We start from the raw sequence: 72,089 nt of genomic DNA on the forward strand, positions 1-72,089 counted from the left end.
AGACAAAGATGAACAAGGTATACTAGTAGATGCCAAGCTATCTAGTGGAATGATAGGTAGCTTGTTATACCTGGTTGCCAGTAGACCTGATATAATGTTTAGCGTATGTGTGTGCACAAGATTTCAGTCTGCACCGAAAGAGTCTCATTTGCTAGCTGTTAAACGGATACTTAGATATCTAACAGGAACCGTGGAAATTGGATTATGGTATCTTAAGTACACGTCTTTTGAGATTATCAGCTATTCAGATGCTGATTTTTCGGGTAGCAAAGTGGATAGAAAGAGCACGAGTGGTACTTGTCATTTCTTAGGACATTCCTTAGTCTCTTAGTTTTCCAAGAAACAAAATTCAGTTGTTCTTTCCACAGGTAAGGCTGAATACATAGCGGCTGGTAGTTGTTGTACTCAAACGCTATACATGAAACAACAACTAAAGGATTTTGGATTAAGTTATGAAACAATCCCTATAAGATGCTATAATACGAGTGCAATAAATATCTCAAAGAATCCCATATTACATTCACGAACTAAGCATATAGAGATACGACATCACTTTCTTAGTAATCATGTACAAAAAGGGGATGTGACACTTGAGTTTGTATGCATAGATGAACAATGGGCAGATATATTCACGAAACCACTTGCGGAGGATAGGTTTATCCAAATTAGGCGTGAATTAGGTCTGATGCATAGTCGAGAGGTTGCTTAGAATTATATTAGATAACATAATTTAGGGAGAGCAACGTCACTTAAGATGTAATCACTTGATATCAAATCAATCATCTTTTGGCATCACATTAATTAACATTTTATATCAAATCAATCAATCAACTTGTGTGCGCATTCGACATAACATTAGCCCACAGTTGGTATCTCATCAATCAATATTCAGTATTCTCACATAATCACTGAAACTTATGCATTAGCAAGGGAAATGCTTGATGTAAAAAGGGGAGTAGTACAATTTTTCCAAAATCTAATGGTTGAACAAGATTAAAACTCTAAACTTTCAAAGGGGAGAAGAACATAAGGTTATGTCCATTCATGACTTCTTATTTTACACATTTTTGTTTGTAACGATCTGCTATTTAATTGGTTATATATATATATATATATATATATATATATATATATATATATACTATAACATTTAAAATGCTCTGATACCACACTGGATTAAACCCAATCATCAACCTAAGTAGCGAGAAGCAGAAATCAAATAAACATAACCATATGTAATTATATACAATACCAGAGTACTAAATTGTTTCCCAAAATATACATATATAACTGTTCCTCAGAAATATCCTCAACTGGCTAGGGCGATACAAAAATACTCCCAAAAATACTCACTCTAATATCAGGGCAATACTGAGGCCCCTCTATTTGCGAGTCTGATCTGCTCGCCTACTTGGATCACCTGAAAAATATTAAAGTAATTGGGGTGAACCAACGCTCAGTAAGATGAAATATGCTATTGCTAGTGTGTGACAAATGAGTTGCAATACTATGAAAATATTTTTTTATATAATCATGTATAACTAGATCTATGAATAATATACAAATAACAGAAACCACCACCAATTCCATATTGCTTAACATATCTGAAACTTTTAGGTTACTAGTTAAAATACTTCTAATGTACATAAGTATATTCTTTATCTCTGCAAATCGGTATATACATAATAATAATTGAAAACTTTCCTGTGGATAACTGTGTATCATGATTTAGCCCCTCATGACAGGGTTGTGCGACCCGTAGGCAGGATCTACCCTGGCTGGCCAACCAGGGCAAACCCCTATACTCCCTCAATATGATCTGCCCTCCTCAACCCATATCTGATGGGGAGCCTATCCACGTCAGGGCACTATATGATCGACCTACTACCACGTATTATTTGAATAGGTGGTTGCACTCTGAATTGAATATCTATAGCTACGATACCGTGCTCTATTGTATGGTCCAACAGGGTCTGATGCTATATAATATATTTCTATATACAACTAACTGTTTTACCATGATTCTGTAATAACTGTATTAACCATGACACTGTAATGAACTGTAATTGTATCATCTATATTTCTAAACTGAACTGTAAATTGTATAATCATGGTCCTGAAAACTGTATAATCAAGGTATTCTATAATTACTATAAAACATAACCACTGGCTATATATTTTGAAAATACTGTAAAACATGTTTCTTTACTATACCCAAATTCTCAAGCCACACAGAAATTTTAAACATATTATGCATAAATGATAAATTGTATAAATTTCTATCGTGAATACTCATCTGATAAAAACGTATAGTTTATATAGAAACATAGTAAAATTGCGTAGCATAGAATATTTCGCTTACCTGACTCCATCTAAAATCCCCTACTGAGATGGGTCCTACACCCGCAAGGTTTCCTACTTGACACCCTAAAAATAATTTTCGCCAGAACAAAATGCCACTATTTCTACGTCTACAACATTTTCTACAACTGCTAGGGAAATTACACATCCCCTAATCTAAAAACTCACCCTGTGTGTCAGGGTCCCAGCTCCCTATGACCATGGAGCTCTATCACCTGTTCTATCCCCGTTCCCTAAAAATTTAGATAATTTGGGTGAGACACATCTTAGTACGAAGGAATACATTATTTACAGTGTGTGGCCATATGAGTTCAGTTATAACATGCTTTATTTTTTTGAAAACAACATTTCATCTGAGAAAATACACTGATATTCACATTCTCATAATCATATAGATATACAACACAAGCTTTTATAAGCTTTAAAACCATTTCTCAAGTTTATTCATTTTCAACACACATAATTACCTGTCAGGTTCCTGAGAATAGGGAAGATTGCCCACCCATACAGGTAGCTTCCTTCTTCCCTGACACGTTATGCTGCCAGAAATGGCTACATCTGATACCTATCGAGGCACTCACCTTACTCAGTAAACCCTCAGGTGGAGAGTTTCACTTCTCCTCAATTATTTATTTTATAAAACACACACTCTTTCATTTCTCATAATCATTTCCCATTCTAACTTATTACATATCTATGTATACATAAATTCACATTTATGTACTTTACATAATACAATAGATCACATAATTCCAATTCTTAACACATTTACGATTTCCATACTGAGCATACCTCCCCAACGGTATCAGTAGGAATCTCACAACACAATTTCCATACTGAGCATACCTCCCCAACGACGTCAGTAGGAATTTCACCACACAATTTCCATACTGAGCATATCTCCCTAACGACATTAGTAGGAACTTCATACACACAATCTCCCTACTGAGCATACCTCCCCAATGACATCAGTAGGAACTTTACACACACAATCTCCATACTGAGCATACCTCCCCAACGACATCAGTAGGAACTTCACACACACATAATCTCCATACTGAGCATACCTCCCCAACGGCATCAGTAGGAACTTCACCCACACAGTCTCCATACTGAGCATACCTCCCCAACGACATCAGTAGGAAAGGAATATCACCTACCCGCAATCATTATACGGTATTGACATTTCATCAATCATGTTTCAGTAAATCACAATTCAGTTCAATGTAAACATTCTCATCATTTTTTGTGCGCATTTCATCATCTCATAATAATATATATCATATTTCATGTATTTCTACATTTCCCAAAATACTCATATCAGTAATTTGTACAAACTCATTTTTCATACAAATAATATCTACCCATGCATAAATATCACATTTCATTATTTTTCACTGATCACATCAATCATTCTCATTTCAATATTTTCTCAGAAAATACACATCGTTATATTTCATATTTTTCAATATAAGTCACATACCACACAGTTTTCATTTAATATTCACAATTTAATATTACTCACATGCCACACTATTTATCTAATATTTATATCATAATCTTTTTCAGGGAAAATATCATATGCTCATTTTCACATATTAATCTAAACAGTAATTTTAAAAATACTGTTATAATTTATTCCCCTTACCTGAGTTACTGATAGTCTCATTAGAATCCCAAATCCCACGCCCTTGACGCCCGAAATTCAAATCCTAAAATTTGCATTTTTCCCATATTAATTAAATTATTTCCCCAAAATAATATCCATCTAGCCTTCTCTAGGCCCCATGTACTCTAAATTAACATTTGAACCAATATTTGACACCCTCACTTAATTTTCTAAATTTTGCCTACGAGTCCCAAAATTACACCTGCGGCGCTCACCCGGACCCTAAATTCTGAAAAATCTACTTCAACTCCATATGCTCAATATTTTAACATTTTTAAATTAATCTTAATTAATTAAAATAAGTCCTTTAATAATCCCCGTACCCCAAATTTGGGGTTTTACCTACGAAGACCCCACAAGAATTTCATCCCGCTAGACTTGTAGAGAATCATCCCTAGATTCTCATGGTGGTGTCCATTCGTCAATTAGGCTTATAATTTGTAAGAAATTAAAGAAAAAAAAATTGACTTACCCTAGGAGATGCGTCTACGTCGCTTCTACCACCGATCCGCTTTGGTAGAAATGATAGCAGTGGAGAATGGAGCCCAGCGATATCTTCTGCTTCTCGATTGGGTGAGAATCCTCTATGTAACTGAGGAGAGAGTGAGAGAGAGTGAGAGGAAAAAGAGAAAATTGTGGGGAGGGGCTCTGCGCAAGCTTCAGGTGATTCAACATATATAATAATAATAATAATAATAATAATAATAATAATAATAATAATAATAATAAATTAATATTAATAATAATATATTTTATTAATAAAAATAAAAATAAATTTAATTATTAATTAATTAATTAATTACTTTTTTTTGGAATCACTACACTAATCTTGTATAGCCATTTTTTGGGTTATTACATAACTAGCCCCACAAACCAGCACGTATCATTTTCTGTGTGTTTTGTTCTCACTCACACACTTCTTGAGAAAACTTTCTAAAAAGTCACCCATCGCAAGATTATTACTCCAAGTCAAGCACGCTTAACTGTGAAGTTTTTATGGGAAGACTTTAGAAAAAAAAAAGGCACACCTTATTGAAATGAGTAGTAACATCAAATCATTTTTAAGCTTTTCTTTCACGAAGTATCACACCTTTGGACTCCTCCGGTGCTAACAAGTGGTATCAGAGCTGACGGTTCATAACGTTGGGTGTGGGAGTGTGTGACCGAGGCTAAAAATGATCATTTAAGCTGCCAAGATGGATCCAAATTGGGTCAAGACGTAGGAGGTAGGATTGGTTTGGATGCGCCATTTGGAATACAATCTGAGACACGTAAGACGGTCCACTTGAGCCAACTGTTGGAGAATTTGTCCCGTAAGGGAGATGACTTCCATTCAAGGGGGAGCAGTTGGAGCTCACATGTGGTGGAACTTTCGTTCAAGGAAGAGCAGTTGGAACTTACAAGTGAGTGAGAGATTGATGAGAATTCCACTTGTGAAGTTTGTCCCACATTGGAAAAAAATGAGTATTTGATGGGTACTTATAGACATGGTGTAGCCCAAGACCCAATGGGTTTAAGCTTTTGGATCAAGTTGGTGCTCACCCATGTGTATCAAGCACACCTTTGGACTCCTCCGGTGCTAACAAGAATGACATACCTTTTTGTAGAATACATCAACCCATATATAATGTTAATGTATTCTAGGGAGATTCTTATGCCAAATATAATATTTTTCAACTTAATTCCGTGAGATATAATCTGCTTTAATTCATAGAGTCTCACGCTTTTGCTCCTTTAAAGAAGTTTGAAACCTAAATCATTTTTATATGGACAAAATCTCTTATATATGCCTGATGTAAATCATGACAAAATATAATTCATGAACATTTATAGTCTTATGCGCAATGCTATATATAGGGAGATTTTGGTGGGGTCATTCACAAAATTCTAGTCGATCCTTAGCTTTGAAAAGTCAGGGATGCTTTTATCATCATTGTGTTATAAGAGATTCAAAGTTGGTCAAATTAAGTTGGGTTCTTGCTTCAAAAGCAAATACTAGAATAAATACTTGTAGAAAATACAAGAACCATATAATTGAGATTCACGCGAAAAACATATCTTTGGCTTGTATGACTGCAATGCTTTAATATATAGAATTTATGTCTACTTGAGTTGCAAAGGAGAATTTCTCTTATGCTCAAATTAGAGACAATTGCCTAAAAAAAAAAAAAGTTCAAGACAATAGTATGAACTTAACAAGATGATGTACTTATATAGAAAGGTCTCTTAAGATTATCATGAAAAATATATATATATTTTTAGATTAAAGAAGAGTTAGGCTGCTAAATAAAGGCCCAACTCATATTTTTCCTAAAAAAAATTCATATTTTAATTATTTATTTTTAATAAATTAAAATTTCAATACGAATGAATCCTTCTAATCTCTTCAAGAGGTATCAAATCGGAGGAAAGATATGATCAACCATTCCCTCTTGATGAATCAAGAATTAATCTTCATGTAAAATCAAATTCAAGACCTCTTATTTCCGAAAGTCTTGCAGCCCATGTCCACTTAAGAAGCAAATGACATTTGTTATTTTATATAATTTAATTTGACTCGAGTAAAAGCTAAATTTGAATTTGATTTGGTTGGGAAATAAGTCGAATTAGGGATGAAACTTAACACAATTAAATTTGATTTTCATTTAACTACATAAGACATTATTTTCAAAAGAAATATTCTTCCATCCACTTGTCACTAACCCATTAATAAGGTGTGTCATGTGTGTGTGCTTAAAACACAATATATTTTATGTAATCCGAAAAATTTAAATGTACAAAAAAATAAATAATGTGTCTTGCCTAAGAAAGTAAGACAAAAAACATATGATCTAAATGCCTAAAATATAGGATAAAATTAATATTTTTATAAAAATGGTTGATTTTAACTAACTAAAAACACAAAGCAGAAAATTGTCAAGTTGATCTAGAAATTAATATAAATATTTTTCTTCATACTGCCCTAGACAAGGAATTAAAAAACTTCATACATTCCTGTTTAACACTAGTAATAATTGTTTTAAGTGATGGTATTTACCATTAAATTCTGATTTTATGTTTGTTGTTTTTAAGAATGAAGGGCAAATGAGGATTTTTAGCAAAGACAACTCACTAATTTTTTCAAAATTTCAATGAGGGCACTTGTCCCCACTAGGATTATGGGTGTTCATGGTTTAGTTATCATAACCGAACCTGTTGATGAAACTAAACTAAATCAAAGATTTCGATTCGGTATTTTTGTGAACCGAAATCGATCTGAACCCCTAACTAATTGACGGTTCAGCTCAATTATCTTATTCGAACCGATTTTCAAACCACTATAATTTTTTTTAAAGAAAAATGAAATATTTTACTTGATTTTTGATTTAGTGTGTGCATTTATACTTTATTTGTATAAATTAATTACCCCAAAATTATTTGTGCATGCTCTATTGGTTTGGTATATTATATATATAAATATAAATATATATATATTATATAATAATATATATAATTTATAAATAAATGTATATTTCGATTCGGTTTGGTAACCATAAAAACAAACAAATAGCCAAAAATCATAAAAAATAAACTGAAATCGAACTGAACAGATAGCCAAAAACCATACAAAATAAAATGAAACCGAACCGAACCCGATTAACCAAAATTTTAGTTTGATTCGCATCGGATTTTCAGATTGAATGTTTTCAAATATTTTTGAACAATTGTAACGGTGTAATATGTGGATATGCAGCTACCTTGATCTAAGAAGGGCCGTGGGCTTGGTCGGGCTCATGTGCGGTTGGACGCACCTAGAGTCTAACCTGGCCCGTCTAGTCCAAGTGTAGCCCAATCCAAACCCACTCTTCTAGCGTGGGCTACTGGAACGCCTCCCTTCAACCAATAGCATTTGCTTGGAACGCAAAATCGGACACGTGTCAAATTCCAATTGGTAATGCCGGGGAGCTCTTGCATCCTATATAAACGCGCACTGTCTCGTCATCGAGCACGGAGCAGAAAGAGCGATGGCGAGAACGGGGTTCATTTCCGTTGCACTGCTATGGACTTTGGTTCTGTTTGGAACCCTAGCTGTCATTCAGGTGCGATCGATGATCTCTGAGATTATCAACGTATTGCTCTCGTTATTCTTGTCTTTACGTTTATCGGATCATATCTCCTAGGTTTGATTGAGCTGTAGTGTTAATCCAAATGTACGGAATGATGTAACTTTGGATCTCTTTAGTCTAGGTTTCAAGTTTCAAGTTTCAAGTTTCAACTCATGGATCGATGAACAAATTGTGTGATTAATCTATGTATAATGTTGTACTTTTATGAGATCCATTAGACATGTTCATCGCAACTTGCTGAAGAAGAGTAAGAAAGAGTATGGGAGTTGAAAATCGGAAGATCATGAGTGTTGGAATTTGAATGCCCCTGAAGCTTTTAAGATGAAAATTGCAAAATCATTTGCAGGAACATGAATCATCCCATTTTCTCCTTAACTGTGTTTGGTTTGTGTTCACCTTTTTTGTAATTAATTGATGAAATAATTCACGTTTTCAGGCAAAGAAATCGAAAGAGGATTTGAAAGAAGTGACTCACAAAGTATTCTTTGATGTTGAGATTGATGGAAAACCTGCTGGTATGATGCTTTACTCGTCTGAATGCAATGAAATCCATGACAGATTGATGCAGAAGATTTTAGAGTCACTGTTTTTTAAATGGCTTCTACTTTGGGGAATAGATCTTCAAGCCATAGCAGGGTAAAATTCTTTGGCATGCATAGCGGAGATAGTGAATTTGTAGGGAAGGTAGTCTGTGGACACTCGTGCGGTAGTGGATGCATGCTTATCTCACATGAAACTAGATACAGAAAACATTCTGTAGGCATTGTAATTAATCATGCTCATCATTGAGATGATTGTGATGCTAAATATTTAGGATAGAGAAGCAGATGGGTATTTATAGTCTCAAATTTGGAGTATTTATGCATGCAAAAGTTTATTCCCGACATGATTTTATTATTGATATTTATAACTGTATTCATTTTCAGGTCGAATAGTTTTTGGTCTCTTTGGGAAGGCTGTTCCTAAGACTGCAGGTATGGTTTTAAGCCTTTAAGGCTCAGTGTATTGCTTGATTGCTTCCATGCCCTCTGAATGGCACTAATGTAATCTCTTTTATTTGCAGAAAATTTCCGAGCACTCTGCACAGGTATGTCAATGATGTGAAGCTAGTTGCGTTTTTTTCCTTCTTGTTTTGTCCTCATTTTAATTTCCTGAATTTGATGCTCAAATTAAGCATCAACTTTAGATGAGTACCTATTATTAAGTTTTATCTTGTTTTATTCATCATAAAAATAATGTAAAGTAATGGAAAATTGTGGATGGTTAGACAGCCGAGTCCTTGACCTACTAACAAACAACTGAGCTTGTAAAAATGAATGGATATAAAATAGATTGGGTGAATTGCTACAGTGATTCGTAACTGTGCAACTATTGGCAAAGTTACACTTGGATCCCAAAACTTTAATTTGTTGCCCTGCTGGTCCTAAAATATTGACTGTGCGTAATGTCTTCTTGCATTCCACATGAAGGGGATTTAGGCTTTTTGTTATTAGTGTGTTCCAATCAGCAATTGTAGACATCTGAAACAGGAGGAATGCTCTCTTCTTCCCATCTACAATCTTTATCAAAGGCTTCCACACTACAAAGTAGGGGTGAGCATAATTCGGGGAAAACCGAATTAACCGACCGAAATTGGTCGGTTCGGTTCGGTTAAAAAATTCTGTTCGGTTGGTTCGGTTATGTTTTCCAACATTTTGGTGAATCGGGTTTCGGTTCGGTGAATGGAGAATATTAATTTGGTTAAACCGAATTAATAATTAATTAAATTTTAAATATAAATTAGTAAATTAAAATCTGGTTATTCATTATTCCGGTATTCCCTCTCAGACTCAGTCTCACACTCTCACTGCTCTCGCCTCTTAGAAGCCAGATTGTAGAAGGCCCTCACTGGCAGTGAGTCACTGCCTCTCTCTCGCTCACCTGAGTTTGGTCCTCCGCAGTCCACACCACCAGACTCCATCTTCACGCGATGCCATTGTCTGTGTCCATCGCCGTCGCCATTGCCGGCCATTGTTACCAACACAGACTACACAGTCACTACTCTTTGAAGTCGAAAGGCCATCACTGAGTCACTGCCTCTCTCTCGCTCATTTGAGCTCATTGCTCCGCACCGCCACCGCCATCGCCATCGCCATCGCCGTCCATCGTCACCAGCACACAAGCTCCCTCTCATTCTCATTTCTCTTCTCTCGCGCACATACCAGTTCATTGAGAAGTGAGAACCACCCCCGACGACTCCTCATCGGCGTCAAGCTCGCCCGTGCCCAATCGTCTCCCTAACCACCTCTCCTCCGCATCAGTCTAGAATCTGGATAGTGGATACACCTTCCCGGCTTCCCCCCTTCCCTCACTTCTCGGTTAAATTCGGTTAACCGAATTACTCGAAAAAGAAATTCGGTCGGGTTCGGTTCGGTGAGGCCAAACGGTTCAGTCAGTTCGGTTAACAGTATTCTTTAATCGAAATTTTCGATTAATTCGGTTAATTAACCGAATATGACCGAACCGACCGTTTGCTCACCCCTACTACAAAGGGTGTTCTCCTCTCTCTCTCTCTCTCTCTCTCTCTCTCCTGGGCAATATTCAACTAAGAATAGAAGTAGATGCTATACCTTATGTTTCTTGAAATAGAAGTACAAGGAAGAGTATGGCAGTCATTCAACAAGAAATTGTGATTAAAATATGACAATGCATGATGGATGATATTATTGAGGATATCATAGACCGAGGCTAATCCTAGATAAAGATAGTTAGTGAAATGGTGACAACAATCCTAGGAGGCAAATACCTCAAGGACAATATTGTACCTCATACAATCCAACATAATGCCGACACATTTTGGCCATTGTCACACTTGTCATTTGTGTAAGATAGTGAAAACAAATAGAAACAAACTTGTTGCAAAATATAACAACTATTTTTAAATAATTGTGTGATATAAAGACCGGGAAAATGTTAGAGAAATGGAGGAAAAGCACATTAATACCTATAAAAACGAAGGTTATGCTCATAATTGTAATAAATATAGCAGAATTAAACTAATGAATTATACGTTGAAACTATGGGAAAGGTAATTGAACAAAGTATAAGAATAAAAATGAGGGTCTCAGAGAATCAATTTGGTTTTATATTTGATAGATCAACAACAAAAACTATCTATCTTCTAAGAAGGTTAATAGGAAAGTTTAGGGGAAAGAAGAGAGACTTACATATGTTTTTTATCAATGTAGAAAAAGCTTATGACAGAGTACTTAGAGAAGTGCTTTGGTGGGTCCTAGAAAAGAAGAGAGTATCAGTAGGCATATCGATATCATTAAGGATATGTATGATAGAATAACAATTAGCATTAGGACTTCAAGTGGAGAGTGTAGGGAATTTCCAATCATAATAGGGGTACACCAATGTTCTACACTTCGAATTTGAGTTCTTATCTTTTTGGTTAGTGATTAATGAACTCACTAGCAATATTCAAAATAAGATCCCATGGTGTATGTTGTTTATGGATGATATTGTTTTGATTGATGAAAATATGAGTGGGTAGAAATCTAATCTAGAATTTTGGAGAACAACCTTGGAGTTTAGAGGTTTTAGGATAAGTGGAAACAAGATTGAATGCGAGAAATGTAATTTCAACCAAAGGAATATTGAAGATAAGATTAGATTTGATAATTTAGAAATCAATAGCACCATTAAACTTTGATATCTAGAAACCATTATGCAAGTGGAAGGAGAAATTGATGAGTATGTAGCACATAGAGTTAACGTAGGTTGGGTAAAATGAAGGAGTGCTTCAAGCATGCGGTGTGATGGAGGATATCATTAAAATTGAAAGAAAAATTTTATAGGAATACTATGAGACAACCATGTTACATGGGTTAGAATGTTGGACAACAAAAGAAACAACATATTCAAAAATAGAAGTTCAAATGCGAATACTAAAATGGATGATTGGTAAAATAATAAGTGACAAATTAAAAATTAAAATATTCACAAGAAGTTAGGAATAACACCAATAGAAGATAAAACAGGGGTGACTTAGATGGTTTGATCATTTAAAACTGAGGCGAAGTAGTGCGTCAGTGAGGAGTGAGCTAGTTATTGTTAATGGTACTAGAAGTGGTAGGGATAGATCTAAAATCACTTAGAATGAGGTTGTGAGGAAGGATTTAACAGCTCTTAAGTTGAGGAAAATGTCCTTAACCGTATGAATTGATGGAAAATGATTCATATAGCTGACCCTACTTAGTCAGACTCAAGGCTTGTTATTGTTTTGTTTTTGTTTTTTGTTTTTTTTATCTGAAAATTATAATTATAAAAGATCAAAATGGATATGTACAGCTACACTGGGCATACCCAGGAGAGAGGAGCATTTAGCTCCAACCAATCAAAGTACTATCTACAACAAACAGAACTACATCAAACCTGGGCATACCCAGGGGCCTTGAGGCCAAAATAACTACAACTCAAAAATTCAGTAAGTGACTACAATTAGTCATTCCAGCAAAATCAGAACCTATCAACCAATCAAGTGCAATAGGTAGGGAATTCGTCATACACAACATGACAAATGTGGGTCTGGATCACAATGGCACTCAGTTGAGAAACAGCCGCCTTAAATTTCCTTTTGTTTCTAAAATGCCACAAGCAGTACACTGTAGTGGCCAAGCAAGCTTCCTTAGTTACCGCTTGAATTCCAGTACCTATGGCCTCTTATGTAGCCATTTAAGGCTAGCCTTGATGGTTGACATACTTCTAGAAATTCCCAACCAGCCCCTAAGATGGTTCCAAACCATTGTTGTGATATAAAGGAGCACAAACTAATTCTTCAAAAAAATTGAATTTCAAGAATCACAATTTGCTAGAATGAAAATGAAATTACCTTTGGAATTGTGTAATCTATCATCATTTGCTATGAATTTGTTGAATTTCATCACATTTAGAGAAATCCTAACTGAAATTCTCTAGTAACCAAATAGGGAGGAATAGAGATTGCGAAGGTGATTCCTCGGGGTCGTTCTCCTCTAGATCTTCTTCTCACATCTCCTAAAAGCACCTTCCCCAAATCTTTGTAGCCAAATTATTTGGAAGATTAAGGTTCCCTTAAATATTCAGACCTTCATCTGGACTGTATCATTAGATAGAATCAATGCATTGTTTGTTACAAATCAGAGGGCTCTAGAATCATTGCATGACATATTACAAATAAGAAGGGTCTGCATGTCACCAAGTCTCAACACGTGCCTAGCGTGTGGTGAGTTGAATGAAATGAACGCCCACCTGTTTCTTCATTGTCAAGTGGCATCGTGCCTTTGAAATGCTCTTTTTTTGATATCTCCAAGAAGCATGGTAGTGCCAGCTCCAACTCCCCAAAAATGCTCATGTATTGTTAGCAAAAATTCCAAATCCTCTTAAACGTGACACGGAAGATGATATTGAAATGAGACACTGAAATGAGATGGTTTAAGACGACATGTGGGGACATTGATTGTTTTGAATGTTTTCAAATTAAGCTAGTTTATTATTTAAATTTGGTTTTACGTACATTCATTGTCATTTCAGATGAGGTGGTGTTGGAAAAGTGTATTAATTAAAGCTAGTTTTTTCCCCCCATCCCTTTAAACATTTTAAAGTTGGTTTTCATGGCATTCTTGATCACCTCAGGGGAGAAGGGTGTAGGAAAGAGTGGGAAACCTCTGCATTACAAGGGGAGCACATTCCACAGGATCATTCCTAGCTTTATGATCCAAGGTGGTGATTTCACACTTGGTGATGGAAGAGGTGGAGAATCTATTTACGGTGAAAAGTTTGCTGATGAGAATTTCAAGTTGAAGCATACCGGACCAGGTAGGCTTATTATTATTATTATTATTTGTTGCTGTCGTTGTTGTGGCGGCGGTGATGGTTGTAGTTATTATTATTGTTGTTATTATCATATCCAAGAAACTAGGTTGGCCTCATGAATGTCCATTTCCCCTGGTTGCATCACTGGCAGGGCTGCTGTCAATGGCCAATGCTGGTCCAGACACAAATGGCTCGCAATTCTTCATCACAACAGTGACAACTAGCTGGTAAGTAGATATGCAACCCATACATTATGACAATAAAGTAGGCGATAATCCGAAAACCACTGTTCTAACCCAAAACTTTTATTCTCTGTTGGGGAGTTTACATTCTATCTAAAATTTAAATTCGTTTGTATTTGGAAAAATACAATACAAATTTGTTCCAAAATTTTGACCAAATACATAAATCTAAATATGACCTAAAATCATATATCTAAAGATAATCTTAATTTTTTGTGGCGACTTTTTTCAAATTTATGCATGCCTTGGCTAGTTTTGCTGCCTCTTGAAGAGCTTATTTTTCCTTTTCACTGAATTTTGAATGGATCTACAGGTTGGACGGCCGACATGTTGTATTCGGGAAGGTGCTCTCTGGAATGGATGTGGTTTACAAGATGGAAGCTGAAGGGAAGCAGAGTGGCACACCAAAATCCAAAGTTGTGGTTGCAGACAGCGGGGAACTTCCTTTATGATTTCCCTCTTTTTTGTTCTTTCTTTCCAGCATGTTTCGTGAGGGTAGCAGCTTGTTTTTATTTCCTCACCTATAATTGAGAACCTCTTTCGAAGATGCAATCTCAGATAATCTAATTTGCGCATCTGCTGTCTAACTTTAGCTCTATTGCGCTGAAAACATATTTTGGAAGCCATCAGATTCGGAAAAGGTGATTCCCACCTTGTTACAAATCACAGGCCTTACGGTAATTGGAAATAGTGCCGTCACATCTGTAAAGAAATTTTAAATGACGATTTTGGTACAACCCATCCTGAAAGATTGCAAGCCAACAAATTGGCCCCTGGGCAGTGAATTGAAACTTAATAGTCCAAGAGTGTCCAGGATAATGTTCAGAAATGCTCCAATGCACCAATTTGGTAGTCAATAACAATTGTGCGAGAATAAAATGGAATGGAATTGATCTCTATAACTTTAAAATTTTCATTATGCAAATTCCATTTCAATCCATTACCCATTTATTTCATTCTTGTGTGCTAAACAGTAGACGAGAGAACTGCTTATTGAGTGGCAAAATCTCTCACAATTTGCCAAATTTACTTCAAATGATGATGTCCAGCCCCCATTATTACCCCTTTCTTGATTTCTAGCCATACAAGCAACAAAATCTGCTTTTTTCTGCAAAATATTTGTTTCAAATGAGATGCAGTCCCCAATAATCGCCCCAGATGATTTCAAGCAATACAAACCATTTTGGCTAGGTGTGTTGTGAATAAACTCAGATTTTGCAGTGGAAATTAAACGCAACAACAATGAAGAACAAATATGGAACACACACACAGTATATATAAAAGCAAGAACAACAATGCAAAGAATTACGTGGTTCAGCAATGTTTACGTGACACTATGCAAGTGTCAAAGAACACAATACAATACTTTCACAATGATCATCTTTTTTTCTCTTTGAAAATATACCCAGAACGGTATATTTATAAACACTTCGGAGGTTTCCCTCCAAACAACCAACCACACTAACATTCACATTCAAAATTTGAAATCAGCCTCGCTATCCCGTGCCAAACTAAACCAGTGATGGTTTGAGATACAGAGAGCAAACCGTCTCAGCAACATTCAGACAGCCGTTGACGGTTACTTCGACGTAAAGATACCGAGAGCAGACATTTTGAGATTTCTACCAAACCGTCGACGGTTTCCCCCAGTGCTGATTCAACTATGCATTTCTTTCTTTGTGCATGTCCACTACTCAAGAATATGAGCAACCAAACACAACAAGGTGACATCTGAAAAACAGGTGGTTTGAAATGTTATGGATCAATTCCTTCTATGCTGTTGCTAAGAGGCCTACCTGTATCCTCCAAAGAACGATCGTGAAACATTCATGCAACTTGGATTCCAAATATTCCTCTAGGAGGTACTAACACCCAAAACATTTCTTGACCCAATCTTGACCAAGAATCCAAGAGATATTGATGTTGGCATTTGCAGCAAGCTTGGATTAATCTGATCCCATCATCAAGACTGGAGGAGGAGGCTGAAGGCCTGTTATTGATCTAACTGCATTAACAATGGCGGTCTATAATAAGAGTAAGTCCTCGCGGGACTCCTTAATTATTGGGTGCAGTTGGTGCTTTAAGTTATTATGAGTGCTAGTACTACATATGCAGTGTGATAAAAAATTGGAATTTTCTTAAAAGATGGTTGGCTGCACCTCAAGCCTCTATAACCTACTGATATGGAAATGTCATTTTTAGTAACACACCAATAGCATTTCTACTGTCTCTCAATATAGCAAAAAGTATTTAAGGTGGTAACAGGAAAGGCAATAAATTTGCCTCCAATACCCCATCCTGTGTGTGTTTGTGTGTGTTCTTTATTTTATTTTTTGCAGTTTTTCTGAAGGTGGAAACTTAAACCGCTCTCCCATACTAGTTGTAAGTTCGCAATTCAAATAACAGCTCGGGAACATGGAATTTCAGAAATAGTTCACAAAAGGAAACAAGGGCATTATTTTAAGGCAAATAGCATGCAAAAGTTATTTCCATAGTCTTGGAAGCAACGGCTTTCCAATTTAGGAAAGACCTTAGCAATTAAAGCGGAAAGGGGTGCCCAGAAAGTCCCATACACGGTCATACACAGACACACAGACACGCACACACACACATACATATAAGAGGTTATTTTTATACCAATATAGGTATAGACTTTGCCATGATAAAAATTTGAAATTGGTAGTTTCTCATCTATTCCATGTCAGTTAGAATAATGCCAAGTTTTTTGCATGATAAATTGCCTTAAAATGCATCCCCCATCCCCCCCCCCCCCCCCCCAAAAAAAAAATATTTCCCCTGCTTTTACAATTGCCATTATATTCCTTCTCTATCAAGAACAATATCAAAATAATGGAGGGAAATGACCTAATTGTTAATACCCTCACAGAATTTCATTAATTAATGGCCAAATTGGAGAGCATTCCACAATATTAATTAAATTTAATTACAGAGAATAAAATCTGGATACACAATGCACCAATTGCATTCAGTGTGGAACTTCAAGAAAAAATTTAGCAACTCCTAGTATTATCTTTTCTTACTAGTCCATCATGTTGCAAGTATTGCATTTCTAGGAAGCATTATAAATACACTACCTCATCAATCTGCCATAAACAATTAACAAGACAAAAATGGAAAAATCAAGTATGACTAGCTACAAAACATAAATACCTCATTAATTCTGCAGATGGTATATGAAGGTAGATACACAGTCCCAGAGCCATCATCCTTACAACACAAAACATAGCAAACATCACATAAACATCACAACTATTCACTAACCATCCCCCAATCCAAACTGCTAATAATCCAATAGTCCACAATGCACAAAGAGTTAATGATACAAATCAAACATCCAAACCTAATCCAAATCCAACAAAACAAAAACTGATCCTACACAACCAAAACAATGAATAGCACACTTAATTCATTTATTTGGCAAACTTTTGTTAAATCTCTGAATTGAGGTAATGAAATTTACAGGGAAAGGCTGCTCCATTTATTGGCTCAAGATTCTGCAACCTTTGCTGTTCTTTTGTTCTTGGACACTATAATTGCACATTGCTGGTGAACGAGAAGACCTTAAAGAGATATTGCCATAGACATATCAAATTAGGGCAACATTTTTAGCAAGGTTATTTAACATCTTGGACAGGTGATTCTTGATAACCTGTTGAATCAAGGCCCAGCTCCGACCAAAATGGGCTGAACCTCCCAGACCTTTGTTGGAAGTCGATCCATAAGAATTGACTTAAGGAATTACTGGTCTTGAGACCAATAGATTTAGGAGTAATTAATTAGAATTAAGTTTATGTGGATGATGTAAGACAGGACAAACAGAGGATAAAATAGATAAAGAAGAGACTGAAGAGGATAAAAGGAAGGGAGGAGGAAAAAAGGAAGGAATAAGGAGAAGTCGTGAGAGGAGAGAGAAAATCTGTGGAAAGAGAGAGAGAGAGAGAGAGAGAGTCGTGGGAGTAAGATACAACATAGAATCAATTAATCATCCAAAGTTAATTACCCTTACATCACGAGCCTATATTAATAAGCAACAAAGAAACTCTAAAGACAGAACTATAAAAATTTACAAAAATAACCTAGAATAATAAAAAATTATAAAATAACCCCAAAGTATTTAACAATCCCTGAAATAAGCTATTATCTCTTAACTAATATAGAATCCTCAATTTCTTAAATCTATGCCTTTCAAAAAACTATTTAAAAGTTGGCAAAGGCAGTCCCCAGTTATACTCCACCACTTGAAATGAACTCAACTATGAAGAGTTAGATTGTAGGTATCACTCCAAGAAATCAAGATCAAGTGCATGGAGATCATCCTTGGGAAGCCAAGTGTCACAATCCCACATTAGACATGTACTAGGGAGATCTTAGGCTTATGAGGATGGTCTAGGCTCCAACTATATGAGGTTCTTTTTATAGAACAAGACCGTTATATTTGGAATGAGAGCCACCCTAAGGTATTGTCATGTCAGTTTATCCTACATAGAGGTTCGCATCGCAACTTTGATGAGGGCATTAGATTGGACACAAGAGCCAGTTATGATCCCACATCGAGCGTGTACTAGGGATATCTTGGGCTTATAAGGATGGTTTAAGTTTCAACCATGTGAAGCGCCTTTTATAGGACAAAACTGCGAGGCCAATGCACTAAAGCAGACAATACTTCATCTGAGTTGGGCCAAGACCATCACACCAAGCATGCAAACCAAGTGTGGACGAAAACCTCCATATAAAGAAGTCATAAACTCATATTTAACATGACCTCGAATTCATCTTGCCGCAGTGGAATGTAGGGTGCCTAAGGAATTGCAGAACATGTGCGAGTACTAGAAGTAAAGGCAGGAGGCTTAAGAATTCCTCAATAAGGTGTCAAATCCTCCACATTGAAAACAGGACGAATGTTCATATGAGCAGGATCCAAGTTTTCCAATAATGAGAACCAACCAATGGCATGAGCATGCAATTTCTTAAATGAGTTCTTAGGATAGCATTTAAGACAAATGCAAAACATGACATTATCACCTACATTAAACTCTCTAGTTTTATAATGCAACGTGGGCAAGTGTATAATCTATATTACTCATGGCAAGTTTATGCCTAACCTCAGCGTGCAAATTATGGATAATCTGTGCAAAGGAAAATGCAAGCATCAAGTGGTAAAGGAATAAGATAAACGGGATCATGGGTTTTGCATATGAAAACACACTCAAGAGGGCTTGTGCCCATGTAATTATCAAGGTCTTAAATTTTATTTTCAACTAAAATTTCAAAGCTTCAAAAGTACAGAAATTTGAATTTCAAATTTTTTTGAAAAAATGACAGAAATTGGTAGTAAAACATGGAACTCTTGTGTGAAACTTCAAAAATGGTTAAGTTTGTTTTAGAACTAATTTATTATAAAGTAAATACATCAACAACAGGTATGTTGTCTATGAGGTGTAGTAGCTATAATATGATACTTGTACTGAACATATTTAGTTAATATACATGAAATTTGTGAATCAATTAAATATTATTACTATACAAATAAATATAATTTACACATTAGTGGTTAATAAAATGTTGTTGCTTATTTCTAAGTTACAATTTTTTCACATAATTTCAAAAGCCGTTGTAATAATAAAAAAAAAGAAAGAAAGATAAATTAAGAGAGGAATTTCACTTTGCATTTAAATCTCACATTCGAATTCAAGGAAATTTCATTCTATAATTAAAATTTCGACAAATTCCGCTAAAATTTCAAGATTTGATAAATTTTGGATGACCCATTGAAAGTTTGATGAAAGTTTTGTAAGATGGAAATTGAATGCCATTTCGATTTCAAGGTTGATAGAAAGAAAAAACTTCAATAATTTAGTGGAAATTTATGACATTAATAGTTATAATAAGCAAACTCAATGTAAGCAATATCAAGTCTCAAGTGTCCTATTTTTCTCTTACAAGACACCTAAGGAAATCACCCAAAGTATGATTATTAACCTTAGTTTGACCAACAGTTTTAGGGGTGAAAGGCAAAATAAAAAGATCAAATTAGTGCCACACAAGTTCCAAAGTATCTTTTGAAAGTAACCGATGAACTCTGTGTCTTTACCAAACACTATGGAGCTAGGCAAACCATGTAATTTGACAACTTCCCCTATAGAATAGCTTGGTGACTTGTGAAGCACCAGAAATCTTATGGCAAGGAATAAAATTTACCATCATAGAGAACTTGTCAATCGCCACAAAAAAGGAATCATGACCTTAGGTTTTTTTGGGCAATTTGAGGACAAAATCCATATTCAAATTCTTTCAATGGTATATGTGGCAAAGAAAGAAATGTACAAATTCTACTATTTAGTTTCCTAGTTCTTTCTAACTGTCAATTGCAACACTAGGAAACTATCCTAATTCCTAACATCTTTTTTTAAAATATGACCAATTAAATCTGTCTTCAACAAGTGCAACAATATTGCCTCTAATTAAATGGCAATCTAAACCACTTGCATGCAACTCCCAAACTAAGAAATCTCGAAATGAAAGGTGGGGAATGCATAATATAGTGCCCTAAAATAAATGACCCGTGTGGACGATAAAATCAACATACTTCCTATAGGTACCACTACTCACTTCCAAAAAGATGATACCGAAATTAGGAGAAGTTAGATACTCATCTTTCAATTTCTCAAATCCTACAACCTCAATTCCCATTGCATGAGTAGTTACTACTCAACACCACACCTAAGTGATGTCTAAGAAAAAAGATATACACATTCAAGAATTCTACCCACCTAAGATGCCTAAACCCCTCAATTTCTTTTGGGAACTCAAATGTCGTAGGTGCTTGTTTGGTGATCAAAATTGAGTACAATGATTAAGGCAACAAATAGTAACGGTGGAGAGATCTAATGACAGCATAAAACTCTTTATCACAAGTGTTTTACCTTTGTTTAGCCCCAAAGTCCTTGCAAGCAATCTCAAAGCAACAACAGCAAAACCAAGCCTTAAGTCCCACTAGGTGGGGTTGACTATATGAATCATTTTTCGCCAATTTATGCGATTATGGACCATTTCTTCTGACAAATTCAAGGCTATTAAATCCTTACTATCTCATTCCAAGTTATTTTAGGTCTACTCTTACCCCTTCTACTGCCTCTCACAGTAACTCACTCTCTTTTCCTCATTGACGCACTATGTGGCCTATGTTGCAAGTGCCCAAAACATCTAAGTCGTCCCTCCCTTATCTTATCTTCTATAGGAGCTACACCTAGCTTACCACAAATATGTTCATTCCTTAATTTATCTTTCAGTGTTATACCACTCATCCATCTAAGCATTATCATCTCGACAATTTTTAATCTCAAAGACTTTACTAAAATCAAGATGCCCAAGTACATGTGCTTCAGTCATCATCTTCTTAGAGCCCTAATAGCTTTAGAGAGGCCAACAAAACTCGACTTTCTTATGATAGTTAGTGAAAGGAGACATAGTATCAAAATCTATAATGAGATGTTTGTAGAAAATAGCTAGGCCATAAAATCTTTGAACATTTGAAATAGTCCTAGGCTCAACCCACTCTTTAGGGGCTTTGACCTTTTTTGGAGCAACTCCTACACCCTAGAGACTGTGAAACCTAGGAACAACACTCCGGCCTACAAGAAAGTGCAATTCTTAGGGTTAGTGTACAATTTGACTTCCGATTTAGATGACCTAGATGCTCCTTTCTAGAATGATTATATACCAAGATGTCATCAAAGTAGACCATGAGTAATTTTCTTACAAATGGTTGCAAGATGCGCCATAACAATCATGAAGATGGTATAAAGAGAGACCGACGGGCATGACTAATCACTCAAACAAGTCATACTGGGTCTTAAACTTTGTTTTCCATTCACTTCCTACTTTAAATAACCACAGTGCAAGTCAATCTTGGAGTAACAACTAGAACTAGATAGATGTCAAGCATATCCTTGAGTCTATAGATGGTGATCTTATTAATGGTTGTACTATCTATGCATATCCTCTAAGATCCATCTAGGGTAAAAAAGGCTAGCATTGAAGATAGACTAAGGCCATACCTCATAAAGCCCCTCTCAAGGAGCTCTCCTACTTGCCAATTCAAATCAATGCAGTCCTTTGGGTTCATCCTATAATGGGGCTTGTAGGGCAAGTGTGAACATGGGACAAGATCTAAAACATGGTAAATGTCTCACATGTTGCTAACTCAGTAAGAAGCTCATTGGGTACTACATCATATAACCTCAAAGCGTAATGTCCTCGAAGGAAACTTCGTGAGCTATGACCACTAAGAAGTAAGAAGCACTTCTTTTCTAAGCTCTCTCAAAAGTCCTACCATCTCGCAACTGGATATAGGGCTTCATGGAGCTGGCTTATTCCTAAACTTAAGATCTTTTGGTGCATGCCTAGGATCTTCTTGTCTTTATACCTAAACAAATAGTGTTGTCATTACCATTGTTGGACACATCAAGATCCTACAACCATAGGAACCCTAACAAAGCATGGACCACATCAATGGATAGCACATCATAGGATGGGCAAAAGGCACCTCTCAACAAGAGGAAGATTTGTTTTGTTTACTAAATTTACTTAAAAAGAATGGGGGTGTGGCACTAGCATAAGCTTTAATCTACCAAGAGTGGCTCTGGGGGCCACATACATGCTACCCCTCATCAATAAACAATTCACATATCCTATTCCTAAATTGGATGTAAGTGTGAAAAGATAGTTGTTTGCTTCCAACTCTCATTGTCAATTTTAGTGGACAAAACACACCTCACCACACTAGCATGGTTATCACCCTCATCAAAATCATCTACTCAACCACCCTTATCTCTAAAGTACTTAACAAAATCTAAAACTTCAATGCTAAGGCTCGCTAGGGATAACATCTACAACTCCAACAACACCTAGATCTACAAGTAGTTAAGTGATCTCTAGCGTGGTAGCTCGATGACACTACACAGATGAACTACTAGCTTTAGGAATGCTAGAAACCTAGAAACACTAGAACAAGTCACATGATGGGACTCTACCTGCCTAGCAATACTTCCTATAAAGATAGATTCAAGCGCAACTCTAGACAGGGGAATGATACATCTAAATTGAGGAAAGTATTTAGACTAATGAAACTCGCTTGAGCTCATGTACTACAATGAAACTAGTGGTACTACTCTGTGGCAATGACTTTATTGTTGGATGCCTCAAAAGATCCAAATGAATACAACTCCACCTCTTTACTAATATCCTCCTTAAGACCACTAATGAACCTAGTGACCATGATGCAAGGGCACTATCAAGGATCTACAACCATGGGGAGAAAAAAGAAGAAATTAAAGAGAAGAAGGAAAGAGAAGAGAGAAGAGAGGAGATACAAGGGGGAGACACATGTTCACTTCAAATTCAAATTCAACAACCTACTCACAATATGGCTTTCACACACTATTTAGAAGAAAACCTCTATCACATGAAATTAGACATATACCCCTAAAACAACATGAAATTACAAAAATACCCTAAAATACAAAAAATACTAAAAACAAGCCTCCATGTACACATAATATTATACTAATTAAACTTTACAAATAATAAATTATTAACTAAACCCAACAATCCCTTGACCCAATTCTTCTTAATTATTTTCTAACAAGGATCTTCCCAAGGTCTTACTTCTTGTCCTACATCCAATCTCCCCCCGTTAGCAAAAAATCAGCCTCAAATTTTGAAATGTTGGAGGATTAGAAGAAAGAAGCAAACTTGGATTCACCAAAAGCATCGTAGACTTGAACCGAGAATTGGCATTAATGAACTAATCAGGGATGGCGAACTCTACAATAGAAATGTTTGAAAGACTCTTGATGCCTTCAAAGACATGCATTTCCTTCCTTGTAATGCCTTCAAGTTGAGTAACTCTAATAGATTCTTTGTCTTGCTTGATTGGTAGAGCGGGCTTTAAAATGATCTTCTTACGATTATAGTGACAGAGTGGCAGACATGTGTTCTCAAGTCCTTCACTTACACCCAAATCATCCAACCCAGGAGAATCAAGGAGTACAAGGCCAATATTCATGGGTATGATACTACACCAAACACAGGAGGATATTCACCCATTTGGATAGGAACCGCATTTCTTTCACAAACATGCAAAGCAGAGTTATCAACCCAAGATATCTCATACAGCTCTAGGTGAGGTTCTAGATGAAGTTGCATAAGAGTGACTCCATTTCTAGAAATCACATTCATAGGACATCTTCCATCAAGAATGACTTTGCAGACTTTTTTCCCATACTTAAGGTATGTAATGGCTTGATATTATGCTCAAAGTATGACAGCATCCATTCATTTTCCAGTGAGCTATCACCATCTTGCAGGATTATCTTGCAGGATTTTTTTTTTTGGTTATATACTACAACTATATATCACCAAACACAATTCACCCGCAAACTTGACTCCTATTTTCTCGATAACCTTCCTCAATTCACATGTAGTCTTGATTGTTGTGCTGAAACGAAACAAACTCACTTAGAAAATTCACAAAAATGCAGCAATAAAACCTGACTTTCAATGCCAGCATAAACAATTTCCAACTTTTCTTATCAAATTATCAAACTTGCTAACAAAAAATCAGATCCACAATCAAATTATCACGCCAGTGATGAAAATGTCATGGAAGAAACCCAAAATATCATGGCTGAACAATTTCTTGTGAGTTTGGGAATTGCAGGATGCTTTGGAATTTTTTTCCCATGCATGTTGCTGGCACATGAGGCGTGTGAGTTGCTGGAGACGACTTTCCAACGATAAAATTTCGGGAGAAGAGAGATGGGGATTGCATGGTGGCAGTGGTGCGATGAGATAAGAGCAAGAAGTTAGGGATTATAAAGGGCTGACGTCTGGGCAATCTTCTGCCAGCGCGTGAGACCACATGTGTGGCCAGACGGCGAAGAAATTTTAGGGGCTAGGATTTTGGGGGTTTTGTTTTTGTCGGCATGGGAGGTATCAAGAACAATTCAAGGAAATGGATGTTTGAAAAAATGGGATATGACTGGAATTTTTGGAAAAGTTCAGAACTGCTTTTCAGATTTTCAGTTTTTTTAAACTGGAATTTGATATCAGATAGGATGATTGAGGGTGCTTTTGTGGATTGTGTTGAGATGACAGATTAACAGGTAGGGAGAGTTATATATGGAGAGAATGAAAGAACAAAGAACAAAGATAATTTCATATTGCAGAATATCAGAGGGAGGAAAAGACAAGAAGAAGAAGAAGAAGAAGAAAGAAGAATGGAAGGAAAGAGAGAATGATAAAACTGCTGCAGGCAGCTCAGCCGGGTTAAAAACAGAGCAGGGAAGGGGCTGCTGGACAGCAGAGAGAACAAAGAAAGGGAAGGGCAAAATAGAGAAATAAAAGGAATAGAGAAGGCATAACAAAACAGAACAGAGATAGGGGAAGAATGGATTAAGCAGGAAGACTGAAATGAAGAGGGAGAAGAAAAAGAGTGAAAATTGAAAGTCAGGGGAATCAAAATGGAAGAATGAGATTGTGAGTTGGCTCTACTACCAAATGATGCAGAAGCAGCATCAAGGATCTGCGGCCATGGGGAGAAAATAGAAGAAATTGAAGTGAAGGAAAGGGAAGAGAGGAGAGAAGAGATACAAGGGGGAAACACATGTTCACTTCAAATTCAAATTCAACAACCAACTTAAAACATGGCTTTTACACACTATTTATAAGAAAGCCTCTTAACACATCCTAAAAATATTTTCAGAATCATAATTGATGGGAGATGGTACCCTGTGAACGTAGTTTCTAAAAATGGTTTCAATTGTACATAGCTTCATCACAACCCCCCCCCCCCCCTCCCCAACCCAAAAAAATAGCCTTATGAGATATCTTGGGTTGATAACACGTCTATAAAGATGTTTAGTTACTATCCAAATGGCTGACTCTTTTGATAATGTTTGGTGTGATATCATCAACGTTTTAGAACACTCAATAAAGGCGTGCTCAAAACGCATTGAGGGTGAGTCTAAAGACCAAATACCAAAAGTCTAATATGTTAGGCATTAGGCTTACACATTTGTACGAAGACATGCCCTTTGCACCCTTTTTTGTTGAGGCTAATGCATTTTTGGTGTGTGAATCTCAACTTAGATTTGGCTAGAGATTTTGACTATGAAAAGAATGTCCTAATATAAGTTGGTCTCCAAAACTCTTAAATCTTAACCTTTTGACAACTTTGTAATGTTAGAACTATATCTTGATTTACTTAATGACTTCATGTTAGTATATTCATATAATTATTTACAATTTTTTTATGAAAAAGTCTCAAAGGCTTATGCCTCTATGCCTAGCTTATGCATTATGTCACGATCCCACATCAAATTTGTACTAGGGAGATCTTGGGCTTATAAGGTTGGTTCAGGCTCCAACTATGCAATGTGCCCTTTATAGGATAAAACCATGAGGCCAGTAAGGCCAAAGCGAAAAATACCTCACCAAAGTTAGGCTCAAGCCATTACATATTGCCTTATAAGTTCTAACATATCTTGCCTTGCACCCTCTCCTTTTAAAGCATTGGATACCGTACCCATGAATATTGGCCATCTGTTGGATCCTCTCCTAGCTTGGATGATTTGAGTGTGACTCGAGGGCAAGAGAATACATATGTTTTTCACTATAATGGTAAGACTATTAGCTTAATAGAAAAAGAATCTAGCAACATTGATCACATCAAAGTTTCCCAACTTGAAAACACTTCAAGTAAGGGAACGCATGTGCTTGAAGACATCAAAAGTCTTGAGAACATTCCAATAATTGAGTTTGCCATTCCCAATGTGTTAATTGATGCCAATTCTAGTTAAGCTATTCTGTTTTTTGGTTCTACCGAAGGAACGTGGTTTCTTGCATCACTTGAGCATAGACTTTCAAAGAGTCCGAGCATGGTTTCTCGCATCACTCAAGCATAGACCTTCAAAGAGTCCAAGTTCATTGCTTATTTTTTATCCTCCAATATTTTAAAATTCAAGGTTTAATATTTTTATACCTGAGGAAATTTGATGCAGAAGAGGAAGCTGGAGAATGGATAGACTCCTTGGAGGCTGATTCAAACGAATTGGCTTTTAAAGGGATTACTAGGTTGAGCCCACTAGGCACAGGAGCAAATTGCCTGGATTATATTTACGAGAAATTTGTTTTGAATGTATGCGATTTAGGTGTTTTGTGAATAATCAATAAGGTGATTCTTTGTAATTTTATTTATTATAGCTTCTCTAAATACATTGGTAGGTTATATTGTTATAGGAAGTTTTTTTTTAGTGATTATGAAATCCAAGTTTTGTATGCTTCCCCCCAACCCCTCCTTCTTGCTTCCCTCTCTCTTTTCTCTCCCCTTTCTTCCCTCTTGAAGCTGCATGACAGCATCTCTGAAACTCAGCATAAAAACTTTTGTCTCCATCTTCCCTGCTAGCAACATCAGTTTTGGCATTTGCTTCATAGGAGCGGTGAGCTTTTATTAGAAAATTTATGTTTTATTTGGCTTTGAAAACTCGACGTGTGAACTGGTCTTCATGACTTATTCTTGGAATTCTAAATATAAATTCAAACCTAGAAATGTGCAAGTCCCTTGAAATATCACTCTGGGTCCACGGTACTGAAAATCACATAGGATAAATTTTCATTCAAATTCCATGGATCAAAAGAAAATCATTTTTTGGTTATATTTTCATTTTTTTAAGAACGACAGTGTCTGGCCATAAATTGGTACGCTACCTCCAAGACACCTAGTTATTCATTTAAAATAATATAATATCATAATTAAATTATTCAGTATCATATTGCAATAATCCTTAAATCTACAAGCTGGTTGAGCTACGTAGGGTTGAAAGATCCAGAACCCTTTCTTATTAAATCTGGACCAGGAGCCACTTACCTGCATTTGTAGTTTGGTTGGACCAATTTGATCCCCTTAGTGGCACTTAATTACATTAAATATCTGGGTGTATTTTAATCTTAGGGTTCTGGAGTGTAGAAGTAATTTTTAGTCTTCTTTATCTATAGTTTTGATTTTATTAAGGTTAATTAGGATGTTTTAAATTAAGTTAATTAGGTTTTGGAATTTCCTTAAACAATTGCACGTAACTGATTCCACATCAGCCGTATCACCCAGAGACAAGATCATATGCATATGCCATTTTGATTAAATACCCATACTTTTATGGAATTATCAGGTTAGGCTGCCCAACAGCTCTAACCACCTCACATTTTAGTCCACCAATCAAATCCTTAGATTGTGGGTGGTTATGGGACAGTTTAAATAGAAAGGATCACCATTGCTTGATAACTATCCACAGTTTCAAGGATGTGATTAGTGATGTAAAATGTAATGTGTTAGGCAGCTCAACCTATTACTCCTTGTACAGGGTTGTAATCGAATCAAGCCAAGCAGAGCTTAACATATTTAGATTTGGCTCATCTAATAAATGAGCTCTAAAATTGTGCTTGATCTTGGATCATTAATTAAATGAACCTAAATAAGACTTTAGAATTATTCATTAATGTAAATAAACATGAGCTCAACTAAACTTACTGAAATCAAAGCTCCAAGTTTTAGATGAATGACTTAAGTCACTTGGTCTTTCATCCTAAGATATTGGAGAAGAGAAAAAAAGTAAAAATAAAGAATGAAAAGGATGAGAGAAAATACTACATGTCCCATAAGTTGCTCATAAACTTATGAACAAGCATAAATCAGCCTAAATAGTTGCTCATACACTTAAATGAGCTGCGCAAAATTTTGTTCAGGCCTAATTTATCAAATGAGAATCAAAACTCGGCCTATGAACCATTCCTTTATATACATGAACGACCTCAGCCAAGCGAAGCCATCAAGTTAGTAGTGAACAGATTGGCAAATTTGCAGCCAGCTCTATCTATAGTGTTCGAATTTTCTGTGGCTCAATACAACTTAGTTTTTAAGACAGTGATGTAGGACAAGTATTTGAAGAAGAAGAAGACGAAGAAGTAGAAGAGGAAGCAGGACACAAACAGGACAGAAGACTAAGCTGAGAGAGAGAGAAGTACAGAAAGAAAAATAAAAGAAGAGAACAGAGATGGGGGAGGAAGAAGAAGAAGAGGCAGAAGGAGAACCTGAGGGAGGGGGGGGGGGGGGGGGGAGGAGGGGGCTGCAGCAATTCTGATTTTAAAATTATTTAACTGTACAATACCTTACATGTCCAGCACTTATACCCACTATTACTAACATTTATTTACATAAAAATCCCAACAAGACAAGGGATTATAAAATAACCCCAAAGTACTCAAACACAGAAAATAAACCTAAATTAACTAAACTTCTAAAATAACAAGAGTTTTCCCAAACTAAAATATTAAAACCTAGCTACAATATAAACATCAAAAGTTCTCCATTGGTGGTTCTCCATTAGGCAGTAATAGGGAAAGCAATAGAATTTGCCTCCGGACGACCTTCACCACATTTTTGCAGTTTTGACAAAGGTGAACAAACTGAAATATCCCTCACGTAACAAGAGCTGGTAATTCAAGTGATAAGCTGATAAGCTCAGGGTATCTGGAGTTGTGGAGAGAAGTTAAGTGAAATAGATAACTGGTATTGAAAATGAAATCCACAAAGGTTTCTTCTGTCCAAAAAAGGGACAAAATTGAACACAATTTAAGGAATCATGCATTCATTTGTACAGATATTTATTTCATATTTTGGGGGGGGGGGGGGAATGAGTTCATTGTTATTATCCTCACAAAATTAGGATATATAATGCATGCTTCTGCATTCAATATGGAACTTAAAAAGAAAAAAAAAAAACTTTTCTTTGCTTATGATATTGTTACTACAGCCTGTCTAGGGAGTATCATCAACACCCAACTTCATCAATCTACTATAAACAAATTACCAATCTGGGAAAAATCAATTTATAATAAGCAAAAAGAACATAAATACCTGGTTAATTCTGCGGGCGGCATATGAAGGTACTAAGGTAGGCAGTCCCCCAGCCATCATCTTTACAACACAAAATATAGCAAACATCACATAAACATCATAACACTAACCCCCCCTAATCCCGAATCCATAATGATCAAACACTATACAACACAAAGAGACTCAATCACATATAATTCAAACACCTTAATTTAATCCAAACCCAACAGAACACAAACCGATCCTACAAACAGCCGAGAACATAAAAACGCACACTTATTTGACCAACTTGTATTAAATCTCAAGATTAAGGTAATCGAAATTACTGAGAGTGGCTGCTTCATTTATATGATTTAAGCCTCAACCTTCTTGTTCCTGTTCTTGGATGCCCTAAGTACACGTCGTTCGTGGACAATAGAGGAGAAATTGGCAGAGAGATTGGAGTAGAGCGAGATGACCTTGGAGATATTCCCATTGATGTCTCGAATGAGGGCAAGTTTTTCGCGATATTATCCGGGATATTGGACTGGTGATTCTCGTTGACCTGCTGAATCAAGACTCGATTCTGATCCAAAACTGACTGAACCCGCCGGAAGCTCTTGCTCAGGATCTCCCAAACTTCGGTATCGCACTCTTCATCTTCGTCGGCGTTTGCCTGGTCGGAGCGGCGATGTTTTCTGCTAGAATTGCCAGACGTCATTAGGGTTGGAAGACCACACTGACGATCGTGCCAGCTGGTCTCCATGCTCAACTCCACCGCCGATGATGAATCGAGGGTTGTCATTGTCCGCCGTCTTTCATCATTTTTCCAGAGAGAGGAGAGAGAGAGAGCAGTTGCACAGCGGGGGCAGCGAAAGAGTGTATAGTGGAGGACGGCGGCAACTGCCTCCACGTAGCGGTTCTTTTGAAAAGCCAAGTGGCGGGCTTTCGTCAAGGGTGTTACCGTCATTAGACCGTATAGGCCATATTGACGGTTCAATGAACCGGCCTTCTGAACCACGTGGTTCACCTCTCCTGCTTTCATTTGATAAAGAATAATGTTGTGTTGCCGTTAGAGAATAGAAACATTTATGTTTAATTCTCTTAATTTTGAATTATATATACATTTTTATGGTCGTTTATGGCTTGTAGGCAGTTATGCTCTTTCTTGACGAGCTTTATCATTAAGTCTTAATCATACAGAAATAGTCATTAATTCTTGTTGGAGCTATGCATAGAAAAGCTAATTAAAAAAGAAAAGAAAAGAACAATATAAAACGCACATAATGCATTCATTTTGAGTTTTATAAATTCTATACTCACTTATTCTTGTTTTACTAATGCATACAATAAGAGACATTCATGATCTAATGCAGAGAGAGAGAGAGTTGTTGTACACAGGTAAGTCAAAATTACATCATTAAATACAATTAGACCTAATTAATAAAACTAACCCTAAAAATGATACAAAGACTAAAGTGTCCGTACTTAAATATATATATTATCTAACATCTTCCCTTAAACTCACGATGGCATACTGAAAAGCATCGAGAGTTTGCCGATTAGAAACTGGAAACGACTAATAGTGTAAGATTTTGTAAAGAAGTTAGTCAACTGCATGGTAGAGGAAATGAATAGGAGAGAGATGGTACCAAGGCGAAGATGATGACGTGTGAGATGACAATCAATTTCAATATGCTTATTGCGTTCATGAAAGACAGAGTTATGAGCAATTTGAATAGTATTGGTATTGTCACAATACATAGGAGTGTGTTCAATAAGTAAGATACTCATGTCAGCAAGTAACCAATGCAACCAACTATTTCAGCAGTAGTTGAAGCGATAACATGATACTCAACCTCAGTATAAAAACGAGAAACTACAGATTTCTCCTTGCTTTTCCAGGAAATAAGAAAGTCACCAAGAAAAAATACAAAAACCAATTGTGGACTCGTTGTCTGTAGGATCTCCAGGCCCATCAGTATCAGAATAAGCACGAAGTTCTAAGTAGATGTAGAAGGGAGTAATATACTCTGATACAATGTCCCTTTGATATAACGTAAGATACGGAGAACAGCAGCCTAGTGGATCGTAGTGGGAGAGGAGACAAATTGACTCACAATACAAACCGCATATGCAATATCAGGTTGAGTGATGGAGAGATAAACCAAACTACCAACAATAGTACGATATAGAGTTGAATTCGCCAATAGAACCTCATTAGAAGAGGTATAATGAGCATTGAGTTCAAGAGGAGTTTCTACGGTTCAAGTATTAGTAAGACAGAGTTTTTGAATAACATTTGCTGCATATTTAGACTGAAAGAGGAGATAACCTTTAGGAGAATATGCTACCTCAATGCCAAGAAAGTATCTCAGGGGTCCCAAATCTTTCATTTCAAAGTGGTGTTACAACTTTAATTTCAATTTTGCAATCCCATATGTATCATCTCCAGTTAAAATCATATAATTTACATAAAGAAGGAGAATAATATGCCCAGCAGATGTAGAACGAGTAAATAAGGCAGAATTATGATCACTTGAGCATGAGCCAAAAGAATAAAACACTTTAGAGAACTTCTCAAACCAAGCCCTGGGAGCTTGTTTAAGACCATGCAATGTTTTTCTCAGTCTACAGAGCTCCTCTGGACGATGAGGAACACTAAGGGGAGGAGACATATAAACTTCCTCTTTGAGATCCCTGTTTAGGAAGACATTCTTTACATCTAACTGTGAGAGGTTTCATTGGTTAATACAAGCTAGTGCAATCAAAGTACGTACAAATGTCATCTTAGCAACAGGTGCAAATGTCTCCTCATAATCAAAACCATATTTTTTTGAGTAAACCCTTTTGCAACCAAACGAGCCTTATATCTTTCAAAAAACCATCAAACTTAGTTTTGATCTTGTAGACCTAGAGACATCTCACTACCATTTTACTAGGAGGAAGAGGTACCAACTCCTACATGTTGGTCTTATACAAAGCAACAAGTTCTTCATTCATAAACTGTTGCCAAAGAGGGTCAAGAGCTACCTCCTTATAGGAAGCAGGCTCATAATGGGGATGAAAAGAAACTAAAAAAGTAGAAAAACTAGAAAAATAGCAAGAATTAGATGCAAGAACATATGAATCAAGATGAGAAGAGGGGTTACAAAGTCGCATTGGATAACGAGAACATGTAGGGTCCACATAATCAGAAGATAGAGAGGAGTCTGCCAAGGAGGATGGGGGATTTGTACCTGTAGAAGAAAATGAAGAACAAGTAGAAGAAATGGTAGAAATTGGGGAAGACTCTAAATCAATATCACAAGTAAATGGATCAATATTTACAAGATCATACTCATTTAAGATGCTAGAACTTGTTGGAATAGAGAAGAAAGGAATGTGTTCAAGAAAGGTGACGTGATGAGAAGCATAAATTTTTTTTGTTTCTAGATCATAACAACAATATTGAATTGTATTCCCTTCTCCCCCAACTCGCACTTGAAACACTTAATGATAGTCGAATGTTAAGTTTGAACCAAAGCATGAAACATTTTGTAAATGCTAATGAAATCAGAACGTTTCTTTATAAAATATATCCAAGTAAAATTAGTATAATCATCAATGAAAGAAACATAATATCGAGATCCTCCCTTTGAGGCAGTAGGAGCTGGTCCCCAAACATCAGAATGAATTAGATCAAAAGGTGCAGAAGACACTGATGTAATTTTATTAAAGGGTAAAGCAAAGAATTTTGCAAGCTTACAACCACTACAATCAAACAGTTCATGAGAAGACAAATTTCCTATCACTCATGTGGAAGTCAAAAATCTCAGTCAAGAACTAGAAACATATTAAAGGCATGAATGCCATAACTAAAAATTAAAAGAATTTGAACTCAAACAAAATGAAGACAAATCAATACTAGAACTAGCAAATTCTTTGACCCAAAGTTCTTCTAACACATACAATCCCCCCTTCTTACGACCTATCCCAATCAGCTTCTTGGAATGTGGATCCTATACAAAACATGAGGTTGGAGTAAAGGAAACACAGTATCCAAGATCATATAGTTGACTAATATGCAATCAAATTCAATGAAAGTTGAGGAATATAATAAACATCAGAAAGACACAAACAAAATGAAATATGGAACCAGTACCTACCAATGACATTGGGGTACCATTAACAGCCAAAACAAATGAAAGTGCCAACGTAGAAGATATTGATGTAAATAGAGAGTTTTTTTTTTTTTTTTTACATATGATGAGTAGCATCTAAATCAAATACCCAAGTGGGCGGAGATATACCTGAAGTGGATGAGGAGGACAAACCTATGGAGAGAAAAATATATAAGACATTAGGGTTTGATGTAGAAAGAAGCTCCTGCAACTACTTTGCAATAATAGATAGCGTATACACAGTGGGAGATGCCTCTTCTGATGATGTAGTGGCTGAATTGTGATAATGCCTAGGTTTCGAAGTCTGTTGTTGTCCCTTAATGTTGACTTTTTTGTCAGATTCCTGTTTTGATTATGACAAACCACGGTATCTCATCTGTGTGCTTTGAGTACTTAAGCAGGTTTAAGTTTTAGTTAGCACAAGTGATGATGTAATGTGAAAGCTGTAAGAACACCTAAACGAGCATACCCCGGCATATTCCATAGAGTTGCAAAGGAGCAGCGCATGAAGATCGATTTGTGTTTCAAGTTATATTATATTTTTATCATTCAGATATGTATTAATTATCTATCGGTCTGTAATAATCCGCATATCATGTATGGTAGGGACTATAAGATCAAGACCATAAATGGACCTTAGGGATCACCCATTAGTCGACCGACGCCTGATTTTTGGGACTAATTAAAAAGCACAAAGACCATAGACTGACTTTAAATCCCAAATTATTACATAAAAAGTCCGTTATAACTTAGAAATAAGAAGTATGTGAGAAAGGGTGACTTTAAATAGATATCTGGACTTAATTGCACAAGTTTAGTGTGTTGGATTGACCGAACCTGAACACGCATAAACTTTTAGTTGACCAAACCTCTTTAGGTCAACAGTTGACCATTTGGTTGACCGAACCAAAACATACTATGACCTTCGGTCGATCGAACCTCCCCAGGGTCAATGGTTTGACCATTTGGTCGACCGTCCTTAAAATGAGCATCAACGCCCTAGTCGACCAAACTCCTAGTTGTAAAATGGTTCGGTCAACTAAACATCCAAATTCGGTCAATTGAACTTAGTCTAGTTGACCAAACCTCAAAGGTCCAAAATTGCCTCATGTCTGGTCGACCAACACCTCAGTTCAAAAACATCATGGTCGACTGAACTGAGTGACCCGGTCAACCAAACCTTAAAAATGGTCAACTGAACCTCTCAAGTTGGTCAATTTTTAATTGTAGTAAAACAAAGTTAATTTTATCTAACCTTCATTAATATTTTCCAAAAAGACTCCTATGTCCCTCAATGGTTATATTTCTATGAATGTCTATAAATACCAGTTCATTTGGAAAGATTAATAATGGATTAGCAAATATCATTAGTCAAAACTCTCTGAATTTCAAAACCCTTATTTTATCACATACAACCCATAAATCCTTCTATTACTCATCCTACTTGCTAAAATTCTTTGGTAAGAGTATTATTGAGATTATTTATATTGGCTCACACTCTCATTGTATTTGTTTGATATTGATTTTTTGAGAGTGAGCTTGAGAGTCCCCTTGTAATTTAATTCATAAGTCTTCAGTGAGAATACTCTCTAGAGCTTGTGAATCTTACATTATTATTGCAAGTATTCAAGGTCTGTTCTTGTGCTTTGTGAATATTTTTCAAACAAGCTTGATTTCAAATATCTCTTATACTAGAATTTTGAAAAAATCATCTTAGAGATATTTTGATTATATTCAATGAAAATCTTTGAAACCTTACTTGTGGTTGAAATATATTTACATATTGTTTTAAAGATAGATTGGTAATACACTCTTGCATTAGATTGCTTATTAACATTAGATTGAGTGTTATTGCATATATCTGCACTGAGCTTATAGTTCTATCATTTGACGTGCATTGATTATTGGTTGTGTGTATTAGTACATAATCTGCTTGTATTAGAAGCACATATCTTTGTACACAAAATTTGTATTGAATATCTGTTGTATTTCAGGCGTAGCCTGAGGGGGCGTTAATCTAACCCGTAAGGATCAGTAGAGCCTTCTCCGCCCCACAAGAAGAGTGTGTAAAGGTTGAGATCAGCCCTACAAATTTGACCTGATTGTAATCGGTGCCGCTCCACCCATTAAGTAAGCCATAGTGGAATCTTCGGGCTTGCGAGCTAGAGGCGGGGACGTAGACAGTATTGACCGAACCCTGATAACATATCGTGTGTGCAATTTATATTTCAGTTTTTCATTTATTGCACGTGTATGTTACTTTCAATAGTCTGTGAATGCTACGCATGACTTAATTTCCGCACTTTATATTTATCTGCGCGTTTGGGATTGCATAGACAAATCTTAGGTTGTGAAATACTATTTGAAAAATTCAGGTTTTGAATTTTAATTCATATTGAAAAATTCAATACAAATTTGTATTATATTTTATCCAAATATATTTTAAATCTAAGATTCAAATTTCAACTTTTAACAAAATTAAGTTTATTCTTTTTAATTATTACCTTTATCGTTAGCTACCCATCAACAAATTATAAGAGTGTAAGTTGATTATGATCAAACTTATAAAAATGAAAACAAACTGATCTTTCAAAGTTTAGAGAGACCAAATATTGTAACTAAACTAAAAATCAATCAAAGTGTAAACTATTCAAAATGATAGTTGAGAATGGTTAAAATATTAAAATTGCAATTTCATTAATTTTAAAAATTTATATATAAAACTTGACACTGAATAAACACATATATAATTGAAACACTTCACATAAATAGTGTATTACAAAAATTTTATATAACCTTTAAAAAATAAAAACAAATATTCGAATAGTAAAATCATGAATTCTAAAATAAACCATTTAAGTAAAAGGAAAATTTATAATAAAATAGTTTATTTTTTTAAACAAAAATTAAAGTTTAAATAAATATTATATAACTATAAAACTATTATTTTAAAACATAAAAAATATACTCAATGATAAATTAACGAGAATGAGAATGAGACTGTTTGTCAAAAAATTCAAGATTGAAAAAGCATTATAAATTCAGAAATGTTCGTTAAAATAATATAGGGTCTTTGAATTTTGAATTTTACCATTAATAAAAAAAAAAAAGCCGTTATTGAGCAGCTTGAAGGCCTATACTCTAGAGTGAGGATCAATTTTAGAGGTTTTTTCCCGTTTTATCCTCTTTTTTAATATATTAAATAATAGCTTTTTTGAGAAAATATTTTCTAGAATAACCCTAACGTAATCTCGCTACTTGGAGTAGTGAGATTTGGCACATGTCATTCCCACAAAAAAAATATTATTTAATATATTTTTCAAAAAAATTGATAAATCAAGAAATAAAAAATATTAAAAGAATTTATTCCCCGATTTATTACGCAGAAGAATTTATTATGCAGAATAATTTATTTCTCAATTTATCAATTTTTTTAAAATATATTAAAAGAATTTATTGCATAATAAATTGAAATTTTGAACTTTATTTAAATTACCAATTTTAATTGTACCTGAAATTAATATATATATATATATATATATATATATTGACATAACAAAAAAAATTACTTTAATATTTATTCAATATAAGATTTTTTATTAATATCAATATCAATTAAGAAAAATACTTATTATTAACACTGCAAAGCTACGGGTAGTAATTTCAATAGTTATTCAATACCAGATTCTGCTTCTTCACTGTACAAAAATGAATATAAAAAAATAAAAATGATACCATAGTTTAAATTCTAATTATTGAGATTAATTAGGTGGTTTGGCGTCACTTGAGATGTTCCAAAAGACCCATACATATTAAAATTATGAGTAATAAAAAATAAAGAAATAAAAAAATCAGGGGATATTTTAATTCAATTAAATTATCAATTTGTGGGATTTTTTTTAAAAAAAATTAAAGAACCAAAGCAATGCATACAAGGTAAGAATTACAGATAATTATATGGATATTTTAGAAAATTTTAAAATAGTGTAATATATATATATATATATATATATGTATGTATATAGTATATAATAATTTTATAAATGATTTTGTATTTTAAAATTTGAATAAATCTTCATAACTTTTTATTATTATTTCTTAAAATAAGAAAATTTTAAATGTAAAAATAATTTTTATTATCTCCTGTAAAAAATAATAAATATAAAAAGGGGAGAGACGCAAGTGTTTTCTTAAAAAAATTTTATTTTGGATCGTCATAAATACTGCCTTATCCGCGGTCAATGGTTTCCAATAATTATTATATATATAAATTTTTCAATCGCAGGAGGGGTATAGAAAGTTTTCCAAAACGTTCCCGATTTATAAATGCTAATTACCCAAAAAGTTTCTGATTTATTTTCTGATTTATTATTATTTTAAAAAATATATTAAATAATATATTTTTTTTGGAATGACACGTGGCAAATCTCGCTACTCCAAATAGCGAGATTACATTAGGGTTATTTCGGGAAATGTTTTCCCAAAAAAGGTATTATTTAATATATTTTAAAAAAAAAGATAAAACGAGAAAAAATTCATCGATTTTACTTCACCCAAACCACTTCATGGGATTCCTTGGGATAAAAGTACACTTCACGATTGACTTGTTTTTGAAAACTCTGTCCTACCCCATAGAAGGAAATGACCAACCTTTCCTTTCCCACTCAAATTTCCAAAATCTAACCAAATCTCATTTTAAAATAACAAAAAATCAAACCCTAAGTTTGACTAAATGGAGTCCATTACATGAATTTTTTTAATTACTACTTTACACGATTTTTTTTTATTTACTAATTTACACGATTTTCATCAGCTAGCACAAGAGCAATTAGATATATAGTAAAAAAGATCGAGCATTTTACATTAGGTGTCAGCTACCTAATACAATACTACTCATTTATCCAAACTTAAAACTGAAGGGTATACGTGTGTAATATATATATATATAAAATATCCTAACAGTTGATTGTTAAGATTAATATATAAAATTTTTGTTTATGCATGTCTATGCATGTGTCAAGGATTGTATACATTTGTAGTGACAAAATTTGCCATTTAACTGAATAACAATGATGTGTCTCATGCAAGTATTGAATGATACATAATAAAACTTCTCATCTATAAATTCGATTAATGCGCCTTTCTACTAACCCAAAGGATTAGAAAAACAAAAAAAATGATGGGAAGACTTGAACAAGCAGAAAAATGTCTGAATATGTTATTGGTCGGTGTCTATGAAGGTACATAACAATGTTCTTAAATAAATTATTATTTATATATTGTCAGAAAATGTTAACTCTTATCAAACAATAATAATAATAATAAAAAAAAAAACCTGAACCCTTAACATATGGTACAAATGGTACAAAGGCTGGAATTCTTCAGCCCACAACCTATTGATGCTGTGGACCTCGACTACGCCCTACTTGGGGAAGGACTTGGACATAAATAAATACATTAATATCTGACCTTCAACCCTACACTGCTCTCTAACATTGTTAAAGACTAAGAGGTTTGACCAGAAGGATCAAAGGAGGTGATTTTGCTCATTTGAGGTCTTTGGCAATGGGTAGCTAATCATTATTAGATCTGAATCAGCAACCATGCCAAATCCCAACTATTCACTATCATCCTCGGAATCAAGGAAGCTTAACTCTCTCTGACCATCAAGCTTAATTAGCAGTGAACCTGGGTTCTCTTCCCTCCATTCAATGCCTTCCTTTTGCAGAAGGTCAATGACCTGCATTAGCGATTAACAAGATGAATCGACATAGAAAGCAACAAAGTATGACTCTCCCCACAAATCAACCCAAAACCTTTTTATTACTAATTTTTCATAATGTGTATCAAGTATATGGTTGAGGAATGATAAAAAATGATCAAAACCCATACTGATTGTTTCACTTTTGACTTCCCAACACCATGTGTCCCACATCCTGTAATGACCCTGAGGCACTGAACAGCTAGAACAGACGAAAAACAAATTAATGCAGTGGAAAATGTAAGTTTATGTGGTCTAAAGAGTACAAAGGAAAATACAAGAATCAGCAGTCCATATTCTTACAGGGTACATATGTTCCAAACAGAAGGTGAACTTTCAAAAGCCTTATTGCTTGTTTGATGTGTTGCCCGTGCATATCAATTGTGATCACATTTTCTATGCCCTTGTTTCTGCAGATTACAGGTGACAGCTTAGTTCATCTAGAAATGCTACATGGATGAAACAAGAAAGAAGAAAATACACATTTTCATTCAAATTATTCACTATGCAATGACCTGACCTAGCCATAAATATCTCTCGGCTTGCCTTTTCATCTGCCTCCCGAGCCATCTTATTGTGGAATTTCCCCTAGATGGATGCATCGTAAGATATTTAGTCAACAGTTCATTCAGATACTTCCTGTTACTAACTAAATGCAACACAACTATACAAAGGTATTCGGTTAATCTAAAAAAAAAAGTTGCCTTCTGCCTGTAATAGAACAAAACCTCATGTCCAAGCCCAAGCTCAACTTGTCAACAGAACAGCAAACAGCAAAGCAAAAAATTTTTTTCCTTACTTCAGCCCACAATTATTTCCTTATTTTTCAATTCATTATTTTGTACAGTTAGCATATATTTAGTTTACATGTATAGGGCTTGACAGATTATAGTTTACATGTATAGGGCTAGAATCGTGTTAGACCTTATTTACTTTCCATGTATAGCATTCTTGTAAAGTCTATATATAATATACAGAACTTAAGGCCATTCATCCGGCCATTCACACAATACTTTGACATGGTATCAGAGCCAGCCGGCTGCTAAGTTTTTTTTTTCCCTATGAATTTTTTTTGTCTTCTCGGTTTTGTGGCTGTTGTGGTTTGTTTCTCTTCTGGAATTTTTTTTGTTCTCTGTTCTTTCAGTACTTCTGTGGCTGAGTGGCTGTCGGCACAGCAGGTTTTCTGGTTTGCCATTTATTTTAGTGCAGGCAACAGCTTTCTCTTGCTGTTTGTGATTCTCGGCAAGCAGGCACCAGCTTTCTGTTGCTGTTTCTGGTACTTCTCTGTCTCGGAATAGCAGGTTTCTGTCCTTGTGATTCTCGGCACAGCAGGTTTCTTGGTCCAAGATTTATTTTTTTTAATTGCAGGAAGGTTGGTCTCGGTTCTCTGTTGCTAACTCTGGTGCTTCTCTGTCCTTGTGATTCTCGGCACAGCAAGTTTTTTTTTTTTGTTCAAGATTTATTTTTTAGCGCAGGCAGATTGTTCTTGGTTTTCTTTGTACCTGCATTGTTTACTTTTTGGGCTTCTCGATTTTCTGGTGGTCTTTTTCTTTCGGCACAGTCTATTTTTTTGGGCTTCTCGATTTTCTCCTTTATTTAGCATGGACTCCGCACCTGTGTGCCAAGTTTACGTACAACAATTATTCTACGTGAGCTTTTCAATTTGAACTTTTCCTAAGGTCATATTGATGGCACGGATTGTGCACCCAATCTTGATAAATCCAAGGCATCAGCGGCTTGTACTTTTATGGGTTGTGCTTGGTGCCAAGGATTCAGCGGCTTGTCCTTCATTGGCTGTGCTTGATCCTCGGATTATGTCTTGACTTCTTGGCTTTGTCCCCAACTTGCGACCTTATCGCATCGCTCAATCCATGTGGACTTATTTAAAAACAGTATATCGTCAAGATAACAAAGCCAGTCATTTTCAGTTAGAGCATGCGATTGCCATGTTTCAAAATGACAATCGTTCCATCCAAGACTATTATTCTGAGTTTCTGACTCTTTGGAACGAATATTCTGATCCAGTTACTGCGGATGTTCCAATTGCCTCTCTTCTCATTATTCAACGTCTTCACAAGACTAGTCGTCGTGATCAATTTCTTATGAAACTCCGCCCCAAGTATGAATTTGTTCGCTCTTCTCTACTGAATCGCTCTCTTGTTCCTTCTCTTAATGTTTGTTTTGGTGAGTTACTTCGCGAAGAACAACGGCTTAGTGCTCAAGTTACTTTGGCACAATCTCATGGTACTTCAGGGTCTGTCCTTGTGGCTTATGCTGCTCAACAACGAGAACTGCCTGCGCATTCAAGCACCTTGTAGTGTTTTTTCTGCAAAGAATTTCGGCATATCGCTACTAATTGTTCCAAGAAATTCTGCTCTTATTGCAAGAAGAAAGGTTACATTCTCAAAGACTGTTGTATCCGCCCTTAGAATCGTCAGGCCCAGGCATTACAGATTTCTGTTAGTGTAACCCACCCCCCATAGTGACTTTTGCGGCCCCTGGCTCTTCTTCAGGTGACTCCTTTGTTCCTGCACCTCCTACAACGAATTACTGCACCCCCGAAATGATGCAACAGATGCTAATTTCGGCATTATCAGCAATGGGGCTCCAGGGTAACAATTCTACTAAACTCTGGTATATGGACTCGGGTGCCTCTAATCACATGGTGAATAATCCCACTACCCTGTGTCATGTTCAGCCCTACGCTGGTCAATCTGCTATCCAGACTGCCAATGGTAGTTCTTTGCCAATAGTTGCTGTCGAAGATGTCTCTTCTAAGTTCATTGATGTGTTTCTTACTCTTCAGCTTTCCACGAATCTTATTTCTGTTGGTCAATTAGTTGATAACAATTGTGTTGTTAATTTTTCTGGTAATGGTTGTGTTGCGCAAGACCAGGTAGTGGGGGAGCTAATTGCGAAGGGACCTAGTGGGGAGCTTGTTTCCATTACTTTTGCCTATTCCAGCACGTTCTCTAGTTTCTTCTACTAAGTCTTTTGCTTGTAATAATGTTTTAGTTCTTAGTATGGTGTGGCATCGTCGTTTAGGCTATCTCAAAACTTAGATCTTATCTCATGTATTGAACTCTAGTTTACTTGGTAATAAAGAACGTTCTTCTTTATCTCTTGAGTGTGCCTCTTGCAAACTTGGTAAAAGCAAAACTCCTCCCTTCCCTTTGCATGCTAGTAGAGCTTCTCAGTGCTTTGATCTTACCCATAGTGATGTTTGGGGACCTTCCTCAGTTAGTTCACATGAAAAATTTCAATACTATGTGACTTTCATTAATGGTCATAGCATATTTACTTGGGTCTACTTTCTTCGCTCTAAATCTTAGGTTTTCGTACTTTCACTGAGTTTTTAGCGTATGTAGACAATCAATTATCTACTTCTATTAAGACATTACGCACAGATTCTGGTGGTGAATATGTGTCTACTGAGTTTCAGGCATTTTTGGCTTCTAAATGTATTATTCATCAACGTTCATGTCCTGCTACTCCCCAATAGAATGGAGTAGCCGAACGGAAAAATCGTCTTCTCTTAGATATGGCACGTACTCTCTTGCTGAAATTCTCTATTCCATCCTTGTTCTGGGTTGAGGCTCTAAAAACTGCTACTTAATTGATTAATCGTTTACCTTCTCAATTCCTACTCATGGAGTCTCCCTATTTCCACTTGTTTGCTAAGCAACCTAGTTACGATTACCTCTGTACCTTTGGTTGTGTATATTTTGTTCATTTACCTCCTCATGAGCGACATAAATTATTTGCTCAATCCGTTCAATGTGCATTCTTGGGATATAATGTGTGTCAAAATAGATTTGTTTGCTATGATCCTACATTACATCGTACACGCATTTCTAGGAATGTTAATTTCTTTGAAAATCAACATTTCTTTCATGTGTCCTCTATACCCTCCTTTTCTACTGTGATTCTCACCTCCTTTGAGGCGCATTTCTTGGATCCTCGTCAGGTCAGTTCTCGTTTTAAACCAAGTATTGTGTATACGCAACGCTCCCACCACAGTCTCTTCCAGTAGCTCATCCGATATCTGATCCTACCACACTCTAGATTCAGTCAGTTGCAACACCTCCAAAGCCTTTGGTATGTCGCTCTTCTCGAGTGTCTATAGCCCCGGATAGGTATGGGTTTCCCTCTTCAAGTTTTGGATATTCTGTTTCAACTCTTACTACTATACATTGTCCATTTAGATATTCCCACATCCTACTCACATGCTGCCAAGCATGATTGTTGGCGACAAGCTATGCAAGAAGAAATTGCCACTAGCATGATTGTTGGTGACAAGCTATGCAAGAAGAAATTGCCACTCAAGAGGCCAATCACACCTGGGACATTGAGCCTTGTCCTCCCACCATTGTTCCTCTGGGTCGTAAATGGGTTTACTCAGTCAAGGTCCGATCTGATGGAAGTATGGATCGTTACAAAGCTCGCCTTGTTGCACTTGGGAATAATCAGGAATATGGTGTCAATTATGAAGAGACCTTTGCTCCTGTGGCTAACATGACTATTGTTTCTACGATTCTAGCTATTGCTGCTTCCAGTGATTGGCCACTACATCAAATGGATGTCAAGAATGCTTTTCACGGGGATCTTAAAGAATGTATTTATATGGAGCCACCCTCGGGCTTGTTTCCCTCTCCGACTTCACATGTGTGTAAGCTTCATCGTTCTCTTTATGGTCTCAAACAAGCTCCAAGGGCCTGGTTTGATAAATTCCGCACCACTTTATTACAATTTTCATTTAATCAGAGCAAGTATGACACTTCATTGTTTCTTCGGAAATCAGACATGGGTATTGTTGTTCTTTTGGTTTATATTGATGATATTGTGATTACTAGTTCCGATTTGGCTTTACTTGCTCAGCTCAAGAATCATCTCTCAGAGTCCTTTCATATGAAAGATCTTGGGTCTCTCACATATTTTCTTGGTCTTGAGGTGAATCGTAGTCCCTTAGGTATTTCACAAAATCAACATAAGTATGCTAGTGACTTGGTGGCCACAGTTGGCCTTCAGAAGACTACTTTTGTTGATACTCCCATGGAATTAAATGTCAAGCTTCGCAAAAAGGAGGGTGACTTACTTGCTGATCCCAGTTTATACTGGAAGTTGATGGGTAGCTTGTCTATCTCACCAATACTAGACTAGTCATTTCTTTTGCTGTATAGCAAGTCAGCCAGTTTCTTCAGACCCCTCATCATCTTCATTTGGCTGCTGTCCGTAGGATCATACGCTATGTTTAGGGCACTTCTGCCTGTGATTTATTCTTCCCTGTAGGCAATTATACTCGCCTTGCTGCTTATAGCGATGCTGATTGTGCTGGTTGTGCAGATACACGTCGCTCCATCCCTGGTTGGTGTGTGTTCTTAGGTGATACATTGATCTCTTGGAAGAGTAAGAAGCAAGACTGAGTTTCTAAGTTATCAACGGAATCTGAATACCGGGCCATGTCTCTTACTTGTTCTGAAATTATTTGGCTTTGAGGTTTGCTTGCTGAGCTAGATTTTTCTGAGACTGATCCTACACCTCTACATGCCGATAATACGAGTGCTATCCAGATCATGGCCAGTCCTGTCTATCATGAGCGCATGAAGTATATTGAAGTCGATTGTCACTCTATTTGTAAAGCATTTGAAGCTCGTATTATCATTCTTCCACACATTTCCACTAAATTACAAATTGTTGATATCTTCACCAAGGCTCTCACTCGTCATTGACATTGCTTCCTAAGTAGCAAATTGATGCTTGTTGATCAACCCGCATACTCAAGGCCATTTATCCGGCCATTCACACAATACTTTGACACAACTATCATAAATTAAATTTGCTACAAGCAGCCCAGGGCCAATCAGTAGGTGAACAGTGAACTACATCACAACATAAAAACAAAACGAGACTAGTATAGCTGCACTGGGGTCAGTTCTCATTTCTATCCTCATATGCCCATTGCTAGCACACTAATGTAGAAAAAGAATAGGAGAGATCATATGAAAGAAAGATGACTAGCACAAGCCGCACAACGAAAACAGCTTGGATTCTTATTGATCATTTACATTATACTTTATTTGCTACACATTATCAATCAATCAAAAATCACCTAACATATTTATTCAACAAAGTGGCTAGCTCACCTCATAATTGGATATTTACGCACGTCATGCATGCAGTTTAAAAAAACATCAAGCTAATAAAATCAATAACAACACGATATATACAAAATACATGATTGGGTGAATGTTTATACGGTTTGGAATGAATACAGACACACCTGCTCAGAAAGATAAGCTGCAACCTGGCAATCCCCATTTGAATATGCTGCTGCAGCCTGTCCAAGAATGTTCATTTTTCAATTATGCATATATCCAATATTAATGACTTCCATCTAATGTATAGCAAAGCCATCAAATCACAAATAAAGCAACACAAGTATATTACTTTTTGATAGCATGATCTCATTGAATCCCAGTGCTGCTTTGCATCTTTTCTAAACACTTGATACTCATCTCCTTTAGCTACAAATCCAAGCAAAACTAATAGTAAGTACACATGATCTAAAGCTTCATTGAAAAAAAACACCTATATATATATATATGATCTAATAAAATAAATCATTCACTAAACATAAATATACGGAAGAATTAAAGAGTCAATCAGTTAATTGATCTATGTGCTGAGATCCAACCCAAGAAACACAAAATGGGTATGACAAAAATATGTTAGATAAACAGCCAACTATATTATTAAAATGGAAAAGAAGCCAAATTTTGCTTCTGCAATTGTAAGGTAACTTCTGATTAAATGCAGGATCAAATTTAAGATGAAAAAACCAACTGCATATATATAACAACAAAAAAACCAAGCCTTAGTCCCACTAAGTGGGGCCGGCTATATGAATCCTTTTCCGCCAATTTATGCAACCATGGACCATTTCTTTTGATATATTCAAGGATATTAAATCTTTGCTCACTATCTCCTCCCAAATTATTTTAGGTATACCCCTACCCCTTCTACTGCCCCCCACAATAACTAAGTCACTCTTCCTCACACACACACACACACACACACACATATATATATAAATAATAGATACGCGAAATTGGGTTGCAGTTAGCTCATACTGCTGCTAAAATGCTCAATTGTGAAGTGGCAGAGAATATTATGATCAAGTGTGAGATACCATAGGTATGCTGCCATGATTCTGTAATGGCAGGAGGAAAATAATTAATTCCATGTCCCAGTGACTCCATTTTCTTCACTGCGTTCCTCCAATTCATGGTGTTCGGTTCATGTTCAGAACTCTTGGGGATATTAAATAAAGATTGCAGCACTGTCTCAGAAAGATCTGACTTGCTACTTCTTTCACTAGCTGGACAGCTTGCTTTTGAACTAGAAAGAACCTCTGAATAATTTCTGAAACAATCAAAATTTTACAAATAGTAATAATAAGAAAAAAGGGGAATAAATTTTAACGATCATGTTCCAGATAGTACAATCTCCCATAAAAGAAGAAACTAAGATTTAAAATTGATCCATGTAACTTGAATATTAATGAAAAAAATATGTACACTGTGTTTCTAGGAGCTATAATATGTGTGTGTGTGTGTGTCCATGAAAACAATCCAGAAACATAAGAAATAAATTCAAAGAAAGCAATATGTGCAGCAGATATCATCTAAAATAAATATCTAAATAAAAAAGTAAATACCACACATGCATAACTTTGGCATGCTACTGAAGTTAACGCTGTAAAGAATGCACCAGCACTAGGCCCAACGGGAACACCTGGTGGCACAAAGAAGCACAAGCTCATATCTGAAGTTCAATTAATTCATCCCCTGCATCGTGCCTTATAATTTCAACTTATTGTCGGTAACTGCAGGGAAAAGAACACCAAAATAAAAGCCCAAGGTGATGCTAGGAACACAACTTTTCCTAAAGAAAATGAAGCATTATCCCAACAAATAATCTTACTTCTTCCATTATATCTCATCCAAAGAACGCCACAGAACTATTTTTTCTAATGAATGCTACCCAAAACCACATTAGCTGGACAAACCCAAACCTCACCAAAACCACGAACCAGATTACTCTTAATGACCTAGCAACTTCACAATGAAGAAAAAGGTGGGCACTATTCTCCTGTGATGACTTACATTTTACACGCATATCTCAGCCAAATTCCCAACTAGGCCTTTTGCCTGCAGCAAATCATTATATTAATTTTACAATCCTCAACTTTTATAGAACTTCTGCCTGCCAAATAAATCCATTAGAGTGAAAGAAAGAGACCGTATTGGATGGGACACCAGGCATTGGATGGATCATTTTGACCCTATTTGAAGGCTGATTCCAATGAATAGGATTAATGGCTAGTTGGGTCCTTAACATGTATGTGATTAATTCAATTATTAGTTGCCTTCATGTGTATGTGGGTTTTCTTTGTAAATAAATGTGTCTTTGGAATTTATTTGTAATTTTCTTGTGTTCAAATCTTTCCTATGAATTAGGGTGCTGTAGTCAAGTAAAAATACAGTTGGGTGAATTTAAAATTTGGAAGATTCCTATGAGTACAAAAATCCCAGGAGGTGGAGAGCCCCTAATGAAAATAGAATGAAGAAATAGAAGCCCCGTGAAGGTTAGAAAGTATGTGAAGCTGAAGGAAGGAAACAAACAAAGGAAAATTCCAATCCAAATATCCTCCCAAAAAACATATGGAACCAACCCTAATATATAAGAAGAGGAAAAAATAAATGAGCCTAATAAATGAATTCCAATTGCTTGCATGTGAAGCATAGATAGCTCCTCCTGAATTCCCACCCATTCAGTTGGAAGACCATACTTACTCCAATAACCTCTGGCATAGAGAATTCAGTTCCAAAAGGAATCTCCACAACCATTACCTACCAAGGAAATAAGGAATGCTCTTAAACACCAAAATATCAAGAACCTAAACCCATGTGCTTTAGAGCCTACTAACAATCTCCCAGCTGACCAGATGATCTGTATTCCTATTCAGAATACACGATCATAAAGATTTACATATAATTTTCTATATTCCCCATGCCTTATTAATGAGCATTCTAAAGAAAAACATAAAATGAAAAAGAAAACTAGAAAGAGAAGAAGTAACAAGTGTAATACGATATGCCCCCAAGGAAATATAGAAGTAACAAGTGTAATACGATATGCTCTCATACAACCTCAATATGCCTACTCACCGTCTCTGTCACCAGATATAAAAATAGAATACCACAATTAACCACTTAAGGAAGAGCAAAGAAAGGCAAAGGCCCAATGCATCACCATGCAACCAGCTAATCTACCAAAATCACTAACCACCCTACAGTTGTTGTGATCCTTGCAACACCACTCTCAGGGCCTTTTGACTACACTTAGTAACCTATAGATAGTGAATGAATTTTGGTTTTTGACTAAGCAGCCATATGGCTCCCTTTCTCTCCTGTTCATGTGCACACATAGCCACCTGCCTGCCCTCCCTCCCCCTCTTTCTGTTTCTTGTTCCCACACCCACCAGCACTATCCTGAAGAGGATGTTCTGACACACTTGCAAAACCTCAACTTTCTCCTTGGATCTCAATTTCAGTGCAACAAGAAGGCTAGAAAAAAAAAAAAATTAGTGAGAGAGACCAAGTTACCTGCAACCATAGCCTATGGAGTGCACACTATCCAGAATCTCACTTTTAGATGAAAGAGAAGTTGAATCAGATGCTCCATCTGGAAACTGAGACAAAATTGTCAAAATCATTGGAAGTTAGGACATCATCAACTTCATATTTGCAAAGAATGTTAATTAGGAGAATCAAACAGAGAAGACTGTATCATGGCTACATAAAACATTCTGAACTAGAATTGAGGAGACGGAGTTCGCAATGCTCATGTCACTTTAATTCTAAAACAATGTGCATGAACTTTTGCGAAATGAAGAATGCATGAAAGTCTAACTATGGGAGGATTTACAAGGGCCACAACGTGACAAAAGTGTAATAGTATATTATAAAAGGCCTGACGGAGTATGGGAAATGTGATTCTCCTTAAACTCCTTTGGTCAAGTCTTTTTCCATATTTACCAACAACAACATACAAAAATACAAGGAGCTTACAAAGGGAGCCAAAGCCGGACTTTCTAGACAACTTACATTAGTATAAACAAGTTATTGAACTAAATGGAAGGAATCACCAAGCCAGCAGAAATAAAAAATCAAATAACAAAAGATAACTTACATTCTGACTGCATTCAAAAAGGAATCTTGTGTCTTCTTTATTGTTAGCACCATGGTTACAACATCTGTCATTCTTGGATAACCCGTACGGCGGAGCACACAATTTAAGCAATGCATCCAAGGCCTGGAACAGCATGAGTATATCAACACAATTTCAAGCTAAACAACTGAATTATATGGTACATAAAAACAAACCATCCAATTCTGACAACTTCAAATAGTTAATATACCTTCTCAGCATCATATCCACAATGGCCTGCAAAGACAAAATTTCAGGTCATTGAATAGGCTGTCGGCACTCATCATATCCACAATGCGACACACTTGATCAAAATAATGAATAGGCATGTGATAGGTAAGAAGTGAATGTCTTTAAAGAAAAATAGTGAAATGATATGAAATCAACAGTCAGAGATAACATGTTTATCCATGACAAAAAAAATCATTACCATTTGCATCTATTCTAAAATAAACAAAAACCTTAAAGATCCAAAAGAAACCAATAAAAACAAAATGAACCATAAATACAAACCTAACGAAATGCAATCTATTTTAAGTAAAAAATGATTTTCAGGGGAAACAAACAAATAAAACGGGGCTGAAATATCAGCAGAAAACATTTTCCGTCATTCCATAATTCCTTCAGTAACATCCAGGCCTTTTCAGCCATACTCTGTCCCTTCAACCCTATATCTCAGATATCATCACTTCTTACGGCTGGTCTGCTTCACGCACGTGCAACCCACTTACCACATCAATAACAGTAGCCAATTTTTTTTTTTTGCACCAACTGAAGTTAATCTTTTTTTTTTTTTTTTTTTGCATGCATACATTACTAAACACAGCCTTCATGTTCTCACTAGAACAACTGCACAAACCGAATAATGTGTCAATAGGCAGATCTTCACTCTTCTTGAATTTCATTATATGGGCTTATATTTATTAGTACATCTGGGCCTTCAGCCATACTTTATTTTTATTTTTTTTTTGGGGTGGGGGCGCGGGAGGTGGGGTTTCATTTGATCTTTGAATCAAATGGTTGCTTTTTAAACATTTTTTCTCTAATTCAAGTAAAATGATAAATAGCCCATCCATGCATATTATTAACTCCAGATCCTCCTCTATCATTTAATTTCATACTGTGGCTTATGCATTGATCTGATGAAAAAGCACATCTTTGGTTGATTCATGCAATTGATTTTCACATGATCACAGAACCAGGCAACTATGCTTATCATCATGTTTCACAATCCTCTGAAAACAACAGAGCTGGAATAGAGATTTTCTTTTCGGTAACAAAATAAATCTATTAATGAGAATAAATAATTACAATGGAAGGAGGATAAGAAATCCTCTCAGGAAGAATGCAAGAAAGAGAGTAGAAACCATGCCAACTAAAAAGAAAAATCACATCAAAGCTGCCTTTGCTGACCCCCCAAAGGACCCCAGATGCAGACAAAAACAAAGCAAAGAAATTAACTCTCTCCCAAAGCAAGGATTGGTTGGGATGGGGAGCTTGTGCCTTGATAATCCCCGTTTCTCTACGACAGGACCTTTCTTTAGAGCAACTCTATGCCCTTTTAAACAGTTTGAATGGGGGCTGAGTACAATCCAAGGCCTTAGCAGATTTAAAAGGTTGAATGATCACTCATGAGAAGAGGGTGGGGGTGAAACCCTATAACATGATAGAGGGGAAGGGGCCCCAGACTCATATGATTTTGGAGGTCTTCTGATCTTTGAAGATTCTAGCATTCCTTTCCAGCCAAAGCAACCACAGCCTTATTACACCCCTTCATCCAAACATAGCATTATTTCACTACAATAGGCACATTTAGTTAAGTTGAAAACCCAGTACAGACTTGAAAGTTTACCTTATTAATTTTTGTTGCTATCAATGCCCTCTGGTCTCTTTATCACATAACTAAATATTTAAATATCTTCTCGATGCATCTAAATTAAAATCTAAGACTTGTACTTTGTAGCATTCTACTGTCAAATTTTCACAAATTTTAACATATTATTTAATGAAGTAGTCATCATAGGCCTGATATAAGGCCAGCCTTACCAACCATTGGATTGAATGCTCCCATCCAAATATCATCACAATCTTGCAATAAAACTAGATTCTTTCAGAAATTAAAGAAATCATGAATCTGCTATCTAGTCTGAACATGTACACGATTCTTACACAATCAGCTTCCAAAAGTCATGCCCCTATCAAAAAATAGAGCATTATATCTTTTCTCAAAACATTAAAAAACAAATTTCCACGCCTCACTCTTATCTTGCAACCCCTTCAACTCGAACCAGATCACCTCTTGCCATGTGATAATTCCCAACAGTTTCTTCAATGAGGACCAAAGCTTCCTGTACAAAACTCTCTCATCATGTCCACATTTGATGCTACCTCTACGTTTTGAAGAATGCTTTCTTTCTTTGCTTCTTCCATTTTTTTGTGTTAAGACTAAGCTATAATAGTATTCCATCTTGGTTCAATTGAATTTATAGGCTTCACGTTTCTTGATTCACATCATTAATACCATACTATCATAAATTACCAAGAGCATTCAAGAAATATTATTGTAGTTAAACAATAAAATTCTAAGCCTCACTCTTATCTTCGCAACTCCTTCAACTTGAACCAGATCACCCCTTGTTATGTGATCAATACCCATCAGTTTCTCTAATGAGGACCAAAGCTTCTTATACTAGACTAATCTTCTCCACACTTCATGCTACCTCTATGTGCTGAAGAATGCTTTCTATCTTAGCTTCTTTCATCCTTTTTGTGCGGAGAGTAAGCCATAACAGTATTCCATATTGGTTCAATTGAAATTATAAACCATGTTTCTTGATTTCCAACATTCATACTATACTATAATAAATTACCACTAGCATTCAAGAAATCTTATATTAGTCCGCTTGATGCCAGACTTACATCCTTATGTAGAGGAATCGAAGTGCAAGAAATATTATTCAAGACCTAAGTGTCCAATTAGCCATAAGACACCCAAAACTTTAACATTCTAGAAATCAAAACACATTCAAGGATCAATGCTAGCAGCATTCTTTACTCCAGAGCCTCTTCCTTCACCTCCTATTAAGTAATAACTAGGTTTAAGTAATAACTAGGATTAGGTAATAACAAAAGGCAACGTACACAATGCTAACTAACATTAGGAGTGGCAAAAGGGGTCAAGACCCAATGAGTGACTTGTTCGCCTACCCGTTTAGACTGGATTTGGGTTTGAGAGGAGACGACCCGTTTATAAACAGATCAACCAGAACCCAACCAGTTTAATAAACAAGTCAAACGGGTTTGGTTGGGTACCGTAGGGTCACCCGCTTACATTAAAAAATATATATATTTTATAAGTTTTTTTTTTGCTTTTGGGCTTCTAAATAAATAATATTTTATAGTTACAAATTATATAACTATATTTGTTAAAAATCTGAAGAGTAAAATGATACACAATACAAGTGATAGATTATATTTATATTGGTGTTGTTTTTAAATTTTAAATCATATTTTTTCAAAACAAAATTAGAAATATGTAATGTTTTTTGAATTTTAATTTTTTTGTAAGATATTATAAATAAAATAAATGACTAAATGAATGTTGCTTTTTTTATTAAAAAAATAAAGTCAATTTTGGTGAAATGTTAGAAAAAAAAATTAAAAATAAATAAATTATAATTTTAAATGGATGCTTAACAAGTACCTGTTTATGACCCGTTTATTAAACGGGCAGGTTTGGGTTTATAGGTTATTTATCCATTAATAAACAGGTCAACCTGAACCCAAACCTATTTAACCCTCATCCGTTTATGGACCACTCAAACCCAACCTGTAAGCCCATTTTGCCACCCCTAACTAACATGATGGATCAAGGCCTTAAAAAATGGTGCATCATTCTCCATCTTGTACTCAATTCTCTTGTTCTGCAACTTACTAAGCCAATATCTTCATGTGTTTCTCTTCAATGAATTTGCAGTTTTCACTTGCCTAACACAAAATAACCCACTAGCTCGCCCAACCCCTCAGCCCTCCCCACACTCTTTCAAAAAAATAAATAAATAAACAAAAATAAAGAAAGATTAATTATTAACACACAAACATCACTTATATAAACTTTTAAAATGTTTTGAGCCTGTTTGTGGATTTTTAAATAATTATAAAAATCCACTTTGTCTTCCAATTTTCCAAGATTTATGTACAGGATCCAGAAAACAATAAAAAGATGGTTTCTAATTTTTTATACAAATTTGAAAGCTGGAAAACAAGGTGGATTTTTTGTAATTATTTTTAAAAAAATGGAAATGGAAAATAAACTGTTTCCGCAAGTGAACAGGGCCTCAGCATCTAATTTCAAAATAATAATAATAATAATAATAATAAGTGAAATTTCATTGTTACAATTCCAATAAACAAAATAAAAATTTTAATGAATAGAGCATGATGCTGAATTTGTTGATCACCTCCTTCACTGAGCAAGGGATTTGAGGTGACATCCATCAACACTTTGGGATTTTATGGGTCATGCGAAAAATGCATTGATCCAATTCCAGATATAGCACGTGCATCCTTTTTTTGGAAACCTGTGAACACTATCTATTTGTGTAAATGAATTGGGTATGCACAACCAAAGCTACCTAATGTTGGCATCAAATTCATTTTACTCTCATATCTAAAAATTAGAACAAATCACACTCCTAAACGGTATATACTATTGGACATAGTGTATAGTTTTTAGTCCCACATCGGAATATTAAGATAACCTCACTCTCTTGCATAGCTATATATACATCTCAAAGTTGTAAGCTAAGTACACCAAGTGATATTTACTTCCTCTTGTATAGTTCTCTCTCTTTTACTTTCTTCTGAGATGATGTTTATATTTTACTTATTATAATGTAATACGAATTTTTTTGGCAAGAAGAAAGTAAAAGAGAGAGAACTATACAAGAGGAAGTGAATATCACTTGGTGTAATTAGCTTACAACTTTGAGATGTATATATAGCTATACAAGAGAATGAGGTTATCCTAACATTCCGATGTGGGACTAAAACTATACACTATGTTCAATATATACAAATTTTCTTCTACCTTATACTAGAATAAAATGAATGCATATTAAACAGAGTTGCTCGGAAAACAGTACAAGGCCCATATTTAATCATTATACTTGTGTACCCAAAACCTGAATAAGAACATATTTTCAAAAACATCAGTGGATGAGGAAAGATTTCCCCATTTTGTATCCGAGAACATGGCACTTCACAAGTATAAGAGTAAATGTAGATTGACATTGTCCACATTCCCCTGTAAAAATAGTCACTGGGAGTCCCGCTAACCTCATTCAAAAAATAAATAAAATTTATTTATATTGGATAAAAAAATCAGCTGGTAACACAGCAATCTAAGCTTACAAGTTTACAATGAAAACTCCAATTCTTAAGACAGGTCAAGATCTAGCACTGGCAACTACAACTGTCCCATTAAGATATTATGTACTAACCAAAAAGTTCAGCTGCATGCTATATAAACTCAACAAACAAATTAATTATTCAGCAAATCAGCCCTTGAAAAATATATAACTGAAAACAAAATATGAACTCACATAGCACATCTCTAACAACAGCTAAGGTCAGCTCAAACTCATTCCCGAGCATTGAACACAAAAACTGCTCTATATCTTCTTTGTTTACAGGTTCATTATTATGCCCCTTCTGCTTCAGCCGATCCCTTCTCACATAATCTTTCCCCAAAAATGAGGAAACTATCCCTGTTGCAGCAACTACCCTCTTCGGCTTCCTCCCCACAACACCACCCTTCATCTGAACCTCATCCTCCCCAAAATTGGACCTGCTAATGCCCTCTACTGCACTCATTCCAGAACACGAACTCGAACTTCCGCTTGAACTCGAGATCATCATGGGATCTTCTGCGTTATCCACGAAGCCTCCTAAAATCTCAGCAGCTTTGTTCGCATCTCCCTTCGCCTCTCTGTAGGCCAAAACAGCTTCTTCAAGAGAAGCTGAGGAGAACGCCTCCATCAATGCATTAAGAGCTCTGCTTTCCTCATCTTCTTCGCCGACGGGAACTTTTTTACACACTGGATTCGGAGCTCGTGACCGTTTCTTCTTCTTCTTCGTAGATTTCATTTTGCTTCGTCAATGGAGCTCTGTTATATCAGAAATTCCTCGCATGAGAGACATCGGAGCACATAACAAGAAGCGAATTGATCAAATTCACATTTCATCAAGCGAAAACGCTGGCTTCAGGGGATCGCGATGGACAAAACCTTAACTCAGGATGCAAATAATTAACTTTTTTCCCAATTAAGATTCGGAAAATTCATAGAACAACACGCAAATTGATGAAAATCACAATCAATTAAGCCAAAGTACAGCGCTCAGTAAAATCGCGACTGACAAAAATCCTAGAATTGAGACGGACCGAGATAGATTCAGGAATTCGGAGATTCAAAGCCTATGACTGTTCTCTCGGCCCGCTTGAAACCCTAATTTGAAGAGGCAGCTTCGGGTTGATTTGGGAAATTAAATTGTAGGAGACCATTCCCTCAAAAGGCCCCAAAAATAACGTATCTTCGCTGTTTGCGAATGTCAACGAGACGCGTGGCCACCGTCCACCTTTTAAGTTTCTAGCAAAAAGTAATTGACCAATTATATCATTTCAGGTTTCATTAAATATTTCATTAACTTATGATAATTATGGATCCGCCTTTTTATTTCTTTTAAAAATATTTTTTACTTTTTTTTAACAATTATTTCCTATTTATCATGTTAAATTTTGTAGCATTCTTACTTTTTAGAAGTACAGTGTTCTACACCTTTTGGGTGATGCAGTATGAGATATTTTTAAATTTTAAATGAATAATTATAGGGTATTCTTGAAACATTTATCCGCAATTACATGAATTTTTTTTTTAAATATGTTAATAAGTATTTACAAGGCTATTTTGAAATTATTAAAAATCAACTAAAAAAAAAAGAAACTTCTTTTCTAATAGTAGAGATCATGCCTACTTATCATCATATGTATTTGACTTGTCTCTCCGAAGATTACAAAAAGTTCTCTTAGTTAAATGGTCAAAATTTAAGTCACGAGGTGTATGACTTTTTATTTGAGATAATATTTTATTGTTTAAGTAGAAAATGATAGATAGACGAATCCAATATCTCAGTGAATTAGTCGAGTATCCAAAAGGTTTTGAATATCACCGTTTCAAAAAATAATAATAATATGCACTTGACTTCTAGAAAAAAATATATAACAAAAACAAAAATCTCTTGCTTATTCAAATTTTTGTTTTTTTATATTAAATTTTAAGTAGTTCATCATAAGAGTGAATAAATAAACTTGTTAATTTTGGTGTATTCCCAAGAGGAGGGATGGATTGAAATTTTAAAACTTATTCCTAAACCAAACCAAATGTTAGCAATATTTCACAATTTAGGGTCTTTTTATGCAATTCCAAATGCACAGATAAATATGACGTGCGGAAATCAAATCATGCACAACATTCACAATATAACATACACGTGCGGAAATATAAATAGTACACACACAATATATTATCGGGGTTCGACCAACTATGCCTACGTCCCCGCCTCAAGTTCACAAATAAGAGGAATTCCACTAATGTTCACTTAACTGGTGGAGTGATACCGGTTACAACCAGGTCAATTAACGAGATTGACCTCAACTTACACCTTACTAGGGTGGTGCACCTAACTTTCCTAACCGAGTCAAAGTTAATCCAAGACCATTTAATAGGGCTAGTCTCCCTCTTCAGGCCCACACTTGGAATATAACGAATATAAAACTTTACGTACAAACAAATGCTTCTTACACAAGCAAATATGTACCAATATAATTGTAACGACCCGGAAATGGGGAAAAGGAAAGAAATTGTAGAAGGAATAGCAGGCCTCATCGACGAATGTTCTATCTTCATCGACGAGTGTCCTTCTAGGGATCGTCGACAATTCTATTCCTCATCGATGAAGGAATCCCAAGAGAGTAAATTTTAAACTTTGAATTTCGTCGACGAAAGTACCTTCTCGTCGACGAAGTATCTTCAGTGGCTCGTCGACGAATCCACGTGACAGCAACGTCTATAGAAAGGTCCAAGGTTGCTTCCACGCGAAGAAAATGATTTTTCTTCGTTTCTCTCTCTAGAAATTCAGTTTCCCTCTCTTCTCTCTTCGATTTCAAGCTAGATTTGACCCGATTTGACGATCCGGAACCACCACGAGGTTCGTAGGATCGTTCTCTACAAGACTGTAGGAGCTGATCATTGGTTTGAGAGGTTTGGGAAACATCCCAAAATCAGGGTAAGTGAGTTATTTTGGGAATCTCTTAACGAATATTGTTATTTAGAGCCTAGGAAGTATTAAATAAGTATTTTTCTTAAGATTTGAGTTAGTTGGGGTTTATTTAATTAAACTATGGTTTCTGATTCAGGGTCCAAGTGAACGTCGTGGGTATCAGTTCGGGGATCCTACCGACGTAATTTATAAATTAGGTAAGGGGAAATTGTATATTAAATCAGATTTTATGAAATCAAAGGTAATAAGTTATGTTATATTTATGTATATGTTTTGGTGTGGATTATTAAAAATGTCAACCATGTTGTTGACCTTATTGGTCACGCCCGATTTTGATTATGACAAATACTCATTGTATCTAATGAGTGTTTGAGGTTTTGTGCAGGAACTAAAGGTGTTAAGATAAAGATGTGCACAAAGTCAAGAAAAGCCCGAAGACCAAAGTTTTATTTCATAATGTAATATATTTAATTGGTCTGTAATAGTAAGTAGGTACTTGGTTTGTAATAAGCTCACACACATCACATGTATGATTTACTACGTAAGTTCAAACAAATCATGAATAAGAAAGGACCTTAGAAAGACCTTGGTCGACCGACACCGGACTTTTTCGGTGTCTTCAATTTGGACCCTAAGTGCCCATAGGAAACACACATTTACATATATGTTTGTTAGGCACTTAAATAAGACTTGTTTGGTTCAATACGGGACTGAAATGCACACTTGGTGCACTTTCGGTCGACCGGTCAACACAGTTCACTTTGGCTTGGTCGATTGAACAGGCCCTGGGTCAACAGTTTGACCAAGGCCCGGTCGACCGAACTTCATAGTTCATTTCTTGCCGGTCGACCGAACCACATAAAAGTCAACATTTTAACCTCTCGGTCGACCGACCACTTTTGTACTCCAACTACCTGGTCGACCGGAGGGTTCTCGGGAGAATTCCCAGCGGTCTGGTCGATCGAACCAGGTAGTTCAAAATGCCCCGATCGACCGAACCTCGGAAATTTGAAAAATCGCCTTGCCTCGGTCGACCGACCACTCAGTTCAAAATACCTCTAGTTGACCGTACCACTTGAGTCCTGGTCGACCGAACCATTTCTGGTCGACCAGACCTCTCGGGTTGCCCTGATTTGTTGCTGTAGTTAATATTTTTTAAACAGGGTTAAAATGCCTTATTAAACTTTTCTAATAATACCCAATAGGTCCCCAACGGTCATATTTCCTTCCATGGCTATATATATGTGTTCATTTGCAAAGATTAAAAAGGATTAGCCACTTTGATTAGGGAAAATTCCTTGAAATATTAAAACCCTATAATACTAATTTCCAGCTCCACACACTCAATCTTACCTTCCCATATTGCCTACATCATTTGTAAGTTGATTTTTGAGTGTTTGTATTGATTGGTTTGCTCTCCTATCTTTGGATTGTTTGACTTATTTTTTGAGAGCTAAAGCTTAAGTATTCTTAGGGGTCTTTATTAATAAGTCTCTCCTAAGAAGACTTATATAGAACTTTTGAGGATTGCATATTCATTGCAATGTCTTAAGAAGTTTGTATTTGTATTTTGGTTGCAAAAACATTCTCAAATATCTACTGTGTTTTTATCTTGAAAATATTTGATGAGATATTTGCTTATGTGATAAAATCTTTGTTGCAATACTCGTTAACTCATATATCCTTTGCTAAATACAAAGATTGAATATCTTTTTGCAAACCAAACTTATACATTGCTAGAGCTTCATATACATATATATATTGAGAAAACTTGTTGATTGAAATATATGAAGTTTGGATAATATCTTTGTTTGAGCACTTAGATTGAATATCCTGTGATACAAAGATCATTTACGTTTGCACTCTCACGCACTCATTACAACGATAGTAAATCTATTTGAGAATTGACATCTTAGACCACATTGAGTTTACATATTGAATCATATTGTGGTGTATGTTATTGCGCGCATTTGGGTACATATCTGCTTTACACGAAAGCACAATCACTATACCATTTGATTGTAATACATTTTTGTTGTATTTCCAGGCACGAGCCTGAAGAGGGAGACTAGCCCTGGAATAGTCCCGGATTGGCTTAGACCCGGTTAGGAAAGCTAGGTGCGTCCTCCTATTAAGGCGTGTAGGTTGAGATCAGCCCCGCTAATTGACCTAGTTAAGGTTGAGGTCAGCCCTGTGTTAATTTGACCTGATTGTAAACAGTGACGCTCCACCCTTAAGTGAGCTATTAGTGGAATCCTCTAACTTGCGAGCTTGAGGCGGGGACGTAGGCACAGTTGGCCGAACCCCGATAACATATCGTGTGTTCACTTGCATTTCCGCACTTTATATTTACCGCACATGTATGTTATGGGTGAATGATGCGTATAACTTAATTTCCACATTATATTTATCTACGCATTTGGAAATTGCATAGACAGGCCCTAGGTTGTGCATATACTGTTGTTGGATATATTAACCTAGGAGAAAAAGTTTAAAACTCCAATTCACCCCCGCTCTTGGGAATACACGAATTCTAACACATGTAAATTATGTTTTCTAAGCCTAAAATTGCTTATATAGCTATGTATATGTGAAAATAAACTGATGAAAGTGAAAGGTACTTTCTGGGAAATTATGTAAGAAATGAAAAGTATGTTCAGCATATAAATGTTAAATGTGGGTTGGCTTATTTTGCAAGAAATAAATATGAATTTTACTGCTAAATTAAGTGTGGCATGAGTAAATGTAAGTTCTATGTAAATATATGTTAAATGTATGAGATGCAGGTTAAGTAAGTAAAGTATTAAGAATAAAATATGATATGAATCATGTTGTTTGTGTATGTTAATGCAACCATGTAAATGTAAGACAGATGAAAAGAGTTATGTTAGCAGATTTTAGCACATTTCTATGTACACTAACTGATGACAACTAAAAGGAATTGTAAACTCATTTATGATGGTTAAAGACCGACTGTAGTACGAATGAAAGAAAGAAAAATACAATGAAATGATAATGGAATGAAATGTGAAATGTGAACGATATAAATGGAAAGAGTCACTTAAAGTGAAATGCAATATAATGTTTAAGCTAAGAACATGAACTGATGTGAATGGTTGAATAATGATAGAAAGAGTAATGTATTATAATATTAGAAGTATTTATGCTAATAGAACATATTACGATTGTTTCTTCCCTTACTGAGATGCGTCTCACCTGAATATGATTTTTTTTTTCAGGACATCCTCGAGTTTGGGCCTAGAGAGCTCGAGGGTTTTTAGCATTTTGAGGATTATAAAGAGAAAGGGTATATTTTTTATAATATTTTGGGGATGTATATAATAACCCAAGGAATTTTCTTATTGCCTCATCGACGAACACAGGGTATTCGTCGATGATGGTACAAGAGGGTCTCGTTGACGAGGATATGTTTCATCAACGAGAAGATACTGAGAGGTTGTTTCCTAAGCTCTGAATTTCATCAACGAGAAGATGGCATTCGTCGACAAACCTTCTCCTTGGCTTCGTCGACGAGATGATGTGGCTCGTCGATGAAGCCCACAGTATAAATAGTGTTAAACTCGGATTTTTACGTAGAAAAATTCATAGAAACTCTCTCTCTTCTCTCTCTACGGTCTCTCCCTCCTCTCTCTTCGATTTTGATCCCGTTAGGATCGATGATCTGAGGCCACCATGATGCTCCTGAGGAAGTTCTCCCTAAGTTTGCCGGAGCCGATCGTTGGTGGGACGAAGTTGGATTTCATCCTAGATTTAGGGTAAGGTATTTTTGTCAAAATTTGGCTTTCCAACAATTGTAGGAAATGTAGTAGACGTAGAAATAATGACATTTTGTTCTGAGATTTATGATTTTTAGGGTGTTAAGTGGAGAACCCTACGGGTGTAGGACTCGTCACAATAGGAGATTCTAGCAGGAATCAGGTAAGGGAAATATGTTATGCTAGGTAATTCTAGTACGTTTTCAGTATAAATTATACGTTTTTACCAGATTATCGGCACAATAGAAATTTATATAGATTATTAATTATGTTTAATATGTTTTAAATTACTGTGTGGCTTGGGAATATAAATATAGTACAGAAATATGTTTTACAGTAATTTTCAGGATTATGTTTACAGAATATACAGATAGGAAATATGTTTTACAACAATTTCAGAATACCATGATTATACAGTATACAGTACCATGACATACAGATTTACAGTTAATTTTAGAAATATAGTTGTTATAGAAACAGTTTATTTCAGCGTCATGGTTAATATAATTATTACAGAATCATGGTAAAATAGATAGTTATATACAGAAACGTATTATATAGTATCAAACCCTAATGGACCATTATAGATATAGTATACAGAGCACGGTTCGTAGCTATATACAGTATAGAATGCAACCACCTATTCAGATAATACGTGGTAGATAAGTCGATCGTGTTTATGTTGTGGATAGGTTCCCCATTAGATATGGGTTGAGGAGGGATGATCTGATTGACAAAGTATAGTGGTTTATCCTGGTAGACCAGCCAATGATAAATCTCGCCTATGAGCCGCACAACCCTATCATGAGGGGTTAAATCATGACATACAGTTATCCACAGGGAAGTTTTTCAGTGTTTATATGTATATACAATTTACAGAAACAGAGGATGTACTTATGTATATTAGAAGTATTATGAATAGAAAACTTATAAAGGGAATTATGTTAAGCAACGTGAACAAGGTAGTATTATATATTATTTGTAATTATATTTCCATATTCAGTTATTCATAAATGTATAAAATTAGATTTTTATTAAATTTAATTCACTTGCCACACACTAGCAATAACATATTTCGTCTTACTGAGCGTCGTTTCATCCCATTAAATTAATATTTTCAGGTGATCCAGTTAGGCGAGCTAGAATAGTCTCGCAGATAGAGGGGGCTACAGTGCTACCCTGTCAATAAGGTGAGTGCTTTGGGAAAGAGGGGTATTTTTGTGTAGCCTTAATTCAGTTATGTATGTGTATTTTAAGTGTATTTAGCACTCTAGTATTGTATTGTATGTGTTTATGGTTATATGGATGCAGCTTCCTACTGCATAGGTTGATAGTTAAATATATATATATATATATATATATATATATATATATATATATCATAAGGTATCAGAGATATGGAATTTCATGGTATTTATTATTGGAAAATTTTAAAATATTTATAAAGTATAGCAGGTCGTTAAAGTTTGGTATTAGAGCCTAGGTTGCTAGGTTCTGTAGACTTTAGAGTGTAGCAGAAGTAATACCAAAGTATAGGAAAAGATTTGAGGTTTGTTCTGTAGTCTGGGTACAAAACTTTCCGTGGTGGTTACTGTGTTTTGTCTGGGGTGACGATTTCAGGAAAACTATAGTAAACTATCATTTGGTCGTGTGTCTAGGTTGTAGAACTGGATTCTGAATTAAGATCAGAGAAGGTAGTTAGTTATGAATATGGGATTTTAGTGGAATAAAATAGATTAGGTATGTGCAATAGATAAGATTTTTAAAGTGTTTTTTTGTCTTCAAGATGGATCCAAGAAGCAATGGCATGAATGCTGGGGAAGACAGGTCAGGACCTTTCAGCATGGGTGGTGGTGATACGTATGTAGTACTACACATCGTCACTTAGCAGGTGATGGCTGAGATGGCCAAAAGTTCAGGGGAGCGTAGCTGCATGATCGAGTAGTTTACGCGGATAAAGCCCCCTTCTTTTGCTGGAGGAGATGACCCAGTTATAGCTGAAAATTGGGTTCAGGATGTTGAGGAGACATTGATTGTGCTTCCATGTACAAATGAACAGAAGGTAGTATTTGCAACATTTAAACTAACAAGAGAAGCGAAGTGTTGGTGGAGATTAGCACGACTGATTGAGGAGCAGAGGCCCGTTCCAGTGTCGATGAAGTGGGACCGATTCAAGGAGCTATTCTTCAAGCGATACTTCCCCTCTATCGCTCAAAGGGTGAAGGTAGTAGAGTTTATGCATCTAGTTTAGGGGCATATGACAGTATCTCAGTACGCAGCTCGATTTATCGAGTTGTCAAGTTTTGCCCCGCATTTAGCACCAGATGAAGAGAAGAAGGCAAGGAAGTTTGAAGAGGGTCTGCGGCAGAACTTGTTTGAGCATGTGATTGGCTTTTAGGGTTAAGACATTTGTAGAGATTGTAGACATAGTTGCTATTATCGAGAGTGGTATACAAAGAGGTATAGTAGCCCAAAGTCAGAGGAAGAGGCTTGCGCCGCAGGGTTTCAGGCTAGCTCCAGTCGAGGTCCATGGAGAGGAGGTCGTGATAGAGCAGATCAAAGGCAGACGACAAGACCTCGTGAGAATCAGGGTATGTCGATTTTCCCGATATGTCATACGTGCGGGACACGTCATTTGTGGAAGTGTCGGGTAGGAAGAGATGTATGTTATCGATGTGGGAGACCCAGTCATATGGAACGTGCATGCCCAGGGCCGCCAGACCAGGTCCTAGCTCCCATGCCCTATTAGGGAGGATATCAGGCGTCTCGTGGAGGTCAGCAGAGGAATGTAGCCCAGACGAGGGTTTACGCATTGACGCTTGGTGATGCTGAGGTTGCTACGGATGTGGTGACAAGTACTTTTACTGTTTTATCACATTCCGTTATTGTTTTATTTGATTCAAGTGCTACTCATTCCTTTGTCTCTGCATCGTATGTTAAATTATCTGGAAGTGAGACCCAGTCATTAGATATAAAATTGTCAGTAGCTACACCGTTAGGGTCCGTGTTGAGATGTCAGAGGGTACTCAGAGGCTATCCAATAGAAATTCAAAGGAGAGTGCTACCAGCAGACCTGTTTGTATTTGATATGTGTGGGTTTGATGTAATACTGGGAATGGATTGGTTAGCAGTTAATCACGCCAGTATTGATTGCCATCTGAAAGAAGTAGTTTTCAGACCCCCTAGTGAGAAAGAATTATTCACTGGTTCACGTGTAAGTGTTAAGAATTCATATTCACTGGTTCACGTGTAAGTGCTCCGTCACAGTTAGTGTCCACTGCATATTGCTCCTGGACAGAGGTCTAGGGTTTGTGGCTTTTATAAAGGAATCGTCAGAAAATGAATCGAAGCTTGATAGTACCCCAATCGTACAAGAATTTTCAAATGTTTTCTAGAGGAGCTACCTGGGCTGCCTCTCGAATGCAAGGTGGATTTTCCTATAGATTTCCCTCTAGGGACAACGCCGATCTCTAAGGTTCCCTACCGTATGGCTCCAGCTGAATTGGGAGACTTAAAGGATCAGTTGCAAAATTTGCTAGAAATGGGATTTATACGGCCCAGTGTATCGCCGTGTGGAGCTCCAATGTTGTTAGTAAAAAAGAAGGACGAGACTATGAGGATGTGTATTGATTATAGGGATATCAACAAGGTTACTATTAAGAATAAATATCCTTTATCCCGTATAGATAATCTGTTTGATCAGCTCTAGGGTACACGGGTGTATTCCAAGATTAACCTCAGATCAGGTTATCATCAAGTAAGAGTAAAAGCAGAGGACGTCGCGAAGACAGCCTTCAGGACCATGTATGAGCACTATGAATTTCTCGTGATGCCTTTTGGTCTGACGAATGCTCCAGCTATGTTTATGGATTTAATGAATAAAGTCTTTCACCAGTATCTAAATCAGTTTGTAGTAGTTTTCATTGACGATATACTGGTGTACTCGAGGAGTTTTGAGGATCATGAAGTGCATTTGAGACAGGTTCTGCAGACACTCAGGGAAGAGAAACTCTATGCCAAGTTTAGCAAGTGTTAGTTCTGGCTTGAGAAGGTTGCATTTTTAGGCCATGTGATCTTAGGAGACAGTATAGCAGTGGATCCTAGTAAGATTAATGCGGTGGTGAATTGGGCCAAGCCGAAGAACGTGCAAGAAGTCAGAAGTTTCTTGGGACTGGCAGGTTATTACCGTCGGTTTGTGGAGGGGTTTTCAGCCTTATCAAGGCCTCTCACACATTTGACTAGGAAGAATGCTAGATTTGTGTGGGATGAGGAATGCGAGCAAAGTTTCAAGGAATTAAAGCAGTGGCTCGTCACTGCACCAGTTCTTACGATTCCATCAGGAGGTGATGGGTATGTGATTTACAGTGACACGTCTTTGAAAGGGTTCGGTTGTGTACTGATGCAACATGGTAGGGTGATAGCTTATGCTTCTAGGTAGTTGAAAGAGTATGAAAAGAACTACCCTACTCACGATCTGGAATTGGCTGCAGTGGTCCACGCACTGAAGATTTGGAGGCATTATCTATATGGTGAGAAATGTGAAATATTTTATGATCACAAGAGCCTAAAGTATTTCTTTACACAGAAAGAATTGAATATGCGGCAAAGGAGGTGGTTAGAACTCATCAAAGATTACGATTGCACCATTAGTTACCACCTGGGTAAAGCAAATGTGGTAACTGATGCTTTGAACCGTAAATCAGAAGATACAACACGGTTAGCAGCAGTAGTGATTCAGCTCCCAATTCAGATGGACTTGTAAAGGCTCGGCGTGGAGTTAGTAGAAGATGATCCTCAAGCATTTATTGTCAGTCTGGTTGTGTAGCCTATGTTATATGAAAGAATTAAAGTTGGTCAGGGGGATGATCCAGAATTAGCAGAAGTAATAGCCAGAATACAGGATGGTCAGGGAGAGGAATTCAGCATTTCTGACGATGGGATTTTGAGATTTCGCACCAAATTGTGTGTGCCTGCGGATGATAGCATCAAAAGGACGATTCTAGAAGAGGCACATAGATCCTTGTACACTATTCATCCTAGCAGTACGAAAATGTATAGGGATCTGCAGGAGTATTTCTAGTGGAGTGGTATGAAGAGGGAAATAGCAGAATTTGTGCAGTAGTGCTTGACGTGCCAATATGTTAAAGCTGAGCACCAAAGGCCGGCTGGTCAGTTGCAGCTACTTTTCATTCCTGAGTGGAAGTGGGACCATGTATCCATGGATTTGGTTACTAGGTTACCGCCGGCGTCACATGGTCAGAATGCCATTTGGGTGGTGGTTGATAGGTTGACAAAGACAACTCATTTTCTACCCATTAAGGTTAGCTACCCTATGAACAAATTAGGAGAGATTTATATAAAGGAGATTGTTCGACCCCATGGAGTGCTAGTATCCATAGTCTTGGATCGTGATCCACGTTTTACATCACGGTTCTGGAGGAGCTTGCAGAAGGCATTAGGAACTCAGCTAGCATTCAGCACCGCTTTCCATCCTCAAACAGACGGTCAGACGGAGAGGACGATTCAGGTACTTAAGGATATGTTGCGAGCGTGTAAATTGGATTTTAGGGGTAGCTGGACTTAGTATATGCCATTGGTGGAATTTGCCTACAACAACAGCTACGAGGCTAGCATTGGCATGACTTCTTATGAAGCACTCTATGGTAGGAGGTGTCGTTCCCCTTTATACTGGAGTGAACTGGGGGAGAGGCGAGTTTTGGGGCCAGAAATAGTACAGCAAGCATACGATAAAGTTCGACTCATTCGAGATAAAATCAGTGCAGCACAGAGTTAGTAGAAAAGCTACGCGGATACTCACCGCTGGGAACTGGAATTTGAAGTGGGTGATCATGTATTTCTGAAAATAGCACCATTGAAGGGAATCATAAGGTTTGGGAAGAAGGGTAAGTTGAGTCCTAGGTTCATTGGCCCATTTAAGGTACTTGAGAAGATTGGGTCAGTTGCCTATCAACTGGCTTTACTGCCATCTATATTCAGGATTCAAGGCGTATTTCATGTATTAATGTTAAGGAAATACGTCCCAAATCCTTCCCATATTATCATCTACGCCGAATTGGAACTCAGTGATGCTCTATCATATGAAGAAGCTCTAGTATATATTTTGGATAGAAAAGAACAGGAGTTGCGCATAAAAAAGATACCATTAGTAAAAGTCCTGTAGAGAAATCACGCGACAGAAGAAGCTTCTTAGGAGCTTGACGATGAGATTAGATAGAAATACCCCCACCTATTTAGTGAGTTATAATAGAGATGTGTAAATTAAAGTACAAATAATTGTATTTTGTTTTGTACAATGTAATTGTAATGTAGAGTATAGGATGTCGACACCCCAATTTTAACCAGGCCTTTCCGAGGAGACCTCATGTCAAAATCTTCCCACAGAGGACCCCACACATTCTTGTAGGTCCCACGCTGCTTGTGGACCCCACACATTCTTGTAGGTCCCACACTGCTTGTGGACCCCACACATCTCTCCATGGGGCCCCACATATGTTGTAGGCCCCACATCCCCTAGTACGCTAGCTCGGATTCCTACATCCGATGCACGTTACCCCCTAGTATGCTAGCTCGGGTTCCTATAACCCTCAAATGGCTCGTGGACCCCACGTGACTTGTGGGCCCCACATGTTTGGTGGGCCCCACCTCTCTTGGTACGCTAGCTCGGATTCCTACATCCAATGCACGTTACCCTCTGGTACGCTAGCTCGGATTCTTACATCCGATGCACGTTACCCCCTCTGGTACGCTAGCTCGGATTCTTACATCCGATGCACGTTACCCCCTCTGGTACGCTAGCTCGGATTCCTACATCCGATGCACGTTACCTCTTTTGGCACGCTTGCACCTGCTAGCTCGGGTTCCTATAACCCTTAAACTGCTCGTGGACCCCACGTGACTTGTGGGCCCCACCTCTCTTGGTACGCTAGCTCGGATTCCTACATCCGATGCACGTTACCCTCTGGTACGCTAGTTCGAATTCTTACATCCGATGCACGTTACCCCCTCTGGTACGCTAGTTCGGATTCTTACATCCGATGCACGTTACCCCCTCTGGTACGCTAGCTCGGATTCCTACATCCGATGCACGTTACCTCTTTTGGCACGCTTGCACCTGCTAGCTCGGGTTCCTATAACCCTTAAATGGCTCGCGGACCCCACGTGACTTGTGGGCCCCACATATCCTCATTGGGCCCCACATGTTTGGTGGGCCCCACCTCTCTTGGTAAGCTAGCTCGGATTCCTACATCCGATGCACGTTACCCTCTAGTACGCTAGCTCGGATTCTTACATCCGATGCACGTTACCCCCTCTGGTACGCTAGTTCGGATTCTTACATCCGATGCACGTTACCCCCTCTGGTACGCTAACTCGGATTCCTACATCCGATGCACGTTACCTCTTTTGGCACGCTTGCACCTACTAGCTTGGGTTCCTATAACCCTCAAATGGCTCGTGGACCCACGTATCTTCATTGGGCCCCACATGTTTGGTGGGCCCCACCTCTCTTGGTACGCTAGCTCGGATCCACACATCCGATGCCTCGCTAGCTCGGATCCACATATCCGATGCCTTGCTAGCTCGGGTTCCTGTAACCGTCAAACGGCTTGTGGACCCCACATGGTGCGTGGACCCCACACATTTCCGATGGGCTCCGCACATCTTCTAGAACCTTATTATTATTATTATTATTATTATTATTATTATTATTATTATTATTATTATTACTATTATTATTATTATTATTATTATTATTATTTATTTTAATTTGTCAAATGCAAGCATATTTTGTCCCCCTATCATCATTCACCACATGTCATGTTTTTTTTTCCCTTTATTATTCTTCTCATACTATATTCCATTCATAATTCTTCATCCCATACTTTGTTCCCTCCATCATCACTCACCATATGTCATGTTTCTTCCCTTTATTATTCTTCCCATACTATATTCCATTCATAATTCTTCATCCCATACTTTGTTCCCTCCATCATCACTCACCATATGTCATGTTTCTTCCCTTTATCATTCTTCCCATACTATATTCCCTTCATAATTCTTCATCCCATACTTTGTTCTCTCCATCATCACTCACCATATGTCATGTTTCTTCCCTTTATCATTCTTCCCATACTATATTCCATTCATAATTCTTCATCCCATACTTTGTTCCCTCCATCTTCACTCACCATATGTCATGTTTCTTCCCTTTATCATTCTTCCCATACTATATTCCATTCATAATTCTTCATCCCATACTTTGTTCTCTCCATCATCACTCACCATATGTCATGTTTCTTCCCTTTATCATTCTTCCCATACTATATTCCCTTCATAATTCTTCATCCCATACTTTGTTCCCTCCATCATCACTCACCACATGTCATGTTTCTTCCTTTTATCATTCTTCCCATGCTAATTTCCCTTCATCATTCTTCCCCCCATACTTGGTTCCCCCCATCATGACTCCCCTATGTCTTCTTTCCTATGCTTGCCCCAAGCTAAGCCTATAAATAGCCCTCTCATTCCAAGTACAAGGGGAAGAGAGCTCCTAGTGGTGGTAAGGAGAAGATTTCAAATATTAAAGTTTTCTATTATAAGTTTGTGAAGTTAGTTTTTTTTTAGTGAAGATCAAGAGGTTGACTAATCCCGTTTCCTATCGGAGCTGAGTCACACCATTTGAAGAAGGCACCCCTTAGTGCCTCGAATCAGAGCTCAAGAACAACTCTCGGGAAGACGTTGTAGAGCGGTCCTAGTAGATTCACCGGCAGGAAAAGAAGACTGGAGCAGAGGAAAGCGAAAGAAGATCAAGCGATCGATTGATCCCATTTCCTACCGGTGCCGGGTCACTCCATTCGAAAAAGATACTCCTTAGTGCCTCGAGTCGAAGCTCAAGAACAACCCTCGGGAAGGCGCTGTAGACTAACCCTTGCGGATTCACAGACAGGAGAGGAAGACCGAAGGAGAAAAAGAAGATAGGTAAAACCAATGAACTTTCTCCTCTTATGTTACATTTCCGTCCCCCTTTCCCTAATCGGCCTCTGTTGGTTTATTTGACTTTATTTCACTTTTATTTACTTTAAATAGCTTCCTTTTAACTCATAAAAACAAAAACAAAAAAAAAATTTCATAAAAGACACAAAAATTCAGAAAAATTTTCAAAGAAAATTCAAAAATTTTTAAAGCTTTGAAACTTATTTACCTTTGAAAATTTTTGAAGAAAATCCAAGAAAGTTTCCAACATGTTTGGCAAAGGTTAGATTTGTTTCCCTACATTCAAGATTTTCAAAAATACATTCTAAAGGCATATCTTTAAAATCATGACTTTCGTGATTGTTGTCTAAAATTCTGTTGTATTCGGAAGGACATTGGAAAATCTCGAAAAATCATTGGTCTCGACCAAGACCTTAAACTGGTTTTTCCCCCCCAAACTGGTCGACGTTTAACCGGCTCACCATTCCCAAACTGGTTCACCCCAGTTTTCTCCATTTCGCTTGTATATTATTGTTGTATCCATAAAATTCACAAAAATCATGAAATTTTCAAAAATTCCAAAATTATTTTCACATTTTGGTTTCAATTGATTTCATTTGTGTT

At 36.5% G+C, this 72,089-nt stretch overlaps 2 protein-coding genes and 1 long non-coding RNA gene across 3 annotated transcripts; 1 reads left to right on the plus strand and 2 right to left on the minus strand.

The window, feature by feature from the left end:
* The first annotated feature begins 7,871 nt into the window (after positions 1–7,871).
* LOC131149448 (peptidyl-prolyl cis-trans isomerase CYP19-4) lies at positions 7,872–14,791 on the plus strand. Its single transcript, XM_058099892.1, has 7 exons — positions 7,872–8,109; positions 8,573–8,651; positions 9,063–9,110; positions 9,200–9,223; positions 13,795–13,977; positions 14,126–14,201; positions 14,530–14,791. The coding sequence occupies exons 1-7, from the start codon at positions 8,035–8,037 to the stop codon at positions 14,666–14,668; spliced, it is 624 nt and encodes a 207-aa protein (XP_057955875.1). The 5' UTR covers positions 7,872–8,034; the 3' UTR covers positions 14,669–14,791.
* Positions 14,792–15,470: 679 nt separating this feature from the next.
* Positions 15,471–31,023, minus strand: LOC131149449 (uncharacterized). The gene is made up of 4 exons (XR_009135220.1): positions 30,513–31,023; positions 30,208–30,267; positions 17,388–17,444; positions 15,471–16,221 (listed from the first exon to the last, which is right to left on the minus strand). It is a non-coding gene; the product is annotated as an uncharacterized LOC131149449 (long non-coding RNA).
* An 8,549-nt stretch (positions 31,024–39,572) lies between these two features.
* Positions 39,573–56,975, minus strand: LOC131149451 (SMR domain-containing protein At5g58720). Its single transcript, XM_058099893.1, has 11 exons — positions 55,965–56,975; positions 50,573–50,598; positions 50,344–50,466; positions 49,758–49,843; positions 47,279–47,511; positions 46,537–46,613; positions 46,370–46,426; positions 40,610–40,677; positions 40,393–40,499; positions 40,221–40,291; positions 39,573–40,068 (listed from the first exon to the last, which is right to left on the minus strand). The coding sequence occupies exons 1-11, from the start codon at positions 56,506–56,508 to the stop codon at positions 39,946–39,948; spliced, it is 1,515 nt and encodes a 504-aa protein (XP_057955876.1). The 5' UTR covers positions 56,509–56,975; the 3' UTR covers positions 39,573–39,945.
* Between the last annotated feature and the right edge of the window lie 15,114 nt (positions 56,976–72,089).

Source organism: Malania oleifera, chromosome 2, assembly GCF_029873635.1.
Source record: "Malania oleifera isolate guangnan ecotype guangnan chromosome 2, ASM2987363v1, whole genome shotgun sequence".
Taxonomy (NCBI): domain Eukaryota; kingdom Viridiplantae; phylum Streptophyta; class Magnoliopsida; order Santalales; family Ximeniaceae; genus Malania; species Malania oleifera.

Bases quoted from the DNA above. Each gene is read 5' to 3' on its own strand.
- LOC131149451 (XM_058099893.1), bottom strand. From the start codon at position 56,508: ATGAAATCTACGAAGAAGAAGAAGAAACGGTCACGAGCTCCGAATCCA. The intron at 50,599-55,964 runs GTGAGTTCATAT...TTGTCTTTGCAG, and splicing joins TGTTGTTAGAGATGTGCTAT to GCCATTGTGGATATGATGCT. The intron at 49,844-50,343 runs GTAAGTTATCTT...ATTTTGTCTCAG, and splicing joins TTTTTGAATGCAGTCAGAAT to TTTCCAGATGGAGCATCTGA.
- LOC131149448 (XM_058099892.1), top strand. From the start codon at position 8,035: ATGGCGAGAACGGGGTTCATTTCCGTTGCACTGCTATGGACTTTGGTT. The intron at 8,652-9,062 runs GTATGATGCTTT...ATTCATTTTCAG, and splicing joins GATTGATGGAAAACCTGCTG to GTCGAATAGTTTTTGGTCTC. The intron at 13,978-14,125 runs GTAGGCTTATTA...CATCACTGGCAG, and splicing joins GTTGAAGCATACCGGACCAG to GGCTGCTGTCAATGGCCAAT.